The following is a 72,089-nucleotide window of genomic DNA, read 5'->3' on the forward strand; positions in this document are numbered from 1 at the left end:
AGCTCCACTGCACTCCCTGTAAAAGAATCTTAATACTAACTAAATTTAGTGGAAGGGGTTCAAGACTTTCCTATTTTTTGTTAGCTGCTAAAATAACGTCGAAAAAGCAGTTAAGTTTACCATTGGAAATTTTATTCTACTCACAAAACATTGTTTATAAATTGCACTATTGATAAAAGGAAACGTTTTAATACAGGATGATAAAAACCAACTGCGTTCAACAAAAATGTGAACGAATATTCCCTGAATGGGTTTCCAAGTTCTACAATGGATCGAAGGATGACCTATGCCATATCACATCTATAATCTAGGTTTAAATTAAGTTTCACAAAAGAGAAAACTATCACAATGGTCTACAGTGACCCTCAATTATCTTTAATTACTTATCTAACTTATCGTAAATTACAGTGGCTGATGTGGTTTCTCAATAATTATATAACAGAAAAATCATCGCATTTCAGATTTTAACTTCACGTAGCAAATGTGAATACCATGACGATCGACACTAGTATTACACAAAACGGGGGTGTAACAGATGAGACTTCTGCAGTTCTGAGTGAAGCCTTATGCACTCAAAAATGCGGCATCTCGTGCGTTCATTACCTTGTCAGTGTTAAGTCAGCGTCAGGGGGCGGCAGGCGGCGCAGCTCCACACCTCGCCGTCTCGGAAGCAACTCCCTCCTAACTTCTCCTTACTACAATTTACCGAAGTTGGTTTAAAAAAGCTATCTGGCTGTGATTTCAACTGACCAATCAGGGTCTCAATGTTAACCTTAAGCTCCGCCTACAATAATTATGTCTATCCAATGAGAAACGTTATACTTTTCGTGGTGGGGCAATGTTTTTTAAAGTTTGCAACGTAACAGAGACGCGAAAAAGTCTCGCGCTAAAATTTGCAGCTGGTGTGGCCCTTTTAGTGTTATCGTAAGATCTATACTGTTCTTCTGGAGGGCTCTAGCTTATAACATGGGCTGGGGGGTGGTCCTGGTCGTTAGCTGGCGACGTGGGTGTCCGTCCCTTATCGTAGGGCCTTCTAGCTTAACACGGTTCTGCTCTAGGCTTCTGTTCTCGTTTCTCCCCTCGGAACTGCGTCTGTCTCACGATGGGAAGGTATGACATGCATTTAGGCATTCTTGTGTTAGTCTGTGGTATTCCATTTGCTCACTCGTTACTCGTATTACTCTGGTTAATTTAATGTCAGGATTTATTCGGATCTTTGTGACATACTACTGGATTTGCTTATCATGTCAGGGTTTTCATGGAAGGTGTTGGATTTGCCTGACACCTTAAAAGTTTATGCATTGACAATTGATCTATATGTGTGAAGCAATCAGAATTGTAAAGAAGTATTCGCAGTTCAGTCTGCACTTGTAAATATTATTGTACAGTCGAGATCGACGTTCACCGCTGATGCTGAATTAAAGCTAAGTATTTATTTGTATTCCTGTCTAATAACTTTCTAATCACCTAAGATGTTCCAGATACATCCCGTCAAGGATAGTTCAGTGATCCTCACGTCAGCCTACGTGATCAACGCGTGCAATTAATGGCCACACCTTGTGAGCATACTAAGAGTCAAATTGCGTGACTCAACCGAGTCACCCTTTTTCCATGAAGACCATAGTTCCGCCTCATACATATCAGTTTCCAAGAGGTATCCTCCTCGAGAATCAACCGCACTTTTAGCGTCGTAGTCAGCTACATTCAGAATGACGGATGCAGTGCCCTTATCAACTGGCAGGACCACGACGAGTGGGTCGTTGAGGAGTGGGTGAAGTCCTTTGCGTTCAAGCCTAATCGAGTTAGATGGCGGCGGTTTAGACTTCGAAACAGTGGTCTCCTGTTTAAATTAACTTATTGTGATGCTCAGCAGCGTAAACTGCTCTGAGTGTGCAAAGAGGTCATTTATACCGCGCTGTGAATAATTCAAATTAATTGTCTTTGCTTGCCCGCCTGCTTGGAGTTTATCTGACGGTTAAAGTTTGAGATTTTGTGCACTTCTCCTTAACTTGAATTGGATCTGAATGTAGACAGCTGTCTCTGCTCTGCCATGAAGGCCTTACATTAAAACTTGTTGGTTCGCTAGTAACGTGCCGTTATCTGACCTGTAAGAATGTGGTTTGAATATTTGATTCAGCTTCTTGCTTTGGACTGTGTGTCGACAGCAGATGTTTGCGTAAATTGCCTTCTTTAAATTCTAGTTCAATAGAACTGACAGTTAAATTCTGTTTCTTTTTTTAATATATTTACTGTTTATCAACTGCAGTAATTTTCTCCTTTTTGAAATTCTTTTAATTAAAAATCTAGTGTAGGTCCGAATGTAAACAGCTCTTGTTATTTCCCGCTATTTAAAAGTAATAATAATTTTTAAAATTTTTATTAAACTGCACATGTGAGGAGTGCCATTAGGAAATAACTAAAGAACATTAGTTGAAGTATAGATCTTAAATTAAATTTTCCATGAGACATTAAAGTCTACTATCTACGATAACATTGGAAGCTGAAGAAGTGAATTAAAATTTGTACTGCAGTGAGGACTCGAACCCAGGTATTTCTACTTACTAGGCAGATATGCTGACCATTACACGACCACAGCCTTACAGTCAACAGTGCTGCACGAATTACCCAAGTCAAGTACCCTCCCAAACACAAACTCCATTTCACATCTCCCCTTATATTATCTGTACAATTGTAAGGTGTCAGGCAAATCCAACACCTTCCATGAAAACCCTGACATGATAGCAAATCCGGCAGTATGTCACATAGCTCCAAATAAATCCTGACATTAAATTAACCAAAGTAATACGATCAACGAGTGAGCAAATGAAATACCACAGACTAACACAAGAACGCCTAAATGCATGTAATACCTTCCCAACATGAAACAGGTGCAGTTCCGAGGGGAGAAACGAGAACAGAAGCCGAGAGCAAAATCGTGTAAGCTAGGAGGCCCTACGATAAGGGACGGACACCCACGTCGCCAGCTGACCGCCAAAACCACCCCCAGCCCATGTTAAAAGATAGAGCCCTCCAGAAGAACAGTATAGATCTTACGATAACACTAAAAGGGCCACACCAGCTGCAAGTTTTAGCGTGAGACTGTTTCGCGTCTCTGTTACATTGCAAATGTCAAAAACATTGCCCCACCACGAAAAGTATAACGTTTCTCATTAGATAGACATAATTTTGTAGGTGGAGCTTAAGGTTAACATTGAGACCCTGATTGGTCAGTTGAAATCACAGCCAGATAGCTTTTTTAAACCAACTTCGGTAAATTGTAGTAAGGAGAAGTTAGGAGGGAGTTGCTTCCGAGACGGCGAGGTGTGGAGCTGCGCCGCCTGCCGCCCCCTGACGCTGACTTAACACTGACAAGGTAATGAACGCACGAGATGCCGCATTTTTGAGTGCATAAGGCTTCACTCAGAACTGCAGAAGTCTCATCTGTTACACCCCCGTTTTGTGTAATACTAGTGTCGATCGTCATGGTATTCACATTTGCTACGTGAAGTTAAAATCTGAAATGCGATGATTTTTCTGTTATATAATTATTGAGAAACCACATCAGCCACTGTAATTTACGATAAGTTAGATAAGTAATTAAAGATAATTGAGGGTCACTGTAGACCATTGTGATAGTTTTCTCTTTTGTGAAACTTAATTTAAACCTAGATTATAGATGTGATATGGCATAGGTCATCCTTCGATCCATTGTAGTACTTGGAAACCCATTCAGGGAATATTCGTTCACATTTTCGTTGAATGCAGTTGGTTTTTATCATCCTGTATTAAAACATTTCCTTTTATCAATAGTGCAATTTATAAACAATGTTTTGTGAGTAGAATAAAATTTCCAATGGTAAACTTAACTGCTTTTTCGACATTATTTTACCAGCTAACTAAAAATAGGAAAGCCTTGAACCCCTTCTACTAAATTTAGTTAATATCAAGATTCTTTTACAGGGAGTGCAGTGGAGCTGACGCTGAAATCATTAAGTATTTGATTATACCATCGCTAGTCTCACTGAACTCTTTTGAACTCTACATGTCATGTGTGGTCTGGCGTCTCCTTACCAGCAACAGGTCCCAGGTTCAAACTAGTCAATTCCCTAAAAAACATGCTCAGGGCATCGTTGCGCAAAAGTGGTAGGGAGACACGACATAGAACAAACAGACATCACGCAGAATATTAGACAATCACATGTAGTACAGCACTATTCCAATGTCGGAGAGCCCTGGTAACAGTGGCAATATAAGGGGAGATGTGAACTGGAGTTTGTGTTGGGGAGGGTATTTGACTTGAGTAGTTCGTGCAGCTATGTTGACCATGGTGCTGTAGTGGTCTAATGATGCCGGCACGGTAGCTCGCCCTCTGCAATAATAAAAAAAACTGATTAAAGGAATCAACGATCATCTTGAACAGATGTCTTGTGACGTCTGCGCAGACCAAACGCAAAGAAAACTACTGAAGAAAATGGAATAAAAAGGTCAGCATATCTGCCTAATAAGCAAGAAGACTCGGGTTCGAGTCCTGGCTGTAGCACAAATTTTACTTTACGTCTTCAGCTTCCAACGTTATATTAGTTGGAATTGTAATAAAACTGGCCGCTCTATCAGAGGGTGCCAGCTGGGAATAATTCTGTAGAGCGGGTCCGCGCCCATGGATTGTTTATGATCTACTTACATAGAACAATAAGTATTTGTTAACTGTGGTTTGCCTCGTTGTATCTTTTAGTGTATCACGTGCAACTTTTATTAAAATTGTATACAAGGAGTAATGTTGAAATTATCCTTGTTGTTGTTCAGTAGATTGTTAAATAAATTGTCTAATACGTGCCCAGTGACTTACCACTCAAAAGTTATATACCGAAGTCCAACCCGCTTCAAGGTTTTCTCATCCCCTATCCTCAAATCCTGTAGCAAATGGGGAACTCCACGTTAGCAGGTTTTGGCAGTATTGGTATTCAACTTCATAATATCTTGTCACGCAATGAGTATTTAATTCTGCTTTAGAAAGTGTTGCTTCTTGCCACTGAGGTCATACATTTAACGGTGCCTTGCAGAGCACGAAAAGATGAGTAAGCTCCGTGCTTTGAAGTCTTGGGGACTAGAGCATTCTCCCTTGCAACTGCTAAAAATGCGACAGTAGTTACATAGATGTTTTCACACGTTTTTAACAGATCGCAACTTCCGCTCTGGCATTTTTAGCGCGCGCGACGCTAAGTAATACTAGTAGCGTCGCGCCAGAACGCCCAGTGAGCAACGCAAAGTACCTAGAACGCCGCACGTAGTACAAGAGCATTCGAAGATATGTATCGTAGCAACTGGCAGCAAATGATAATTTATACATATAATCAAATAAGGGAGCACCCCCCCCCCCCCCCCCCACATTGCCATGGTTCCCCCTCTGAGATATCAGTTTCTGTTGGTGAATCAGTATCTGGATGATTTGGGATGGGTCATTTACCATGACCCAATAGGTTTATTTTTTGCTGTCGTGTAATTTTTTTTTATTTTCTCAAGGAAAGGACAGGTACTTTATTTCAGATTCCATAATAATGTGTCACATAACCAAGAACTTTAATCTTAGCACAATTCAGTACACCTTTAACCCATACGGACACAGACTCTGATTCATTTACTTTACGACGATTCCTTGTCCTAAGAACCAACGGCATTGTAGACATGTAGTAAGATGAACCACGGTCTCTGTTATACACTTCACATATGCGTTGCCACATTTCGGCAATCAAAAATTCGGTGGCCCCCATTAAATGCGAGAGTAAGAAAACCGAAAAAATAACGTAGAATACAAGCAATATACTTGTACTGCATTTAAATAGAGCAGTTCACACACTGATTCGTAAGCAGTAACATATAGAAACGATCCTACAGAATACCATGTGGCGAAACCAGTTTCTGTTTCACATGAACAAAAACATATATGGAATCATTTAGCCCATCCAATATTACGGATGATAGGAAAAAAATTGAGCAGAATACGAGCAACATTGCAATTCAGAGTGTAATACGTACAAAATGGTCGTGATCAGGAAAATAATTTCCACTTGACAGCAGCTACATGGTCGAAATTGCAGTATAGTATTTTACAAACAAACACACTTTACTACCAGCTACTAGACCTATCCATAAAGTATAAACGAAAATATTATCATCTAGTACTAGTATTTCAGAAAGAAATAGTACAGATTTCAGCGCCATATTCGAAGTTCACTGCCACGCCAGCTGGAGGGCTGCTGTTGTTCTGTATCCGTGTCGTAACACGTTGCTTGCACTTCTGATACTTTCGTGGTCTGTTGAGAGACTGTTGTGTGGTCGGCGAGTGAGGCTTTTTGATGGCGGATGGGCTGAGTAGAGAACGAAATTTGAGACGCTCCCTGATGTGGCTGAGGATAGACGAAGAATTTGAGATGATTTCACAGAATGATGGCACATTCGGAAGAAAGTAACATGGAAAGTTATCATTCGTTGCAAGCGGAAGCCGCGTAATCATTGATGTGTAAAGATTCAAATTATGTTCAGCAATATCTCCGTTTAGGTATCCAAGGCAAATTATCGGTCATGTGTTCGTTATTCTGATTATTCGACAGCCTCCACTTTTTAACTAGAAATATTTTGTAAGAAAAGTGAAGAGTAAATTTCTAGCTTAAATACTGTTTGAGTGAGTGTTAATTGTTTATGATAATGTAAAAGGAAGATCAGAGTCCTATATTAATACAGTTCATTTCTAAATCGTTTGATTTATTTGCCAACGTTTCTCTAAAGTCTACCCTTACATTTAACTCTTCAGGCTTTCCCGGCGAGATCTTGACATTTTGACATGTGGAATAATCGGGTCTACTGCCGGATGTTTGTGTCGCTCTGGCACAATATTTCGGCCACTTAACTCATTGCCTTCTTCAGATGTTACCTGAGACTGCCGTATTGGATTTATTTATTTATTTATTTATTTATTGTGATGCAGGCCCGGCGTTTATACGCCTCGCCGTGTACAGGATACAGGTTGGTTTTTTAACATTCTTTATTTATAAACAACTAATTTACAACGTCTCAAAAATGACATCGACAGGAAGTGCAAAATGGCTAAGCAGGGATGGCTAGAGGACAAATGTAAGGATGTAGAGGCTTATCTCACTAGGGGTAAGATAGATACTGCCTACAGGAAAATTAAAGAGACCTTTGGAGATAAGAGAACCACTTGTATGAACATCAAGAGCTCAGATGGAAACCCAGTTCTAAGCAAAGAAGGGAAAGCAGAAAGGTGGAAGGAGTATATAGAGGGTCTATACAAGGGCGATGTACTTGAGGACAATATTATGGAAATGGAAGAGGAAGTAGATGAAGATGTAATGGGAGATACCATACTGCGTGCAGAGTTTGACAGAGCACTGAAAGATCTGAGTCGAAACAAGACCCCCGGAGTAGACAACATTCCATTGGAACTACTGACGGCCTTGGGAGAGCCAGTCCTGACAAAACTCTACCATCTGGTGAGAAAGATGTATGAAACAGGCGAAATACCCTCAGACTCCAAGAAGAATATAATAATTCCAATCCAAAAGAAAGCAGGTGTCGACAGATGTGAAAATTACCGAACTATCAGTTTAATAAGCCACAGCTGCAAAATACTAACACGAATTCTTTACAGACGAATGGAAAAACTAGTAGAAGCCGACCTTGGGGAAGATCAGTTTGGATTCCGTAGAAATACTGGAACACGTGAGGCAATACTGACCTTACGACTTATCTTAGAAGAAAGATTAAGGAAAGGAAAACCTACGTTTCTAGCATTTGTAGACTTAGAGAAAGCTTTTGACAATGTTGACTGGAATACTCTCTTTCAAATTCTAAAGGTGGCAGGGGTAAAATACAGGAAGCGAAAGGCTATTTACAATTTGTACAGAAACCAGATGGCAGTTATAAGAGTCTAGGGACATGAAAGGGAAGCAGTGGTTGGGAAGGGAGTAAGACAGGATTGTAGCCTCTCCCCGATGTTATTCAATCTGTATATTGAGCAAGCAGTAAAGGAAACAAAAGAAAAATTCGGATTAGGTATTAAAATCCATGGAGAAGAAACAAAAACTTTGAGGTTCGCCAATGACATTGTAATTCTGTCAGAGACAGCAAAGGACTTGGAAGAGCAGTTGAACGGAATGGATGGTGTCTTGAGGGGAGGATATAAGATGAACATCAACAAAAGCAAAACGAGGATAATGGAATGTAGTCGAATTAAGTCGGGTGATGTTGAGGGTATTAGATTAGGAAATGAGACACTTAAAGTAGTAAAGGAATTTTGCTATTTGGGGAGCAAAATAACTGATGATGGTCCAAGTAGAGAGGATATAAAATGTAGACTGGCAATGGCAAGGAAAGCGTTTCTGATGAAGAGAAATTTGTTAACATCGAGTATAGATTTAAGTGTCAGGAAGTCATTTCTGAAAGTATTTGTGTGGAGTGTAGCCATATAAGGAAGTGAAACATGGACGGTAAATAGTTTGGACAAGAAGAGAATAAAAGCTTTCGAAATGTGGTGCTACAGAAGAATGCTGAAGATTAGATGGGTAGATCACATAACTAATGAGGAAGTATTGAATAGAATTGGGGAGAAGAGAAGTTTGTGGCACAACTTGACCAGAAGAAGGGATCGGTTGGTAGGACATGTTCTGAGGCATCAAGGGATCACCAATTTAGTATTGGAGGGCAGCGTGGAGGGTAAAAATCGTAGGACCAAGAGATGAATACACTAAGCAGATTCAGAAGGATGTAGGTTGCAGTAGGTACTGGGAGATGAAGAAGCTTGCACAGGATAGAGTAGCATGGAGAGCTGCATCAAACCAGTCTCAGGACTGAAGACCACAACAACAACAATTTACTTTTGAAGGGACAGGCATCCCTGGGCTTCAGGAGCCCTTAGCCGACTTTCTATGTTGTCTACTTTGCTAAGTTTGAGTGGGGTTCACATGAACTTGATGTTTAGGCAGGGTTGATGGCTAAGCTGTCTACTCTATGAGGCTAGTTGGTATCTTGTGACGTTGGCCTGGTCTGGGTCTGGTCGTACCTAGTTCTCTTATTTGGGGGGGGGGGGGGGGTGTCTCTGTGTAGTTTTTTTTTCTGTGAAGTTTCCTGGCCTTTTCTCTGATTGTGGTTGCAATTGTGTCCATTCCTATTTCGGCATGTAATTCTCTAATGCTAGTCCACGGGGAGGCTCAAAGGATCCACCTGAGGATTTTGTTCTGGATGCCTCGTAGTGAGTTAAGTTGGGTTTTTGATGCTATACCCCATGCAGAGATCCCGTATAGGAGGGCAGGTAGCACTGTTGCTTTGTAGAGGCGGATTTTTGTGTCTTGGTTGAGCATTCTGCTGAAGAAGAATGGGGCGAGGGCTTTGGCCATTTGTATGCATTTCTGTCTCTTTCCTTAGATGTGTTTGTGGAAGAAGAGGCTTGTGTCTAGTTTGACGCCTAGGTATTTGACAGAGGGCGACCACGGAATCCTGTGGTTCAACACCTGGATAGTGTCAAGCCTTGGCTTCTTCTTAGAAAACTCTCTGCGTAGAGTGTAACGTTGTTGTCTCGGCACTGTGTCCATTTGCCGCTGTAGACAGTTGACGTTGGCGAAGTGTTGTCTTCCGCTTATGAACAGCGCCGTGTCATCCGCAAATTGAGCGAGCTGGACGTTGTTTGTTCTTGGCAGGTCATTTATGAACACGTTGAATAATATTGGTGATAGCACGGACCCTTGTGGAATTCCTGCTGCCAGTGGTTTGGTGCTAGATCTTTTCTTCTCGATTGAGACAGCTATCTGACGGTTCGACAGGTATTCCGCTATGAGATGTATGTAGCAGTCCGGTATCGTCGTATGCGTTGCCAGCTTTTTGATCAGTTTGACATGCCACACCCGGTCGTATGCTTTGTCCCAGTCTAGGAATGCAGTGGGGGTGGAGGCTGAGACATTGTAGTTCTTGGAGATGTGCTCAACTACTCACATGACCTGCATTTCTGCCGAGAGTTTGCGCTGGAATCCGAACTGCTCCACCCTTATTGTGCCGTCCTCTGTCAGCGGTGGTTCTAGGAGGACCACTCACTCTAGCATTTCAGAATTGGAGGATCTTTTCCAGTATTTAGCCCAGAGTGCGCTGGGTGCTCTCTTTGCCGTCCGCGCCCGCCTGGCGCTGCTGGTAATGTGTTGTCTCTTCCCCGGTGTTCCCTGGGACGTCCGCGCCCGACTTGGGCGCCATCTGTGGCAGCTCTCTGAGGCCCGTCCTGTGTCGGGCGTTCTCATCGCGGTCGGCGCCCGCCTGGTGCTGCTCCTGAGGTTTTTACCCCTCCCTGGTGCTCCCACGGACGTCCGCGCCCGGCTCGTCCACCATCTGTGGTCGTGGCAGCTGTCTGGGGCCGGACCCGCGTTTGGCGTTCCGTGCGTGGTCCGCGCCCGCTTGGCGCGCCTCCTGAGGTGTTGGCGCTTCTCTGGTGCTCTGACGGTCGTCCGCGCCCGCCTCGTCTATCGTCTGCGGTCGTGGCGGCTATCAGAGGCCCGTCCCGCGCCGGGAGTTGCGTTCGCGGTCCGCGCCCGCCTGGCGCTGCTCCTGCGGTGTTACTACTTCTTGAGGAGTTTCTTGGTTCCTTTGTTGGGCCCTGATAAGCTCCAGAGCCGGACTCCACGTCGAGCTGAGCTGGTAACCACTGTCTCGGCTCATTAGGTTGTCTGTGACCTTGATCTCGATGGCCTCCTTTATGACACTGTCCCAAAATCTTGGCGTCTGTGTCACAATTTTGTTGTTGTTGTTGTAGTCCATTGAGTGACCAAGCTCCAGACAGAGCCTCTGACAGCCGCCATGACCGCAGACGATAGACGAGCCAGGCGCGGACGACCGTCAGAGCACCAGGGAAGCGCCAACACCTCAGGAGGTGCGCCAAGCGGGCGCGGACCACACACGGAACGCCAAACGCGGGTCCGGCCCCAGACAGCTGCCACGACCACAGATGGTGGACGAGCCGGGCGCGGACGTCCGTGGGAGCACCAGGGAGGGGCCAAAGCCTCAGGAGCAGCACCAGGCGGGCGCCGACCGCGATGGGAACGCCCAACACAGGACGCGCCTCAGAGAGCTGCCACAGATGGCGACAAAGTCGGGCGCGGACATCCGAGGGAGCAGCGCCAGGCGGGCGCAGATGGCAAAGAGAGCACCCAGCGTACTCTGGGCATAAATACTGGACAAGATCCTCCAATTTGGCAGTCTCAGGTAGCACCTGAAAAAGGCAACGAGTTACGTGGCCGAAATATTGTGCCAGAGTGACACAAACATCCGCCAGTAGACCCGATTATTCCACTTGTCTACTCTTACAGTTTGTAAGGTTACAGTACCTTTACATAACCATGCCGTTACATGTATCGATCTTACGCTCTATGCAGCGATCATAAACTAAAGCAAAGACTGCAGTGCAGTCATAAGTGTGCGAGTGCATGAGAGGGAGTCGAGTGTACAGTTCGTGAGTGGAAGTCGGGTATGCGAGAGGCTATAGACGGTTGCTCAGTAGCAAGGCCAGAGATTCGTGGCAGGATATAAGTGTAATGGCACACTCGACTTCTGTCGAGTGTTCATAAATGTTGGTTTACAAAATGGTGTTTCAATTACTAAAATCCAGTATTTGAGAAAGGGCATGTTATCATTTAGTAGTTTTCCTTAGATTTCACAGTAACAGAAGAGTATGGCAATGAGTTTGATGCAAAATTAATTAACTATAATTTCGTCTTCAGTGTATGCGAATAATAAAGTTCGGCGCGAAACAGGGGGTAGGTTATAACTTTGACCGTAAGTCGTAACATTACTGCACAGTCTCTCCTTGAGCTTTTGCGTGGACAGTGAGCTACAATTTTTTGAAAAGATAACTGAATTCTCAGTTACAACTGATAAGGCCGTTAACTGTGCAGCGATGTACGAGGGTCGTTCCGAAAGTAGTGCCTCTTATTTTTATAATGAAAACTACAGGAAATACGTAAATCACAACAGCACAGCTAAACAGAGCAATATTTCAGCTACAGGCTGTTATTCTTCCACATAGTCACCACCATTCATTATACACTTTTGCCAACGATGAACCAGAGCCTGCATGCCGCTCTTGTAAAAATCGGAACCAACTGAGGCTAACCACTTCCTTACAACTTTGACAGCACTATCCGAGTCTTGAAAATATTCGTCACGTAGTCCATCTTTCAGAGGTCCAAAGAAATGGAAGTCTCAAGGCGTTAAAAGCGGGATTGTACGGTGGAAGTGGTAAGGCAGTCCAGCCGAATTTTGGAATGAGTTGCGTGGTCGAAAAACTGGTGTGGGGCCTGGCGTTACCATGTTGCAGGTGAAAGTTGATCTCCTTCTCTGGCCTTACCCCGGAAAATCGGGCTTTCAGTTTAGTAGGTTGGTTGATTTAAAAGGGAGTGAAAGGCACCAAACTACTTGGTCATCGGTCCTTTGTTCCTGTTAAAAGGAACATGATGATGATGAGTCCCATACTTCTTTACAGAGCGTAGAGGAGCGACGCGGGAGACCCGCGCCACCTTACTAGGCAAGGTCCTAGTGGAGGTGGTTTGCCATTGCCTTCCTCCGACCGTAATGGCGATGAATGATGATGATGAAGAGGACACAACAACACCCAGTCATCTCGAGGCAGGAAAAATCCCTGACACACGGTTTCGCGGCTGAAAACTGGAAGACCTGGGCTAGAGCCCATGACTGCGCCTTGTGGATGGCTCCCTGGAGGCGCCGCTCAGCAACAACAGTACTGGAGCAGCAGTACGCAATGTAGAAGTCGTCTGCACACGGGGAAGGTGAGACAGATGGCCGTAGAGCTGCTGCTAGACCCTTAATGGCCAATAAAAATAGAAATACACTCAATACAGAGCCCTGTGGGACCCTATTCTCCTGGATATCGGGGAACTATGGGAGGCACCAACTTGGACACAGAAAGTACAGAGCGAGAGGAAATTTTGGATAAAAATCAGGAGTTGGCCCCAGAGACCCCACACATATGAAGTGGCCAAGATATGATGTCGCCAGGTCGTGTCATAAGCTTTTCGTAAATCAAAAACGACGGCAACCAGGGGTTGGTGTCCGGAAAAGGCTGTTCGGATGACAGACTCGAGTGACACAAAATTATCAGTGGTAGAGCGACCCTTGCATGGGTCAGTAGGCCACCAAACTGCTTGGTCATCGGTCCTTTGTTCCTGTTAAAAGGAACATGATGATGATGAGTCCCATGCTTCTTTACAGAGCGTAGGGGAGCGACGCGGGAGACCCACGCCTCCTTACTAGGCAAGGTCCTGACCCCGCCGGGAATCGAACCCGGGACCCCGTGCTCGAGAAGCGAGAACGCTACCGCGAGAGCACGAGTTGCGCACATACCATAGAAGGGAAAGAATAAAACAAACGAGACGTAGAGCACAGTACCGAAAGGAAGGAAAAACAAGAACTACAGAAAGGCAACAAACACTACAAGGAACAAAAGAGGACAAGAAAACCACAGAGAGACGCAAGAAACAGGTAGAAGAGATTAAAACAAGAAAGCAGATTACCATGGCTGGCTGACCACGAGAATAAAAAAGAGAAGCCAGCCACTTCGCAACACATTAAAACCTCCAGCCTAAAAGGACTAGGATGGAGGACACAGAGGGACTAGGGACATGTGCTAAAACTTAGATTAAATGATAAAACCCACTCTCACGTATAAAACGTAAAACTAAATCAGCCGATTAGGTGGCAACGAGTCCGGTAACCGAAGATTTCGTTGCAGGGCAGTCAAAGTAGGACAGTGCACCAGAATATGGGCCACTGTCAACCGGGCGCCGCGCCATCACTGAGATGGGTCTTCACGGGCGCAGGAGGTAGCCACGGGTTGCCCAAGTGTGACCAATGCGGAGCTGACAGGGAACCACAGAGACCCTGCAAGGGGCCCACATGGAAGACTTCCACACATTCATAGGCTCCTTAATGACACGCAGTTTGTTCTGTGTACTGTTATGCCATTCCGTCTCCCAAAGCCGAGAAACCTTGCAGCGTAATACTGAACACACGTCAGTTACGGGGACGCCGATCTCCATAAGCGGTTTCCGCGTAGCCTGTTCGTCCAGCCTGTCGGCAAGTTCATTGCCTGGGATTCCGACGTGCTCTGGGGCCCAGACAAACACCACTGAACGACTGGACCGCTCCAGAGCATAGATGGACTCCTGGATGGTCGCTACCAAAGGATGGCGAGGGTAGCACTGGTCTATAGCTTGTAAGCTGCTCAGGGAGCCAGTGCAGAAAAGAAACGACTCGCCAGAGCATGAGTGACTGTACTCAAGTCCATGAAGTATGGCCACCAGCTCTGCAGTGAATACATTGCAGCCATCGGGCAAAGGATGCTGTTCAGTATGGCCTCTGTGGACGTAGGCGAAGCCAACACGACCATCAGCCATCGAGCTGTCGGTGTAAACCAGAGCTGCAGAACACGTCAAGAATCGAGAGGAAGTGACAGTGGAGAGCCGCAGGGTTAACGGAGTTCTTAGGGCCGGTTCATAAGGTCCAGGTGAAGCTTCGGCCTAGGTTCACACCATGGACGTGTAAGTGAATGGAGTTGGTAAAGGGAAGGACTCCAATTCATAAGAAGGGATCAGACATGAGCTGTAATCGTAAGCCCTGCCCTGGGCTGCCGACGTGGGAGATGAACAGCAGGGGTTGGGAAAACGAGACACCTACGCTCTCTTTAATGGCCTTAGCAATTTTCGGCGACCACCAAGTACTGTCTTTCGCCAGGGGCACCATAACGAACAAGGGATCGCGTCTTCCGCAGCAGAAACGACCAGTCTAATGACCCGCTCAACCACCATATCGTTGGTACCGTGTGGGGGAGATTCAACGGTGACAGCAGACAGTCTGCCTTGCTTCAAGCCCATTAGGGTAGGCGTCTGTGGGCTTGACGCCGGGGGAGTGACAGGAAGATGGGGAAGTGGTCACTACCACACATGTCATCATGGGCTCTCCAGTGAACGGATGGGAGAAGTCCTGGGCTACAAAGTGATAAATCAATGGCAGAGTAAGTACCATGAGCCACACTGAAATGCGTGGGTGGCTCCAGTATTTAGGAGGCAAAGGTCGAGCATCTCTATCTCGGCCAGTAAGCACGGTGCCACCCCACATGGGGTTATGGGCGTTAAAATCTCCCAAAAGTAGGAAAGGTTTAGGGAGTTGATCAATCAGAGCAGCCAATACGTTCAGGGGTACAGCAGCATCTGGAGGAAGATATATGTTGCAGACAGTTATTTCCTGCATTATCCTTATCCTGACAGCCATAGCTTCTAGAGGAGTGTGAAGGGACACAGGTTCACTACGTACCAAGTTCAGGACATAGACGCAAACTCCACCTGACACTCTATTATATTTGCTACGGTTCTTGTAATATCCCTTGTAGTCGCGAAGGGCAGGTGTCCACATTGCCGGGAACCAGGTATCCTGGAGGGCAATGCAGGTGTCAAGCTGAACAATTGCCGTAGGTCAGCCAGGTGGTGGAAAAAACCGCCGCAATTTCACTGAAGGATGAAGTAATCGTGAGACTGGGAAGGCAATAAAACGCTCAATGAGGCATTCTACGCCTCAGGGTCACCTGCTTGATTCGGGGGAGGGGACCTAATCAGCGAAGTCATCGGTCCCATCGGATTAGGGGAGGATGAGGAAGGAAGTCGGCCATGCCCTTTCGAGGGAACCATCCCGGCACTTGTCTGAAGTGATTTAGCGAAATCACGGAAAACCTAAACCAGGATTTCTGGACGCGGGTTTGAACTGTCGTCCTCCTGAAAGCGAGTCCAGTGTACTAACCATTCAGTTTAGTTGTAACATGTTGCTGCCCATTGGCCTTCATGTATGCAAAACCCAGTTTCCAGTAGCTGGAGATGTAAGGGGTACCACTGTCGATAGTGGTATGACGTAGTCAATCGCACCATTTACGCATGGCTGGTTGTCTGGAACATTCGGAACTGAGTGCGCCTTTTCACGCAGGAAATATTGTCTCGCTGTTTCGCTGAACAGTGCCTAGGCGCTACTGGTCACGCACATTTATATAAGGTCAGGGCAGTCACGGTCGTATAGAGTTGAATTGCATCAAAAAAATATGAACAGTTTGCAGATGTTGATTAAATGTGAGTTTAGAATTTCCGTCGAAGGGTAGTGTAGCAGTGAGTGATCAGTCAGTCTATTCGAGGAGGGAGCTCCTAATTACAAAATACACCAATCGATAAATCAGTATGATCGTTCTTAGCCAGAATCATCCACTAGTGGTCTATATTATTATTCAATTGTGAAGGCTACTGTTAACTGTTATAGCGCGATAGTTTAATTTGGAAGAGCAGTACCGCAATGGCAGAGTTCAGTGTGAAACTGCCGCCTGCTTCACGTCTGCTGTGCAGCGAGCTACCTTAATTTAAGTATTAACTGTATTTTTCTTACTTGTCACTACTTCTTCCGTGTGAATTTGTTTTTAGGAAGCTTTAATTTTCGAGTGCTAGTAATAGTGTTCCATAGAGTTCGTGTTTGTTTTGAATACAGTCAGAGAGAGTCCCTGTAGTCAACCATAGTGCCAGTAGTGCTAGTGTTTGTTTTCAATACAGTCTAGAGACAGGTAGTGCTATTTTCATTGTTTTCTACAATAAGTGGCTAGCAACCACAGTTTAGTGAATAAGCAGCCGCCTTTAGTGAATTAGCAGTCTAGTTAAAGGTTGATTAACTCTCTTCAGTAAATTGATTCCTTAGGATGGATAGGATGTGTGACTGCTGTGAACGGACGCAGGAGGAGCTGGCCACTGTTCGCTAACTGCTGAGCGTGTTGATGGCCGCGGTCAGCCGTCTTCAGGCTGCTGCCTCGGAGAGTAGCGGCAGTGGGGAGTCAGGTGCGTCGCAAGGTACACCCCAGGTGTTACATGCTTCACCCACTCTCCCTGCTGTCGAGACATCTTCGCGGGTGCCGGGCGCGGTTGGGCCACCCTCTCCCCAAGGGGAGTGGCGGGTTCAGCGGCGTTCGCGGCGCACGAGGCGGAGGGTCAATGTGGAGGCTGGCCGTGTGGCATCGCCCGCTCTGCCTGTGAGTGGACATGTGGCTGCTCCTTCAGCAAGGTCCGAGCAGGCACACGGGGGGAGGGGTTTATTAGTTATTGGGAGCTCCAACGTTAGGCGGGTGATGGAGCCCCTTAGGGAAATAGCGGGAAGGTCGGGGAAGAAGGCCAGTGTTCACTCTGTCTGCTTGCCGGGGGGTCTCATCCGAGATGTGGAGGAGGCCCTACCGGCGGCGATAGAGAGCACTGGGTGCACCCGACTGCAAATTGTTGCTCATGTCGGCACCAATGACTCATGCCGTCTGGGTTCAGAGGTCATCCTCAGTTCGTACAGGCGGTTGGCGGAATTGGTGAAGACGGAAAGCCTCGCTCGCGGGGTGGAATCAGAGCTAACTATTTGTAGTATCGTTCCCAGAACCGATCGCGGTCCTCTGGTTTGGAGCCGAGTGGAAGGCTTAAACCAGAGGCTCAGACGATTCTGCGGAGATCTGGGGTGCAAATTTCTCGACCTCCGCTATCGGGTGGAGAAATGTAGCGTCCCCCTGAAAAGGTCAGGCGTGCACTACACGCCGGAAGCGGCTACAAGGGTAGCGGAGTACGTGTGGAGTGCACATGGGGGTTTTTTAGGTTAGAGAATCCCCTCCTTAGGCCCGACAAGACGCCTCCTGAGACGCGGCAAGGTAGGAGTAGGCAAAATGCAACAGGGAATAACAATATTAATGTGCTAATAGTAAACTGCAGGAGCGTTTATAGAAAGGTCCCAGAATTGTTCTCATTAATAAACGATCACAACGCCCATATAGTACTAGGGACAGAAAGTTGGCTGAAACCAGACGTAAACAGTAATGAAATCCTAAACTCAGATTGGAATGTATACCGCAGAGACAGGCTGAACAGTGAAGGAGGAGGCGTGTTTATAGCGATAAGAAGTGCAATAGTATCGAAGGAAATTGACGGAGATCCGAAATGTGAAATGATTTGGGTGAAGGTCGCGGTTAAAGCAGGCTCAGACATGGTAATTGGATGTCTCTATAGGCCCCCTGGCTCAGCAGCTGTTGTGGCTGAGCACCTGAAGGATAATTTGGAAAATATTTCGAGCAGATTTCCCCACCATGTTATAGTTCTGGGTGGAGATTTTAATTTGCCGGATATAGACTGGCAGACTCAAACGTTCATAACGGGTGGCAGGGACAAAGAATCCAGTGAAATTTTTTTAAGTGCTTTATCTGAAAACTACCTTGAGCAGTTAAACAGAGAACCGACTCGTGGCGATAACATATTAGACCTTCTGGTGACAAACAGACCCGAACTATTTGAAAAAGTTAACGCAGAACAGGGAATCAGCGATCATAAAGCGGTTACGGCATCGATGATTTCAGCCGTAAATAGGAATATTAAAAAGGGTAGGAAGATTTTTCTGTTTAGAAAAAGTGACAAAAAGCAGATTTCAGAGTACCTGTTGGCTCAACACAAAAGTTTTGTCTCAAGTACAGATAGTGTTGAGGATCAGTGAACAAAGTTCAAAACCGTCGTACATTATGCGTTAGATGAGTATGTGCCAAGCAAGATCGTAAGAGATGGAAAAGAGCCACCGTGGTACAACAACCGAGTTAGAAAACTGCTGCGGAAGCAAAGGGAACTTCACAGCAAACATAAACATAGCGAAAGCCTTGCAGACAAACAAAAATTACGCGAAGCGAAATGTAGTGTGAGGAGGGCTATGCGAGAGGCGTTCAATGAATTCGAAAGTCAAGTTCTATGTACTGACTTGGCAGAAAATCCTAAGAAATTTTGGTCTTATGTCAAAGCGGTAGGTGGAGCAAAACAAAATGTCCAGACACTCTGTGACCAAAATGGTACTGAAACAGAGGATGACAGACTAAAGGCAGAAATACTAAATGTCTTTTTCCAAAGTTGTTTCACAGAGGAAGATTGCACTGTAGTTCCTCCTCTAGATTGTCGCACAAATGAGAAAATGGTATATATCAAAATAGACGACAGAGGGATAGAGAAACAATTAAAATCGCTCAAAAGAGGAAAGGCCTCTGGACCTGATAGGATACCAGTTCAATTTTACACAGAGTACGCGAAGGAACTTGCCCCACTTCTTGCAGCGGTGTACCGTAGGTCTCTAGAAGAGCGTAGCGTTCCAAAGGATTGGAAAAGGGCACAGGTCATCCCCGTTTTCAAGAAGGGACGTCGAACAGATGTGCAGAACTATAGACCTATATCTCTAACGTCGATCAGTTGTAGAATTTTGGAACACGTATTGTGTTCGAGTATAATGACTTTTCTGGAGACGAGAAATCTACTCTGTAGGAATCAGCATGGGTTTCGAAAAAGACGGTCATGTGAAACCCAGCTCGCGCTATTCGTCCACGAGACTCACAGGGCCATAGACACGGGTTCCCAGGTAGATGCCGTGTTTCTTGACTTCCGCAAGGCGTTCGATACAGTTCCCCACAGTCGTTTAATGAACAAAGTAAGAGCATATGGACTATCAGACCAATTGTGTGATTGGATTGAAGAGTTCCTAGATAACAGGACGCAGCATGTTATTCTCAATGGAGAGAAGTCTTCCGAAGTAAGAGTGATTTCAGGTGTGCCGCAGGGGAGTGTCATAGGACCGTTGCTATTCACAATATACATAAATGACCTGGTGGATGACATCGGAAGTTCACTGAGGCTTTTTGCAGATGATGCTGTGGTGTATCGAGAGGTTGTAACAATGGAAAATTGTACTGAAATGCAGGAGGATCTGCAGCGAATTGACGCATGGTGCAGGGAATGGCAATTGAATCTCAATGTAGACAAGTGTAATGTGCTGCGTATACACAGAAAGATAGATCCTTTATCATTTAGCTACAAAATAGCAGATCAGCAACTGGAAGCAGTTAATACCATAAATTATCTGGGAGTACGCATTAGGAGTGATTTAAAATGGAATGATCATATAAAGTTGATTGTCGGTAAAGCAGATGCCAGACTGAGATTCATTGGAAGAATCATAAGGAAATGCAATCCGAAAACAAAGGAAGTAGGTTACAGTACGCTTGTTCGCCCACTGCTTGAATACTGCTCAGCAGTGTGGGATCCGTACCAGATAGGGTTGATACAAGACATAGAGAAGATCCAACGGAGAGCAGCGCGCTTCGTTACAGGATCATTTAGTAATCGCGAAAGCGTTACGGAGACGATAGATAAACTCCAGTAGAAGACTCGGCAGGAGAGACGCTCAGTAGCTCGGTACGGGCTTTTGTCAAAGTTTCGAGAACATACCTTCACCGAAGAGTCAAGCAGTATATTGCTCCCTCCTACGTATATCTCGCGAAGAGACCATGAATATAAAATCAGAGAGATTAGAGCCCACACAGAGGCATACCGACAATCCTTCTTTCCACGAACAATACGAGACTGGAATAGAAGGGAGAACCGATAGAGATACTGAAGGTACCCTCCGCCACACACCGTCAGGTGGCTTGCGGAGTATGGATGTAGATGTAGATGTAGATGTAGAAAGTAAACTATGACCATTGTTGGGTCTACCCATTCTTAGAATATGCGTTACTTACGGACTCAATAAAAGGAAACAAATGGTATGAGGGGCTATCCTTTCAATGTCTACAACTTTGCTTCCGCCGTTTCTTCTCAAATTTCGGGGCTTTGTTGTGAAACGGGGCTTTGTTGTGAAAAACTTACAAAAAAATTATGATTCATAGTATTGCCCATCACTGGCCTCTACATTCTCCCATCTTTCGGAAAGCATACTAATCCTGTGGCAGAAGAACTGGGCGTCTTTTGTGGGGATCCATGAATTGATTCAATTTTGCTCTTGTTCATATGGACGAAAGTGCTGGTCAGCCAGACTGTCCGCCACTGATCGAAAAAGGTGGTAGTCAGAGAGAACAAGGTATGGAGAATACGGCGGGAGGGATAGGACCTCTCATTTCAACGTTTCCATGTATATTTTGACAGGTTCTAGCACTGACCTGCTACAAAATTACCTTTACGTGTCTATCGCTGTATTGTGGCCATTTGCGTTTCAGTGCTGGGCTCGAACGCATCAGTTGCTTTCGATAGTAATGGCCTGTGACTGTCTTCGACTGTTTCAGTAGCTAAGAAAAAGTTCTTTCTGTCTTCCCCCGCCATGCCGGTCTTCGACATCAAAATCATCGTTCTTAAGGCGTTGGAAACATCTTCTGTACGTTCTACCACTAATAGTTCCCTCATCATCGGTCTTACCCAGCATTTTAAGAGCCACAGCCGCAGATTTCTTCATGTTAAAGCAGAAAATTAAAACTTCCCGCAAATGGCGAGAAATGGGTACGTAAGTTGAGGTACTTAATCGAGAATAACCTTATGGTGTAATCACAAATATTTTTATGGCATTATGTTTACAGATGCCTACTCTTATTGTATTACACCTATGACCAACCACCTGAACCCCACTTGTCGCTACTGCCGTCTATTGCAAAACGGCGGAAGCAAAGTTGTAGACCTAATAATATTCGTAAAGAAAGCAGAAACGTTTTATTTTGGGTTTCCTGTCAGATTTCGTGTGAAGTGTGTTCTCTCGTTAACCATCCCTTGCCCATGTCCGATTGCCGCAAAGAGAACTGTTTCAATTAAGAATCAGCAGAACATGGTGGGTGGGAGTATGCAGGGGAAGGGGGCTTCGTTCAAACTGGAGATGATGGACTGCGAGCGGAAAATGGGCAATGAAAATGCATGCTTGCTGCTCCTGAGTCTGGAAAGGCCAGTTCAAGGTCAAGGTGACACAAGCGGTCGCTTGGGGCGCCAAGCTGAGAGAGACACTACAGACGCCCAAGTGTAAACCAAGCGGAAAAATACTGCTTTCGGTGCACGAAAAAGACTAATCTGCTTCTGTTTTAAAACAATGGCTGAAAAGAGGGGTACCAGATGTCTCATTCTATTTTCATCAGCACCTTCTAAAATTTTCCCAAAAATTTTGGCATGCGATCATATTCACGCTCTGTTTAACATGCAGATCACCTCTTCATCTACATCTACATCTACATTTATACTCCGCGAGCCACCCAACGGTGTGTGGCGGAGGGCACTTTACGTGCCACTGTCATTACCTCCCTTTCCTGTTCCAGTCGCGTTCGCGGGAAGAACGACTGTCTGAAAGCCTCTGTGCGCGCTCTAATCTCTCTAATTTTACATTCGTGATCTCCTCGGGAGGTATAAGTAGGGGGAAGCAATATATTCGATACCTCATCCAGAAACGCACCCTCTCGAAACCTGGCGAGCAAGCTACACCGCGATGCAGAGCGCCTCTCTTGCACAGTCTGCCACTTGAGTTTGTTAAACATCTCCGTAACGCTATCACGGTTTCCAAATAACCCTGTGACGAAACGCGCCGCTCTTCTTTGGATCTTCTCTATCTCCTCCGTCAACCCGATCTGGTGCGGATCCCACACTGATGAGCAATACTCAAGTATAGGTCGAACGAGTGTTTTGTAAGCCACCTCCTTTGTTGATGGACTACATTTTCTAAGGACTCTCCCAATGAATCCCAACCTGGTACCCGCCTTACCAACAATTAATTTTATATGATCATTCCACTTCAAATCGTTCCGCACGCATACTCCCAGATATTTTACAGAAGTAACTGCTACCAGTGTTTGTTCCGCTATCATATAATCATACAATAAAGGATCCTTCTTTCTATGTATTCGCAATACATTACATTTGTCTATGTTAAGGGTCAGTTGCCACTCCCTGCACCAAGTGCCTATCCGCTGCAGATCTTCCTGCATTTCGCTACAATTTTCTAATGCTGCAACTTCTCTGTATACTACAGCATCATCCGCGAAAAGCCGCATGGAACTTCCGACACTATCTACTAGGTCATTTATATATATTGTGAAAAGCAATGGTCCCATAACACTCCCCTGTGGCACGCCAGAGGTTACTTTAACGTCTGTAGACGTCTCTCCGTTGATAACAACATGCTGTGTTCTGTTTGCTAAAAACTCTTCAATCCAGCCACACAGCTGGTCTGATATTCCGTAGGCTCTTACTTTGTTTATCAGGCGACAGTGCGGAACTGTATCGAACGCCTTCCGGAAGTCAAGAAAAATAGCATCTACCTGGGAGCCTGTATCTAACATTTTCTGGGTCTCATGAACAAATAGAGCGAGTTGGGTCTCACACGATCGCTGTTTCCGGAATCCATGTTGATTCCTACATAGTAGATTCTGAGTTTCCAAAAACGACATGATACGCGAGCAAAAAACATGTTCTAAAATTCTACAACATATCGACGTCTGAGATATAGGTCTATAGTTTTGCGCATCTGCTCGACGACCCTTCTTGAAGACTGGGACTACCTGTGCTCTTTTCCAATCATTTGGAACCTTCCGTTCCTCTAGAGACTTGCGGTACACGGCTGTTAGAAGGGGGGCAAGTTCTTTCGCGTACTCTGTGTAGAATCGAATTGGTATCCCGTCAGGTCCAGTGGACTTTCCTCTGTTGAGTGATTCCAGTTGCTTTTCTATTCCTTGGACACTTATTTCGATGTCAGCCATTTTTTCGTTTGTGCGAGGATTTATAGAAGGAACTGCAGTGCGGTCTTCCTCTGTGAAACACCTTTGGAAAAAGGTGTTTAGTATTTCAGCTTTACGCTTGTCATCCTCTGTTTCAATGCCATCATCATCCCGGAGTGTCTGGACATGCTGTTTCGAGCCACTTACTGATTTAACGTAAGACCAGAACTTCCTAGGATTTTCTGTCAAGTCGGTACCTAGTATTTTACTTTCGAATTCACTGAACGCTTCACGCATAGCCCTCCTTACGCTAACTTTGACATCGTTTAGCTTCTGTTTGTCTGAGAGGTTTTGGCTGCGTTTAAAGTTGGAGTGAAGCTCTCTTTGCTTTCGCAGTAATTTCCTAACTTTGTTGTTGTACCACGGTGGGTTTTTCCCATCCCTCACAGTTTTACTCGGCACGTAACTGTCTAAAACGCATTTTACGATTGCCTTGAACTTTTTCCATAAACACTCAACATTGTCTGTGTCGGAACAGAAATTTTCGTTTTGATCTGTTAGTTAGCCTGAAATCTGCCTTCTATTACTCTTGCTAAACAGATAAACGTTCCTCCCTTTTTTTATATTCCTATTAACTTCCATATTCCGGGATGCTGCAACGGCCTTATGATCACTGATTCCCTGTTCTGCGCTTACAGAGTCGAAAAGTTCGGGTCTGTTTGTTATCAGTAGGTCCAAGATGTTATCTCCACGAGTCGGTTCTCTGTTTAATTGCTCGAGGTAATTTTCGGATAGTGCACTCAGTATAATGTCACTCGATGCTCTGTCCCTACCACCCGTCCTAAACATCTGAGTGTCCCAGTCTATATCTGGTAAATTGAAATCTCCACCTAAGACTATAACATGCTGAGAAAATTTATGTGAAATGTATTCCAAATTTTCTCTCAGCTGTTCTGCCACTAATGCTGCTGAGTCGGGAGGTCGGTAAAAGGAGCTAATTATTAACCTATCTCGGTTGTTGAGTGTAACCTCCACCCATAATAATTGTCAGGAACTATCCACTTCTACTTCACTACAGGATAAACTACTACTAACAGCAACGAACACTCCACCACCGGTTGCATGCAATCTATCCTTTCTAAACACCGTCTGTACGTTTGTAAAAATTTCGGCAGAATTTATCTCTGGCTTCAGCCAGCTTTCTGTACCTATAACGATTTCAGCTTCGGTGCTTTCTATCAGCGCTTAAAGTTCCGGTACTTTACCAACGCAGCTTCGACAGTTTACAATTACAATACCGATTGCTGCTTGGTCCCCGCATGTCCTGACTTTGCCCCGCACCCGTTGAGGCTGTTGCCCTTTCTGTACTTGCCCGAGGCCATCTAACCTAAAAAACCGCCCAGCCCACGCCACACAACCCCTGCTACCCGTGTAGCCGCTTGTTGCGTGTAGTGGTCTCCTGACCTATCCAGCGGAACCCGAAACCCCACCACCCTATGGCGCAGTTAGGGTGCTTCCTCCCAAAAGCACCCTAACTGTAACTCGCACACACCCAGTAGTCCATTGCTGGAAGTCGCTCATACCCATCCACACCCAGTCGCCCTTTCTCACTCACTCATTGAGCCCGACTCATTGTTATTATCTCTTTGTGTCTCTCTTAACTGTCACTGTCTCTTGTCCCAAGGCCACAGCCCCCTCGTTCTGTCCTACTACTACTGTCCTCTCACTATCTCTGTCTTTCTCTCTACTATCTCATTAATCATTCATTCCCACTGTTGCTGACTCTCCCCACTGTCACTCTCTCTTTTCCTCTTTTTCACTGTCACTGTCATTTTTTCACTGTCAGTGTCACAGACAACCACTCATTCTCACTGGCTCTCACCCACTTCCAATTTCTCCTTCTCTTTATTTCTCTCCCACTGGCACTTTCTTCTCAACTCTTTTCCTATTACCATTCTGTTACTGTCAATTATTGTCCACTGCCACTGTGTCCCTCTCTTTCTCTTACAGTGCCATTGTCTCCTTTTCTCTTTCTATATCACAACCGCGTTAGCGTTCTCGCTTCCCGAGCACGGGGTCCCGGGTTCGATTCCCGGCGGGGTCAGGGATTTTCACCTGCCTCGAGATGACTGGCTGTTTGTGTTGTCCTCATCATTTCATCATCATCCAGGAAAGTGGCGAAATTGGACTGAGCAAAGATTGGGTAATTGTACGGGCGCTGATAACCACGCAGTTGAGCGCCCCACAAACCAAACATCATCATCATCATATATCACAACCACTGTCTACCAAGCCTGCCCGGCTAGCCGCGCGGTCTAACGCACTGCTTCCCGAGCGGGAAGGCGCACAGGTCCCAGCACGAAAGCGCCCGGCGGATTAGTGTCGAGTTCCGGTGTGCCGGCCAGCCTGTGGATGGATTTTAAAGCGGTTTTCCAGCTACCTCGGTGAATGCGGGCTGGATCCCCTTATTCCGCCTCAGTTACAATGTGTCGGCGATTGCTGCGCACACAGTGTTTCCACATACGCATACACCATAATTATTCTACCATGAAACTTTTGGGTTTACACTCGTCTGGTATGAGACGTTCCCAGGGCGTCCACTGGGTGCTCAACCACACAATAACCCTGTGTTCGGTGTGGGGCGGCGGTGGAGTGGGTGGATGGTTGTGGCCTGTTGCAGTGTTGTAAACCACTGAGAGCTAAGGCGGGTCGAAGTCTCTCCATAATTTCTAGGTCCCCAGTTTAATACAATATTATGTTGCAGTATTTTTTACTTTTCTGTCTCTTTCCAACTGCGACTGTCTCCTCTGTCAGCAAGAAAAAAAAAAAAATGGCTCTGAGCACTATGGGACTCAACTGCTGTGGTCATAAGTCCCCTAGAACTTAGAACTACTTAAACCTAACTAACCTAAGGACATCACACACATCCATGCCCGAGGCAGGATTCGAACCTGCGACCGTAGCGGTCGTGCGGTTCCAGACCGTAGCGCCTTTAACCGCTCGGCCACTCCAGCCGGCTGCAAGAAAAAAGAGAGAATATGTTCACACGCTAAAATTTGCGGGAAAATCTTTTAAAGGTCCTGAAGAAGGTAGAAAAAAGCAGCGGGTACCAAACTTTCCAATCAGGCTCTTTTAAAACAGGAGCATATCAGCCTTTTTTTGCTCTGGTTCCCTTCTTTTCCCTACAACAGCAAGGTGTATAATTCATATAAAAAGATCTTTATGGGCCAGTAAAATTTTGATAGTTTAATTGCGTGAAATTGAAATAAAGCAAAGCTAATTTTACACCTCATATCGTATTTTACGTGCACAAAAATTTTTCATGCGCTTCAGTACCACTGCATGGAGTTCCCAGAGCCCTTCAGATGATAGCAGAGACATTTTACACCGTATATCTCCACGATACGCCACTTCATACACTACGTTTACGCCTCACATCCGATATTAGTGCGTATTTTACATGTAGAAGTAGGGGAACTTTGAACCTCTATATCTCGGAAACGGATAAACGTATCAAGAAAATTTTCAAGGTTGTTCGATACCGGTATCTTACGAAGATATCGTAAAAATTCCGCCTTTTGCTGTGCATAGCTGACTTGGGGTCCGCGGCTCGGTACTGATATCCAAAAACTATGCTTTTCGGCTTTCCTTAGGAACCGACCATGAACTAAATTGTGCCTCCATAAGTACCTTAAGGCACAGTACAGACCACATATAATGCAAAAAGAACGAACCGATTTTCTTCATTTGCCTAACTTGAGAAAGTATATAAAATATTCAAGCTCTGTACTGCACGATGTTTACGGTAAGGCGATCCTTCTATTGGGTATACAAATGGTTTCTAGCCCAAGGGCTACCCAAAACATTTGACCCAACCATTCTAGGTATATGCCCCGGAAAAATCCCGTTTTGCGCACGACGTTTTGGAACATATTAGATAGGGCATGCTGTCCCATGTGTCCGGATTTTAAAGAGGGTGAAGAATAATTAGCAGCAAAAACAGACACGGATGAAAGTATACGATACTACTCGTAGAATGAAAAATGTTCCAGCAAACATGGGACAAACAAGAGCCGTTTGTTGGAATGTGCAAATGTGTGATCGCGAGCCACTACTGGCTACAGTACGAAATATTGTCCTACTTACTACAGGGTGAGGCATCAAGGACTGACGTAAAAGAAAATATCATTCCTTGTAGTTCAAAAAAAAATTTTGTTTACCGAGTAATAGTCAAATTACGTTGCCATTTTACAAAAAAATGCTTGAAAACAACATCTCCCAGGTGACGGCCGTTTTCAGCGATGCACTTCTCAAGCCGCTCTCGCAAGTTGGTTTCCACTCTCTCGGACATTGCTTTGTCAGTTTGAACGAATGCAACATTTATTGTTTCCTTGAGTTCTTCAAGTGTACGTGGCTTATGCTCGTATACACGTGACCTGAGGTAACCGCACAACAAGCAGTCTCACACGGACCGCTTTCGGAAACGAGGAGGCCAACTAATGTCACCAAACCGGGAAATGATGTGACCACGAAAAACAGCCCGAATAGCTTCCATTACGATTCTTGCTGTGACCACATCCTGCTGAAACCAAACTCGTCTCATAGGAATACATTTTCTTCTTAGATCAGGTAGGAAGAACTCAGCGATCATCTGTCTATAACGTTCCTAGGTTACGGTTAAAGTATCGTCTTGGAAAAAGTATGGACCAATAACGTTTGTACCGGTTACAGCACACCAGACAGTCACCTTGGGACCATGGAATGGTCTCTCGCGCATTAGTTTTGGATTCTGATTGGCAGTTCTGCTGATTTACTATACCGTTCAAATGAAGATGTCATTTTGCTCAAGTATGACCTCCATGTCTCGAGCAAAATTTATCCACTGTACATAATCTCTAGGGCTCAATTGTTGCACCATGCCAATTTTGTAGGGATGAAATCCTAGATCGCCGTGCAAAATACGCCTTAGTGATCGATTACTGAGGCGCAGTTCAGCAGAGTGTCTCCCAGCAGGTCGACCAGGATTACAGAGTATGGCTTGCTGAACTTTTTCAACATTTTCTGCACTGTGTACTGAGCGAGGAGTCACTGGCGATTTTCTGTTCATGACTGTTCCTCGTAAACGAAATGATTCAACCCAAGGTAAAATGGTGTCACGAGTGGGAACACTATCATGTCTCTCAAGATTGAAATGGCGACGAAACTCACGCTGAACGAAACTGTAACGATAGCCTCATTATTACGAATAAAGCTATCGTAAGCAAACATACGGCTTCATGACCTCAACTAAACAAAATGGCAGAAGCTAGCAAACATATGACCACATAGTCCCCCACACTTACTACTTGAGCCTGAATACTGTCTGTTCTAAAAACTGTCCGCCCTTTCTACCTCACCCTGAACAAATGTGTTTGAAATGTGTACGCTTGGATTAAGCTGGTGTCTAATTTGGCGCAAATTTCAACCAACCCCTACCTTAATAATAAGTACATTACTACTGCAGCACGTTACATTTTACGAGGGTTGCGCAGAAAGTAATGCACCGCATTTTTTTCTTCAAGAATTCTTCTTTATTGTACATAATGAGAGTTACACAAATGAAAGAATGCTGTTTTATCTACACGACCTATTTTTCCACGTACTCTCCGTCCCATTCTACGGCCTTACTCCACGGCGAAACAAGAACGTGTATGCCCTGTTGGTGCCACACCTTCTCCTGGTGGTGGAGCCAGTGCTTCACTGAGTGAGTCACCTCCTCATCATCCGCAAAATGTCTGCCACGAACGGTATCCTTTAATGGCCCAAACAAGTGGAAGTCCGAGGGGGCCGGGTCAGGGCTGTCAGGTGTGACGCCGTGGATGGTCTCCCCGACCGCTGGAAATTATGGCGCTACGCCGAACCGCCTTCTGATGAACTCAATCTCCGTGACCAGCGACTAACTGTACTTTTGTTGACAGCAGATCCTCCATAGACATTACACAAGCGTTTGTGAATATTCCCCACAGTTTATTCCTCTGCAGTGATAAATTCAATGACGGCACGTTGCTTGTAACTAACATCACCTACAGACGCCATTTGGAAATGTCTTGCAGCTACGCTATTTGTTGAAAGTGACGGAAACTTGGCGCGCTCACTCACGAGACTTCAAATAATACATACGAACAGTTCTGCATTCGTAGCATTGTTTTCGTTTGAGTAAAAAAAAAAAAAAAAACGGTGCATTTCTTTCTGGGCAACCCTCGTAGAAATTGCTGTACGCTTGTACCTACTAAAGAATGTGTGTCACCTGTCGTCGTCAGATCTGAGCCGCGCGGTCTAGGGCGCCTTGTCACGGTCCGTGCGGCTCCCCATGTCGGAGTTAGAGTCCTCCCTCGGGCATGGGTGTGTGTGTTGTCCATAGCGTGAGTGAGTTTAAGTTAGATTAAGGAGTGTGACCTCAGCGGTTTGGTCCTGTAGGACCTAACCACAAATTTCCAAATTTTCAGATCTGAAAGCAATAGTGGACTCGTCCCTGCAATTAGTTACAAATTCCTCCGATCACTACTGGATGATGTCGTACTTCTTCACTTGGCTATACCATTCTCTGTTTCAGCTCTTCAACAATCCCAACAGTAGTGTTGCACACTTTATTTCTGAGATGAGCCCAGACAAAAGACTCTACAAGATTGAAGTCAGTTTGGAAGGTTACTGCCCCTACCAAAAATTTTTATTTAAATCGTGGCAGGAACTGTAAAAGGGCAAGGTTGCTGTTCTGTTTGAATTACGACAGGGCCAATGGAATGCGGGCTTACTATTTCTTCCTTTTAACTCTGACCTCGACCAACATCAGGTGATTAATATGGAACTGCACGTTTTAGCAGTCTTTAACTTCCCTGCCTCCGTCTTGTTCAGCAGATAAGGTGCGACTTCAGTACATGCAGCTCCAGCGTTCTCAGGAAGTGTTTGCGTGGCAACTGAAGCAAACGAAGTGGCCATTTATGTACTTAGAAAGTAGAAAATGCAAATTCGCATGTATCGCGAGGTTTTGTCAGCATTCGTAGCAGAGGACTTTAAGTTATTATGCAGGAGTAATAACGGAGATCATCATATAATCATGGATCTTGATATTTGCCCCGGAGTAGCGAAGGGAGGGAGCATTTCATTTCACCCTTGGCCACCATGTGTGGAATGTCGACCGGCGGGACGATTTACAAAATTTATCAAGGCCTTAATTGCGAAAAGGTTTGGTCCTTCTGATCTGGTCTGACTGCACAGTGACGAAGTGCACATCACATAATCACCAGACATGAGCAACCATCTGATCAAATCTAATTCTGAGTTGGAATAGACTTGATCTCTATATCTTTCGATGAAGAAAGTAGAGGATGTGGGAATGCATGGCGACGAGAGGCTTTTGAAAAGCATCTCTGTCCAAGACTGGTGATTTATTACAATCATCAATAAATCCAAATGAAACACTTGATGTTAAACTAATAGTAAAATTTATACACTTTTTTTATTACTTACGAAAATTATAAGATAACAACATGAATAATTTCAGAGGTAAATACATCACAGCTGGGTATCCATGCAAAGAGGAGAATAATCCTGCATTAGCATTAGCATAGAATCATACAACAAAGTGACCATAAAGGAAAAGTTCGTTCTCCAACAATACTAAAACACACGGGAACAAGAGACTGTGCTACAGAGTGACTTAAGTCGATGTCAAAACCTTCTCTAGAAGATTAATAAAGTCCATAATTATTTTCTTCCTTTGTGTGGTCATGTTGTCCGTAGTTGCTTCACAGTTCTTGAGGCTATTTTTGTTCTGTCGTTGCAACTACAAAAATGCGTGTTTTTTTTCGATCTTAAAGCAAATCAGAATGTAAATAACTTAGTTACAGACCAATTACCTCAATAAAGCGAAACGCTTCTGGTTCATAGTCATCATTATATTAGCAAATCGTCATGCAAACTGGAGCTCATTCTGCACAGAATCATTTTTCCTATTCATCAGGAAATGTTGGGCATTCTCCATCTTTACTTTGTCTGGCGGCCAGGCTGTGTAAATGTCCACATGCTAGTAACAGAGGAGCAGTTTCAAATCCTGCGATTTCAAATTCCGCGATCAAATTCAGGTAACACACATACAGGCTACGAGTCAATCGTTGAAGACGATAACTTTTACGAAGCAGTTGCAACCTTTACCGTGCTTCTATAGATATATGACCGAGCGAGATGGAGCAGTAGTAAGCACACTGGATTTGCATTTGGGAGGACGAAGGTTCAAAGTCGCTTCCGATCATCCTGATTTAGTCCATTATAATTATCCGGGCTGTTATGCCGTGGTCGGTTGATGAATTCTGTGTCGATTCCCAACGTTTCGTCTCCGACTGCGGGAGACATCTTCAAGGGGGTCCGTAGCTCAATGGAAGGTCCAACACACCCACTGGCTCGCTACTGACTGCCGCTAAATTCCGTGTCCGCGCGCTCCCACGCCGCGGCGTGACGTCACGTGTTTTGAAAACGTCAGTGCAATTGGCCGTTGTCCGTCGCCGTCGATCGCCGTTGCCATCACCCAGTAGTGGGCGGGTGGTACACATCTTCTTTAACACCGGCATATGCCGTTTAATTTCACACCCTCCTCCTTACGGTTGATATTATTTGGGTGCTTAGCGATTTCGATTGTCTCCCTGTAGAGCCTTTCGTAATATCCGCTTGTGGCCGCTAGTACTTGCGTCTCCTCGAAACGAATATTGTGGTTCCCTGGCTGGAAAGCATGATCCGCAACAGCTGATCGTTCCGTTTCTCCTCTTCTGCAATTTCCCTTATGCTCTTCCAAACGTTTAGAAACAGTTCTTTTAGTGATACCCACATAAAGATCACCACAGCTGCATGGGATCCTATACACTCCAGCTTTTTCCAGTGGTTTTCCTTAGATTTTGCAGTAGCCTGTACGTCAGTATGATTTCTGCGTGGCTGCCTCAACGCACGTTTTATTTTGGCGGATGAATATCCGTTCTTCATTAGTGCATTGTGGAGATGTTCCATCTCAGCGTCGAGCAACTCAGGTTCACAAATATTTCTAGTTCTGTCCGCTAACGTCTTGATAACACCCCGATTCTGTTGTGGGTGGTGGTTCGAATCCCGGTGCAAATAACGGTCCGTGTGCGTGGGTTTGCGGTATACTGAGTGGCCCAAACTACCATTTTCGTTTCTAAAAACAAGCACATTGAGGAAATGTAACTTTCCGTCTACCTCCTCCTCCATTGTAAACTGAATTCTCGAGTTTATACTGTTCAGATGTTCGTGGAACCGGCTTAGTTCCTCCCTACCATGTCTCCACAGCACAAACGTGTCATCCACGTATCGGAACCATACATTTCGTTTTTTGCTGGCAGTACCTAAGGCCTGTTCTTCGAATTTCTTCATAAAGAAGTTTGCAATTACGGGACTTAGGGGGCTTCCCATAGCCACGCCATCCGTTTGCTCATAAAACTGTTCATTCCATTTGAAGTATGTGGTCGTCAAACAACACTTAAACAGTTCTGAAATATCGGCAGGAAAAATTCGATCCAGCTGTTCCAATACATCATTAAGTGTAACCATGGTAAACAGCGATACCACATCGAAGCTGACCAATATGTCCTCCGGCTGGACCACTATGCCATTCAATCTGCTGATGAAATGTGTCGAATTCTTTATATAAGAGTCCGAACGGCCCACATGTGGTTTTAACAGCGTAGTCAAAAACTTGGCTAACGAGTAGGTGGGCGAACCAATGGCACTTAGTATCGGTCTTAACGGCACATTTTCTTTATGAATTTTGGGCAATCCATAAAGCCTCGCTGGCAGCGCAACCGAATTGCAGAGACCTTTCTGTACACTCTCTTCAATGGAGGACTTTTTTATTAACCGCGACACAGTTCTGAGAACGCTGTTAGTGGGGTCCTTATTCAGCTTCCTATATACCTGCGGATCCAGTAGATCAGTAATTTTACTCCGATAGTCGGCCACATCCATAACCACCGTTGCGCTTCCTTTGTCAGCTGGGAGAACCAAAATACTATGCAAACTTTGCAAACCCATGTTTGCAGGAAATGTTTGCTTCTTTTGTCGTTTACTTTCACAGCGTCGGTTACCGCTGTAAACTCTGGTACACCCTGTATGCAGAACAACATTTTTTTTTTTTTAAATAAAAGCTTTGCAAGCTCTCGGCAATTATTTGAAAACGGAAATGAATTATTTCTTTTCTTAAGTTTTAGCTCTAAAATAATATTTAGAAAGTAATTACTGCTACAGACGAATGTCTCTGTAGTAATTACCTATATTAATATAACCGACTGTCCCGGAATCAGGAACTCGGTACCAGTTGCAGGTCGCCTATCTAACAGCTTTCGGACAATAAAAATTTGATTTTCACTATTTCGCTTAATTATTGAGCGAATTTAAAAAATAGAAATATTGTCTTAATCTACTCATAAGAGGTTTTGCCTTATGTTAAACTTTTAACACAGTAAGACTAGTATTGCAGTTAGAAACTGTGCGTTCTTCTTGAGGTAGCGTAACCTGGATTTTATGCATCCAGTATTTGGTAATCAGATCACTTAGCTAGTTCCAACAAACTTTACACTTAACTCCAGACCTCTACGGATCTTGTTACCTCTGACATTCCCAGAAAAATAATGAAAGAAAAAAAGTTTAACGCTTATCACATTTTCGCTGTTCATATGGTAAAACTTCAGCATCTGACATGATGTTTTAATTTAGTAGTTCTTTACTACTAACTCTACATTCAACACAGTTTGCAGACATTATCTGCACACATCACTGAATGTGTCAGCAAATTTATTTCACTGTACAACTCATAGTTCAGCAGATATACTTATGAGCCAAAACATCATGACCATTTGAAAGCGTGTTCGTCCAATTCTGGAACACAGTTCAGCTGTGACTCCGATTGCCATGGGTTTGACAAGCACTTGATAGGTTTCCAGAGGTTTGTGGCACCAGATGCCTACGCACAGTGTAACTTCCCCTTTGTATGCAAAAAATGACAGTGCTGGAAAAACTCTTACGTTATCTGATTTTCAAACAGCTAAGCAAAACTGAACGTACTCAGTTTTCTCTTTACTTATTCTGATCAGCACTGCCGGCCGCGGTTGTCTCGCGGTTCTAGGCGCGCAGTCCGGAACCGCACGACTGCTACGGTCGCAGGTTCGAATCCTGCCTCGGGCGTGGATGTGTGTGATGTCCTTAGGTTAGTTAGGTTTCAGTAGTTCTAAGTTCTAGGGGACTGATGACCACAGCTGTTAAGTCCCATAGTGCTCAGAACCATTTGAACCATTTTTTTTTTTTGATCAGCACTAAACTTCCACACAATATTTTTAGCGCAACGCAATCTGATTTTCAATAATCACTACAAAACAATGGCCCTGACTAACAATAACCTTTCATGAATCACTTACCTCACAAAAATCTTCGTTACTCGAACTACTGCAATACAGCCAATACTGCCAGCTAAATAAAAGATTCTAATTACTGAAGGCACTAACTACTCATAGGCATACTTAGCAAATGAAAGATTTTGATAGAGAACAAACAGTTTAATTACCTTAATAGTGTTCAAAGGTCATTCATTATATATATATATATATATATATATACAGAGTACATAAAAAAGTATACACACTTTGAAGCGTCATAGAAAATTTATTTCCCGTTCTACAATGTTAAATTTCTGGAAATGGAAAGCTTAAAGTTCAATTGGAAAAATAAATGTACTTTGTAAATGTGATTAATGTTCAAACTGGTGACCTTCAGCATCAATACATTTCTGAGTACGAGTCACCACTGATTCCGTACATCGTACCAAAGTGTCCAATGAGATTTCTGCGCACGCCGACTGAATCCCATTCCAAAGTGTGTCCAGGTTACGTGGTTTACGTTTGTACACTTCATCTTTTACTGTGCCCCATAAGAAGAAATCCAGCGGCGTGAGGTGTGGAGAGCGTGCAGGAAACTCGATTGGTCCTCTGCGTCCTATCCACTGGCCTGGCACATTGTGATCCAGGTATGCTCGTACATCCCTACGATAGTGCGCCGGGGCGCCATCTTGTTGGAAATAAAACACATAATTACCGTATAATGCACGAATGGCAGAGAATATGGAGTCAGCAAGCATTGTTAGGTACATTTCTCCAGTAACAGTACCTTCAAAGCGGAAAGGCCCAATGAGTCCCCTTGCTGACAAACCACACCACACATTAACACCAGGCAAATTCACAGGCTTTTCAACTGTGATGTGAGAATTATCTTCAGCCCAGTACACACATTTGTGACTATTGACAGTTTCAATGAGTTTGAATTCGGCTTCATCCGACCAAATTATATTACCCATAAATCCCGGTTCATGTCTCACCTTCTCCTGAACCTATTCACAACATTCTAACCTTCGATCTGGATCGTCGTCACTTAGCTGTTGCACCAGTCTTGGAATGTACACTCGAAACTTGTCTGTCTTCAGAATTCGTAGCACACTACTAGCACTTACATTACTCTCACGTGCCGCTTGCCTTGAAGATTTTTGAAGCAAACGCTGATACAGTTCCAAGACTGCATTTGTGGAATCATCACTTGTAGCTGTACGAGGTCACCCTGATCTACCTTTATGCACATCACACACTGTTCCATGAATTTCGAATTTGTCTCGTAGACGTGTAATTGTTAACCTTGAAGGTGGTTCTGTACCATACTCACTTCTCCAATGCCTTTGAACCGTAGCTACATTCTCAAACTTCCAGTACCACTTAATTATCTGCTTCCGCGCTTCAAAGCTCAAACACATGTCCGGCATGTTGCAGTTACTTCCTTGCCAGTGCTGCCATCTGTTGAAGAAACATAACATTACTTTCTCACAGATATTTAACCTTGTAGAATGGGAAAATAAATTGTCTATGCTAGTTCAAAATGTGTGTACATTTTTTTGACGCGCCCTGTATATCAGTTCATGACATCTAGTCTTACAAATTTCCTTTTTCTGATGGACACGCGTCCAGATCGTCCGCTCATAGTAACCTCTCAAAATTCTGCCATCTCTCTCCCCACATTCACCACTGCTGGCGGCTCACCTCTAACTGCCCAACGCTACGGGCTGTTCACATCCAACTGCCCAACATTACACTATAGTTGAGTTCTTTTATCTTGGCGGCTCGCGCATGCCCGCCCAGACGCGGGAGACTGCTGCGTTGCCAGTTGCACACAACGCACGCGCCAATAGAAGCAGCGCCATAGTATAGCATAGTTCACGAGCTTACGTTTAGGGGGGAGCACCACGGCCGCATTAACTCTTTCGCTGCTTCAAAGACGTGCTCCCTGCATTCTGCGTTGTGCGCGATTTTGTCACTGCACTGCTCGCCTGTGCAGACACATCGTGTTCCGACTGCCTTTACACTCTTATCATTCGATTCCACTAAAACTATTTGGCCCAAAAATTAGATTTTTACACATCTTCTTGACTGATACCTTCCCACCATAACTGACTTAATTTTGCTTCTATGTTCAACGCAGACATTATGCCCCATTAAATATAGTAAACCATTGCACGAAATTTTGAAGAGTTTGCAGAGGTAAAAGTCCATAGAGTATACTTTCCGTATGGTCGATTTTAGTTGCCACAATGTTGAGAATGAAATGTGGACAAGATACCTAAAATTCATATAAAATTTACTGTATTACAATATCTCATTAAGTACCACATAGATGTCATATGTAATATTGAGAAATATTCTGTCTTTCGTGACTGTAACAAAAGTTTAATTTACACTGAGCACGTTTGGCTTTATTTTAAAGGACTTCAATCAATAAAAAGGAAGTAGACAAAATACATTAAACAAAACTGTGGACTTACAAAAACATTAGGACTTGAATATACCGTCTACCAGTGAAGTGCTCTGAGCTATGTCAAATATAATTTTTGTGTGTGGCACACACAAACATCATTTATTTGCTAAAACACTGATCAGCCAACACAAATGTTGAATATTGTGTTACCGCAGCACAAAACTACGGAAGGTGACTTGGCAATGGAGGAGACAAAATACTGTCCACTGAAGATGCTTCAAAAGAGAGAAACGCATCTGGTCTAAATAAGTCGCTTATTACAGTTGCAGAAGTATTTCAGTATCATTGGTAAAACTGCGACTGTGGAACATAAACAAGAAAGAGAACATGAGTGCCATTGTGTGTGTGCCATACCTTTCATTGACTGAAGTGCTTTAAAATAAAGCCGCGTCCAGTGTAAATAAAACTTTTATTACTGTCGCGAAAGACGGAATATTTCTCAATATTACATACGACACCTATGTGGTACTTAAATTAAATGAGATATTGTTATACAGTAAATTTTATATGAAATTTAGGTATCTTGTTCACATTTCATTCTCAGCATTGTGGCAACTAAAATCGACCATACGGAAAGCATAAGCTACGGACTTCTACCTCTGCAAACTCTTCAAAATTTCGTGCAATGGTTTACTACATTTAATGCTGCATAATAACTGCGTTGAACATCGAAACAAAATTAAGTCATTTATGGGTGGAAGGTACCAGTCAAGAAGACGTGTAAAAATCAAATTTTTGGGCCAAATAGTTGTTGTGAAATCGAATGATAAGTGTGTCAAAGCAGTGGGAACACCATGTGTCTGCACAGGCGAGCAGTGCAGGATGACAAAATCGCGCACAGCGCGGAATGCGGGGAGCACTTGTCTGCAGCAGCGAAAGGGTTAATGAAGAGACAAAGCACTAGAAATTTCAAAATTTGCATTCAAACGAATATAATTCGTGAAGTGAGGCATTTCGATATTGTTTTTAAATAATGAAAATATTAAGCTTCGCACAAGGTTTGAAATGACAAGCTTTTGTGTAGAAGCCCAACACTTTAACCGTTGCGCTATCGCGGCTCGTCCAACTACACTACGCCATGAGGACTCTAACATTTCACGCAAAATACTGACAAACACTGTTGGTATGACTATGAATTACTCACGCTTCGTCGAAGTACTATAGGAAATAAACAATTGCCGCTGTTCTTTATTGCGAAAAGCGGTTAGTGAGATTGATACAAACACCTTTCCTTGCTATCGCCTGAATTAGGAGTCTTATTGCTTGTTTGGTTTAATTAATTAATAGAATATGAAGCAATTGGTATAAAGAATGCTTTTTCCAAACTTTCTATAAAAGGAAGTCTGCTATAAAGACATTGCTTTTGTTCTATTACTTTATTTATGACTGAACGTTTCTAAAACTGAAGACACTCGTCCATGCTCCGCACTGCTGTCGAGATCTGGCAACGTCGTTCTCTGTTCATTGGATGACTGTGTTTTGTGACGTCAGATGCGCAGAACGAACCTAAACTCGGCCGCCAACATAAATGACGCGCACTTTAGCGAATAATCCAACAATGAGTCCAACCAGCCACAGACTGCACACAGTTCAGTCAGAGATTTTCATACAGAGCGCTACGTGGCGTCACCAACATAAAAACCTACACAGCCTACTTACAACAGGTCACACACTTCCGATAATTTACGGGCGGTTGGTTGTGGGCCTGAAGGTGGAGCCTGATACCGTGCCAGCTGGATTTCATCGGATTCAGATAAGCTGAATTTGATGCACAAGCCATCAACGTGAGTTCACTATCGTGCTCCTCAAACCATTGCAGCACGATACTCGCCTTGTGACAAGGACAGTTATTCTGCTGGAAGATGGCATAGCCGTTGAGATAGACATTAAGCATGAGGTGTTACAGGTGGTCCCTAATAATGTCCATTAGCCCACAGCTGTCATGGTGCCTTCGATTACTACCGCAGGTCCCACGGCAGCCCTGGTAAATGTCCCTGATAGCGTAATACTGCTCCCATCGGCCTGCTTCCGTGGCGCGCTGCATGTTTCGACCAGCCGTTCACCTGGATGACGGCGTATCTGGACGCGGCCATCGACCTGGTTGGACAATAAACGGGATTCATGCGACCAGGCGACACGATTCCGTTGATGCGCGGTCCAGTCTCGATGTTCCCGTGCCCACTGTAATCATAACTGACGATGATGTTGGGTCCAGGCGGGATCACGTAGGTGTCCTCTGCTGCGGAACAACGCGTTCAACACTGTGCGGTGAACGGTGTGCTCCAAAACACTTGGGACTAGGCCAGCACTGTACAGATCCCTACAGGGTGTGGTAGATAAGTAATGAGACTGGCCGCCGCGCGGCGCCCCAGTCGCTCGCAGGGCGGTCTCACGTGGTGGGGGATCTGAGCTAACAATAGAACCGGTTCGCAGTCGCGTCGGAGCTCTGGTGCAGTGAGGGTCGAGCTTCGCGTATTACGTTGTTTGTGTGCCCGTGACACTTGTGAAAACGCTGAAGATGGATCGCTCGATAGAACAGCGGTATGCAATAAAATTTTGCTTTCGCTTGGGCAAAACTGCTTCAGAAACTTTTGCTATGATTACGGAGGCCTACAAAGAAGACTCCCTATCAAGAGCTCAAGTGTTCCGGTGGTTTAATGAATTTAAAAACGGGAGGGAATCCGTTGAAGACATGGAACGATCTGGACGCCCTTCAACGAGTCGTGTGGATGAAACGGTGGCCAAAGTGAAAGAACTCCTGGACTCCGACCGTCGTTTAAGTCTCAAAATGATCGCCGATGAGGTCACTGTGAATAAATTTACGGTTCACCAAATTGTTACGCAAGATTTGATGATGAGGAAAATTGGTTCCCCGAGTGCTCACCGCCGAACAAAAGCAACAACGAGTGGACGTTTCCCGTGAGATGTTGAATGATTTGGAAAATAATCCACACTTTTTAGACAACGTAGTAACAGGCGACGAATCGTGGACATTCCACTACGACCCGGAGACGAAAGCCCAGAGCTCGGAGTGGCACACACCGGCATCCCCGCGGCCGAAGAAAGCAAGAATGTCAAAGTCCCGCATCAAGACAATGCTGATTGTGTTTTTCGACAAGCGGGGGTTAATTCACAAAGAGTTTGTCCCTCAGAGGAAGACTGTCAATGCCGAATTCTACAAAGAAGTCCTTCAGTGATTGCACAGAGCCGTCAAACGGAAGCGACAGGACCTTGCTCAATGCTGGCGTCTCCACCACAACAATGCTCTGGCGCACACAGCGTTCCTCGTGACCTCCAACTTGACCCGAATTGGAGTTGAAGTTTTGCCACAGCCACCATACAGCCCTGACTTGAGTCCTCCTGATTTCTTCCTATTTCCGAAGGTCAAAAGATACCTGAAGGGTCATCGTTTCGACGATATTCCGAACATCCAACGTGCTGTCATGAAGGCACTAACTGGGATAACTCAAATGGACTACAGTGGGGCCTATGAAGCTTGGAAAACGCGCTGGCAACGTTGTGTCGACGCCCAAGGCGAGTACTTTGAAGAATATTAACGTTTTGTACAAATTGGATCAATAAATTTGTTTTTCTAGACTGAGTCTCATTACTTATCTACCACACCCTGTATGTTCTGTGATGAGGTACGTCCAACTTCTTGTCGCCTACTCGTGGTTTCAGCATTCATCAACCACTTTCCACAGACGCTCGCGGCAGAAGCACGCGCACTGCCGACCAGCTTCGCGTTTCTGAAATTCTCGCTCCCAGGCAGTGGGTCACAACCCTCTGGCTTTTGTCAAAGTCGCTGAAGTCGGCGGATTTTCACATTTGAGTCACTTGTCGTTGCCAGAATGATTCCCCATTCGCCCCTGCTCCGCTCATATTCTTCTCTTATCGCGTCACGTGCTCTCAGCACCATCAGGCGGCATACAATCTCGCTGTGGGCAGTGGTTGTAATGTTTTGGCTCATCAGCGTAAGACGTCATAAGCAATGAGATGCGTTAAAAATAATCTTTTGTTTAAATTGGAGAGCAAGTGACCCACACTATATTCGTCCACTATTTGTAAATTACAGCACTTACCGACTTCCAACTAACTTTAAGCATAATTTCCAGTCTTTCCAAACTTTTTCTCGCGTACGTAAGTAACGTAAAAGTTTCTAGACTGTAATATTTTCGTAAGGTAGTCAGACGCTTGAATCTGTTTTGTGCATGAGTGTTCGATTCTTTAAAGAATCAATGAATCGGTTGTTTACTGATTTTAGAAGAACGAACCATCAGTTTCCATGATCACTAGATTTAGATTCTCCTTTGAAGTAGGACTGTAAATATTTTCAAAAATATTGGGAAACCAATATATCGCTATTTAAAATGTGTAACTATCTGCCCTCGATATATCGAAAAAGGGAAAAAAATCAACGTACCGATATACAAAAATACCAGATGCACATTTTAAATATACCGCCGGTTTTAGAGCTGTATATTTAAGTATTGATTTATTATTCGATGTTAGATAGCAGCCAGCTTATCCCCCTTATGGCAAGAATTGAAAGGAAAACGATTTACGTTCACTCTTGGTGATAACCATTTTCCTAACTATGGTAACTGCATGTAAGTGGCACAATAACAGGTGTTCAATGGGTCCATCGTTCGGTTTCGTCACATGTCGGATTTGTCCGCAACGCTTCATGTCGACTTCCCTGCTTTTACATTTCTGCAAACGCCAACGACGTAGCAATTGCAGTGTCAAAATTGCCTGGTGAAGTTAACATTCCAGTTTCTGTTACTAGCGCCAACTGCCGATTACGTCAGCATTTCCCCTCACACGTCTCCAGCCACCGCAAACACCAGTCTTGCCATTTAGACTTTAGTTCATCATCAGCTGTTTTTGAAGAATGCCGATGTGAAGAAATAGCACACTAGTTGCTTTAAACATTGTTTTTTAACGCAGCTGATATGCTATTTCTTCACATCCGAAATCATGTTATTCCACCAGGGAAATCGGACTACTGCTTTGTGCCACATATAATTGCTTCACACAGTCAAAGAGAAAGACTAGACGTGATGAAAGCTCAAAAAGCTGTAAAACTCTTTTACACAGTGAAAACTAAATTATGTTCTACTTCAGTTCCAATGAACAATTTAAGCCGGGCGTGTGCGGTTCTCAGTACTCAGTAAAATTGTTCTGTCAGTGTGCAAAGCGTTGGAAAAGTTCACAAGTGCTTTCCTGTGCGCGTGCGCGGAATTCTGCTTAAGCTGCCGGTTTTCTAGGCGTGTGTTGCAACTTGGTGAATCTGCGCGGGCTCAAGGAAGAAGGATATCAGAGCGTGGAGTCCTTAGGTAGCTAGATATAGTGTTTAACTGAAAGGGTACTGTATCAGCCCCATTTCGTGTAACATTTTTCAGGAGTACGTTCGCTTATCTAGCTGGTTAATCTGATCTTGTTTGCTTTACACAAAAAGAAAGCTGGGAGATAGATTGCCTAAGGGATCACTGTACATTGTTTCATTTCAGTATATTATACAACCAGATCCTGTTCCATATTTCCCTTCAAGAAAAGCTGGAGATTCAGGATAGCTTTTCTCATTTGTTTTTTGTATTCCTCACATCTGACTCGTGGCCTGAGCTAACTGTACGCAACGAACTTCCCGCTCTTCTTAAAAAAGTACGATCTGTGACTGGCCCTGTTGGAATACACGCGGGAAGCAGTGGAAAGTTCCACTGAGTTTTCTGTTAGGCTTCGGTAGGGTTTCCTGGCGCTCACCGGATTGGGTGAGCGTCTGACGCCACTAGCGCGTTTTGATGATTGGCCGAATAACGCCCTCACACTATAAACACTGTCAAGCGTAGACTAAGGTGGTTTTGCAAAAAGTTTGAAGAACACAGTGAATCTTTGACCACAAGTTGAGTAAGACGAGCTCTTACGCGTGTTCCTAGTGTAAGCTGAATTTAGCTAAGGTCGATTTAGCTATTTAATAATCTGATATAGGTGTTCACTGAGTCACTTTAATTCAACCTGCAAGAGTATTAATACTCTCTGTCAGTGTAGCCAGCATAAAATCTTTCTGAGGTTGACTGCCTTTTTGCTTGCAAGGCATGATTGTATTCGCAAGGATCAAACTTTTACTGCCGGCCGATGTGGCCGAGTGGTTCTAGGCGCTTCAGTCCGGAATCGCGCTGCAGCTGCTACGCTCGCAGGTTCGAATCCTGCCTCGGGCATAGATATGTGTGATGTCCTTAGGTTAGTTAGGTTTAAGTAGTTCTAAGTCTAGGGGACTGATGACCTCAGATGTTAAGTCCCATAGTGTTTAGAGCCATTTGAACCATTTTTTGCACTTTTACTCTAATCGTTGGTCAGATCTTTTGAATTTGAGGAGAATAATCACCAGGATCCATATCTAAATTTGCACAAGATGACTCTGTTCTTAGGGGTGGAGCGACTTCGAGGTGGCGCCTTGGTAATAATGATACATTGTTGCAATACCGCAGTTTTCTGTGACAGGCTTTGAACGTTACGAATGCAGACAAGCCAAAGAAGACATTAGTAGTTTGAGAATCAGTGGTGATCACTAGAACCGCAGCCACTATGGTGAACGTAGTTTCTGGACCTTGTTTACTTCATCTTTGATGCCATTATTCATTGGCTGTGCTACTTTCTCTTGTAGTTTTGCTTGTATAATTGATGTAAATGTGAGGATGTTGCGAATATTTGGAACTCATTATGTTCCCAAGTACATCCATATTACAGTCCCTTACCAGTGCTGATATTTCTTGAAAGTTCAGTCCCTTTCCCCGCCACGTAAAGAACTATAACGATAATTTAATCCTTTTTTATACTTGCTGATTGAACTGGGAAAAGACAGCTTGATAAATAATAAATTTTAGATCTCATTCCACCATTATCCCACTCCCGCTGTAAGGTCACTCAAGGTGACAATGCTTTTTTGACGAGGTGTTTGCTGCAATCCACTCAATACGCCGTCTTGTGAAATCATAATTTCGAAATTCCCTTGCGCTTTCTAACATAAATTTATGAGCTGTTTTCATTAACGATGTTACACGGTGGTGGAAAATATAAAAAAAGAGAAAGAGAAATCCAGGAGCAAACGAGAACTAGCAACCTTTTATACTGAACCGGGCGGACTAGACGAGCTATAATAGAAAGCAATACATTATGTTTTTGTCGGTGGAAACTCAAAGTGCGGTGTTTTTGTACGTATGCTGTTCTTTTTTCCGTTGAACTGTTTTTCTGTTTTGTTTATGGAGAAGATTGTCGACAGGAGCTGTTAGAAACCAGTCTGGAATGGTGTAGTGACTGCGGCGTGCTTTTTTCCAGTCTGGTGGCCAGATCTGAGAGGTTTTTTTTTTTTAAAGTACTTGGATGGCTACCGAACTGTTTTTAACTCTGTCTCATGGCTAAAAGCCGCTGGTTTAACGGTGTAGCAGTGTAAAGGATTAATCCAGGTCTGCCAATAAATGTTTCCGAGTAAATGTGCGGAGTAATACGTCACAATTGTTGCTACGAGTGCGTGGGTTGTGACGCCAGCCGAGAGTGAGACTTGGTGCGACGCCACAGAAGAGCCGATGACAACACGTAAGGAACGTTTCACGGGGACGTCATATTTATGACTCATCTAAAATTCTATTCATTTCCAAGCGTCGTAGACAGCAGCCAGATTTTAATGGTACGGTCAAGATGAATACTATATTACTGGTTTATTTTAACCACTAGAAACCTCTTCCCCCAACACCCGATTCCTTAGATGGATGGCTCTGAGCACTATGGGACTTAACATCTGTGGTCATCAGTCCCCTAGAACTTAGAACTACTTAAACCTAACTAACCTAAGGACATCACACACATCCATGCCCGAGGCAGGATTCGAACCCGCGACCGTAGCAGTCGCGCGGTTCCGGACTGAGCGCCTTAACCGCGAGACCACCGCGGCCGGCCCCGATTCCTTAAACAATCGAACTGCTGTCCATTACACAGCCTCAAACATCTGTTTACTGCACAGATTAGTTAAAGCGCTAAGCACTTAAATACGTTATGGCTCTAGACGCCGAACCCTAATGATGTTGATTTACGATTAGTTTCGGATTATGTGGATACTGTCAGCAAAACGTGTAGCGAATGGAGTTAGTGGCAAAGAAACGGTACATAAACGTAATGCTTCATACTGACGTTTTACGTCACAAACAACTAACATTCAGTAAGTGATACACTTTTTTTTATTTTGTAGTGTTTTCCGAAGAACGAGGTATCATTGGAAGGTCGGTACCTCGTGACGGAACCACAGGTTAAGTACAGTCGCTGTCAGAAGGAACGACAGTGGAAGACTTCGGCTTAGGCAAGGAAATGTTGTGGGGAAGGCTAACCAGAGACTGCGTTTTATTGGCAGGACACTCAGAAAATGTAACAGACCTGCTAAGGAGACTGCCTACACTACGCTTGTCCGTCCTCTTTTGAGTACTGCTGCGTGGTGTGGGATCCTTACCAGATAGGACTGACGGAGTACATTGAAAAAGTTCAAAGAAAGGCAGCACGTTTTGTATTATTGCGAAATATGGGAGAGAGTGCCACAGAAATGATACATGATTTGGGCTGGGCATCATTAAAAGAAAGGCGTTTTTCATTGCGACGGAATCTTCTCACGAAATTCCAATCACCAACTTTCTCCTCCGAATGCGAAAATATTTTGTTGACACCGACCTACGTAGGCAGGAACGGTCACCACGATAAAATAAGGGAAATCAGAGCTCGTACGGAAATATATAGGTGTTCATTCATTCTGCGCGCTATACGAGACTGGAATAATAGAGAATTGTGAAGGTGATGAACCCTTTGCCAGGCACTTAAACGTGTTCTGCAGAACACAGAAGATTACACTTTCAATACGACACTCATCCACTTCGGTTGTAAGTAGGCTCTATGTAAGTAGGCTATTTATATTTTCATATTGGCAACGTTACGTAGCGCTCTATATGAAAATCACTGGCTGTGCTGTGTGCAGTCTGTGGCTAGTTTGCATTGTTGTCTGCCATTGTAGTGTTGGGCAGCTGGACGTGAACAGCGCGTAGCGTTGCGCAGTTAGAGGTGAGCCGCCAGCAGTGGAGGATGTGTGGAAGGAAATGGCGGAGTTTTGAAATTACATATATTATGACTTTTGATGATATTAAGGTAAATACAGTGTTTGTTCTCTATTAAAATCTTTCATTTGCTAACTATCCCTATCAGTAGTTAGTGCCTTCAGTAGTTTGAATCTTTTATTTAGCTGGCAGTAGTGGCGCTCGCTGTATTGCAGTAGTTCCAGTAACGAAGATTTTTGTGAGGTAAGTGATTTGTGAAAGGTATAGGTTAATGTTAGTCAGGGCCATTCTTTTGTAGGGATTTTTGAAAGTCAGATTGCGTTGCGCTAAAAAAATATTGTGTGTCAGTTTAAGCACAGTCTTGTATAATTGTTCTAAGGGGACGTTTCACGGTGACAAAAGTCATGGGATACCTCTTAAGCGGGGTAGCCGTGCGGTCTGGGCGCCTTTGCGCGGCTCTCCCCGCCGGAGGTTCGAGTTCTCCCTTGGGCATGGGTGTGCGTGTTTTGTCCTTAGTGTAAGTTGGTTTAAGTTAGATTAAGTAGTTCGTAAGCCTAGGGCCCGATGACCTGAGCAATTTGGTCCCATAAGAACTTACCTCGAATTTCCAACACCTCGTAATATCGTGTCGGACCTCCTTTTGCCCGCAGTAGTGCAGAAACTCGATGTGACATGGACTCAACAAGCCGTTGGAAGTCCCGTGCAGAAATATTGAGCCAAGCTGCTTCTTTTGCCGTCCACAATTGCGAAAGTGTTGAAAGTGCAGGATTTTGTGCACAAACATTTATCGCGATTATGACGAACATTTCTCGCGATTATGTCCCACAAATGTTTGGTGGGATTCATGTAGGATGATCTGTGTGGCCAAATCAAAATGGCTCTGAGCACTATGGGACTTAATATCTGAGGCCATCAGTCCCCTAGAACTTAGAACTACTTAAACGCAACTTAACCTAAGGACATCACGCACATCCATGTCCGAGGCAGCATTCGAACCTGTGACCGTAGCAGTCGCGCAGTTCCGGACTGAAGCGCTTAGAACCACTCGGCCACCGTGGCCGGCGTGGCCAAATTATTCGCTCGAATTGTCAAGAATGTTCTTGGAACCAGTCGCCAACAACTGTGGCCCGATGAAATGGCGCATTGCCATCCATAAAAATTCCATCGTCGTTTGGGAACATAAAGTCCATGAAAGGCTGCAAATGGTCTCCAATTAGTGGAAGATAACTATTTCCAGTCAATGAAGCAGTCCATTCCACGTAAACAAAGCCCACACCATTCTGGAGCCATCACCAGCTTGCGCAATACCTTCTTGACAACCTGTGTTCATGGCTTCGTGGGATCTGTGCCACACTCGAACCCTACTGTCAGCTCTTACCAACTGAAATCGGGACTCATCTGAACAGACCACGGTTTTACAGTCGCCTAGAGTCCAACCGATATGGTCACGAACCTAGGAGGGGCGCTGCAGGCGATTTTGTGCTGTTAGCAACGGCACTCGCGTTGGACGTCTGCTGCCGTAGCCCAAGAAAGCCAAAATTCGTCGCGCTGTCCTAACGTATACGTTCGTCGTACGTCCCACGTTGATTTCTGCGATTATTTCACGCAGTGTTGCTTGTCTGTTAGCACTGACAACTATATGAAAATGCCGCTGCTGTCTGTCGTTAAGTGAAAGTCGTCGGAAGGTGTCGGCCACTCCGTTGTCCTTGGTGAGTGGTAATGCCCGAAATGTGGTATTCTCGGAACACTCTGGACACTGTGGATCTCGGAATGTTGAATTCCCTAAAGATTCAAAAATGGTTCAAATGGCTCTGAGCACTATGGGACTTAACATCTATGGTCATCAGTCCCTAAAGATTTCCGAAATGGAATGTCCCGTAATCCTAGCTCCAACTACCATTTCGCATTTAAAGTCTGTTAAGCCCCGTCGTGCGGTCGTAATCACGTAGGAAACCTTTTCACACGAACCACCTGAGTACAAATGGGGGCTCCGCCAATGCACTTCCCTTTTATACCTTGTGCACGCGATACTACCTCCATCTGCATATGTGATAATCGCTACCGCATGAACTTTGTCACCTCAGTCTGCATCAGGGAGGATGCTCACTCTGCAGTCATCGCTGAAGACGGCATAAACCTTCTCTCTACAGCTACCAGTGCTAGAGTTGTATTACGCTGAACTACAGCAGTGTTGTTAGTCAGTTGTTCCGCGAAGAACAGATTATTATCTCGGATTGTATCAAGTGATATGTTAGTGTTCAGTGACAGTAACAAATATACGTGCCATTCCTGTGTCAATAGATTGTTTCAAAGTTACGTATTTTATCTTGTTCAAGTTGTAATAAAGTGATCTGATGTTTTGTGTGTGTTATAATATAAAACGCCTCCAGATCTAAATCTGAGAACTCACCACTGTGCCGATGAGTGTTATTTCGCCCGGCAAAGTATATTTTCATTATTTTGTGAGGCCGCAAACGAGAAAAATTGTAAAAAAGGATTTGAAATTATTTTCAAAGTTCGTTGGAAGTCACTAAGGTCTCTCTGTATCAAAAATTGGATCAGTATAGTCTTGGTAATTAGCTAGTTTTTCACGCATTTCAATGTTTATGACTTCAGACCTCGCGACCTCTGTGTCGTACAATGAAATAATTTTACATCTACACGTACATATAGACACTAAAAACCCTCAATACTTTGTCGTTGTGCGAGTCGCCTTTTAGATATGTAAAAGAGGAAGATCATGAGTGATTTGAATGATCGTGAAATGATAACACTTAACATTAATGTCGTGGCGTAATATGGTTCAAATGGCTCTGAGCACTATGAGACTTAATGTCTGAGGTCATCAGTCCCCTAGAACTTAGAACGACTTAAAGCTAACTAACCTAAAGACATCACACACATCCATGCCCGAGGCAGGATTCGAACCTGCGACCGTAGCAGTCGCGCGGTTCCGGACTGAAGCGCCTAGAACCCCTCGGCCACATCAGCCGGCTCGGGGCGTAATAAGACCGCTTCGTTCCCAGTAATTCATCAGTTAGGGTCAGCAGTACTCTCAGATTATCCGCTGCCGATGCTCCTGCGTACGGAAAATTCACTGATCAGCCAAAACATAGTGGCCACTACCCATCTAAGACCTTGGATGCCGCCTGGTGGCGTTGCGGGCACATGACACGCTATGAAAAGTATGTAAGCGCAGCAGAGATGGATGGGAGATCAACCTAGAGAAGTTATGGACTGCAAATGGGGAAATCCACTGAGATAAGGGACTTTGTGAAAGGGCAGATTATTATTACGCAGAGCCTGTACACGAGTATCTCGAAAACGGCGAATCTGCTCCAATGTTCACGTGCTACTGTCGTGAGCATCAACGGAAAGCGGTAGGACAGTGAAACTACCACATGGTTGGAAGTCCACTACTCTTCACAGAACGAGGGCTTCGGAGGCTTGTCTGCTCTGTAAAGGATAGATCTGTGGCATCTTCGCCGAAAGAGCGCAATGCTGATGCACGCACTAGTGTTTCGGAGCCACTGTTCATTGTACGTTGTTGATCATGGAGCTCCGCAGCAGACCACCTCTACGTGTTAACAGGTTGACCCAAAGACATCGCCAATTACGATTGCACTGGGAACGGGACCATCGGGATGCGAAGATCGATCAATGGAAACGTATCGGCTTATAAAATAAATAAAATAAAATAAAATAAAATATTAATTATTTTAATGTTAATTATTCTGTATGATGGTGATTGTAATTGTAATTGATATTTGCTTATCTGGATAATTATTCGGTATCAGACGCTTGACAATGGCTTTTTCGTAAAGGCAATGTTACTCGTAGTTGACCGTGAAATAAAATTGAAATAATCGGACTTCGTAGTTAAATCGTTTCCAAAGACTGCTGCGGTAGGTGCGGACTCATAATCTAAATCTCAATATTACAATAATTTGCCAGCCATGCCAAAACGTCGTACAGAGGTGATTGTCTACTAAACATAAAAAAGTTACACTGTTAGTTAAATCAGATATATTCAATGAATAAGCCTACAGTTCATAATCCTACTTACTTTTATAAATATAAATTCTTTACAGAATCGAGTGCCTAGTGTGGTTGCAACTCGCAGTAATTTCCTATAACATGAAATATGGCGGTGTGCCAGACAATAAAATAAAAATACGTGCTTCTCGCACCACTTCAACCAGAGCTCTCTTTTCTTAATCAAACATACGAGTAACGTAATTGTGCTTTTGTTTTATCAGCGACACAGCGCTGCAGTTGTGTGCCATAGGCTTTATTTATTTGTCACTGATTATTTATTTAATTAATATTTCGCGTTTCCGAGGAAACTCACGCTCGGCATGCAAATGTGCCTTTATAGGCTCTACACTACGTCGATGGTCGTCTCCACAAACGCCGTATTCGAAGTGAACGGTGGTTTGAAACGTGCAGCGTGCCCCGGACGCAGACTGCTGGGAGCAGTATAGTCCTATGCGAGATACTCTCCTGCGCTTGCAGCGGTCCTGTGGTAGTAATCGGAAACACGCTGACAGCTGCGAACCACTTGCGTCTCTTCGTGCTCAAGGTCTTCCCCAACGGCGATTTCAGCAGTATAATTGTCTGTGTCTCGGAGCCAGAACCATGCTACAGTGGTTTGAGGAGCATTATAGTCACATCACGTTGATGTCTTGGCGACCAAATTCGCCTGGTGTAAGTCCTGTGGAAGCTACCTGGGTAGCCAAGGGACGCCATCACCACGTACGCAGCTCAGCGGTCCGTTATTTACGCGAATTACATGACCTGTGTGTGACATCTAATGCCACATACCTCCACAAAACTATCAACAAACTGTCGGACCTCTGATACATGGAATTAATGATGTAATTAGTTCCAAAGACGGACAAACAAATTATTAAGAAGGTGGTCATAACGTGTTGGCTCATCTCGAAAGATCACTGCGTTCAGAATAAAATGTAGAAAATCGCAAGAAAAATTTCGGTCAGCTAAGGACCGTAGCACCTAAGTCGTTTCGTCAGTTTGGTCAGAGCAAATTCTTTTTTACAGGAGAGGTACAGACAATTTTTTTCCGCTCCAGATACGGAATAGCAGAGGAAATGTCTAATATTTGATGTATATTATATTTTTCTTGCGAAAAATCAGCGGCGCGAATTGGCTTATATGTGTGCACCAGCGTCGAAAGTCAACATGGAGGTTTAGTAGCAATTTTCCAGAAGCCGTTGGGAAGTCTTATTCGTAACTGACTCACTTAGCCGGCCGGTGTGGCCGTGCGGTTCTAGGGGCTACAGTCTGGAACCGCGTGATCGCTACGGTCGCAGGTTCGTATCATGCCTCGGGCATGGATGTGTGTGATGTCCTTAGGTTAGTTAGATTTAAGTAGTTCTAAAAAAATGGTTCAAATGGCTCTGAGCACTATGCGACTTAACTTCTAAGGTCATCAGTCACCTAGAACTAATTAAACCTAACTAACCTAAGGACATCACACACATCCATGCCCGAGGCAGGATTCTAACCTGCGATCGTAGCGGTCACGCGGTTCGAGACTGAAGCGCCTTTAACCGCACGGCCACACCGGCCGGCCTAAGTAGTTCTAACTTCTAGGAGACTGATGACCTTAGAAGTTAAGTCCCATAGTGCTCAGAGCCATTTGAACCATTTGACTCACTTACTGCAGAAAGGCAACTAGTCCGAAATTTATAAATTTACGTCTGTCAACGGTTGTAATTCTGGGTGAATGAATTCATTGTTCACCGCTAAAAGGAAACATGTTTTCACGATAACACAGGTCTCGAAACGCCGTTAATTTTCCGTTTCCTGCAGGTAGGACAAGGTGGTGGAAGGAGGAAGATACTACGTAAACCATGAACTCGCAGAACAATCCTCAAACAGCTATAACAAGATTTCTATTATTCAAATGAAGATGGATTCTTTTACCTACTACACTTTCTGGTGGCCTACATTCCATAAAAGAACCTACATGAACGATGACTCGCGTGGTAAAGTCATTCCTAGACATCTGAAAAGGGTTCTCACTACTTCAAAGTACACTGAGTTATCCTTTTCAGCTAGAAGTCCCCACAGTGTTTGTGGCATCGGCCAGAGATCGCGGCGATACACAAAAGTCACAAACACGGATCGACACCACAGACATTAGAGGGGGCTCGGTGCAAGGCTCAGCAAAGAGACACTCCACCATGCTTCCCCTTCATCTCAACATAGCAGCGCCCTCGCGCTGAGGTCAATAGAGTGCTGAGCACGCAACAGCTCGTGACCTGATCTGAACGAGTCATCACCATAGTGCAGTGCCAACGAGCTGTTAAAGTTTCTGATGAACTTGTCCCATTGTAAATACAGAACATTGTACTTTAAGAGAACACTTTGCTACTTAGGGCTTCATGTGATGCTTTCATAGTCCATCACTCTGTAAATTATCCAGTACTCCTGTAACAGAGAACTCTATAAAGGTTAAGTAAATCTTTTATTCATTTATACACTGAATCGGCAAAGAAACGGGTATAGATATACATATTCAAATACACAGATACGTAAACAGGCAGAATATGACGTTGCGGTCGGCAACGCTTACATAAGACAGCAAGTGTCTGGCGCAGTTGTCAGTTTGGTTACTGGTGCTACAATGGCAGGTTATCCAGATTTAAGTGAGTTTGAACGTGATGTTATAGTCGGTGCACGAACGAAGGGAAACAGTGCCTCCGAGCGATGAAATGGGGATTTTCCCGTACGACCATTTCAAGAGTGTACCGTGAATATCAGGAATCCGGTAAAACACCAAATATCCGACATTACTGCAGACGGAAAATGGTCCTGCAAGAACGGGACCAACGACGACCGGGGACAATGCGACAGAAGTGCAACCCTTCCCCAGATTTCAATGATAGGCCATCGACAAGTGTCGATCATCATCGATATGGGCTTTCGGAACCAAAGGCCCACTCGTGTACCCTTGATGATTGTAGGACACAAAGCTTTATACCTCGCATGGGCCCATTAACACCAACATTGGACTGTTGATGACTGGAAACATATTGCCTGGTCGGACGAGTCTCGTTTCAAATTGTATCGAGCGGATGGATGTGTATGGGTATGGAGACAACCTCATGAATCCATGAACCCTGCATGTCAGCAGAGACTGTTCAAGCTGGTGGGGGCTCAGTAATGGTGTGGGGAGTGTGCAGTTGGACTGATATGAGACCCCTGATACGTCAAGATACGACTCTGACAGGTGACACGTACGTAAGCATTTTGTCTGATCACCTGCATCCATTCATGTCCATTGTGATTTCCGACGGACTTGGCCAATTCCAGCAGGACAGTGCCACACCTTACACGTCCAGAATTGCTACAGGAACACTCTTCTGAGTTTAAACACTTCCGCTAGCCACCATATTCCCCAGACATGAGCGCTTTTGATCTGGGATGTTCAGAAGAGATGTTCAGAAGAGATCTCCACCCCCTCGTACACTTTCGGACGTATGGACAGCCCTGCAGGATTCATGGTGTCAGTTCCCTCCAGCACTACTTCAAACATTAGTCGAGTCCATGTCACGTCGTGTTGCGGCACTTCTGCGTACTCGCTGGGGCCCTACACGATATTAGGCAGGTGCAGTAGTTTCTTTGTCTTTTCAGTGTACAATAAAGTGAACTAATATTTCATGTGTTCTAGTTTCATGTGCCACGTCACCGAGGAATCAAGGCCCACAGTTAAGGCCCAATGAATGTAGTTTGTTCTGCTCACAGCAGTATTATGTGCAACATGAATATTGCTGCCTTGACTATGGACACTTTTAGGCTGAAGAAAGCTACACAATCTTTGGAATTCCTATTGAAGATAACCTACATATCTGTACTGCCTACAAACAAAAAAATGGATGACATGAAGAAATCTTTGATCTTCCCTCAAGACAAGATGCAGTTTTGGAATCAGTGACACCACGTCCGATAAAAACGGCATCTCGTGATGAGGATAACTGTGTTTTGCAACCATGCAAATATTATTCAGAAATATGTAACAATATTTATTACAATGGAAGACTTTTGTGTGTACAATTCTACTTTAAAACAAGAAATTTAACCCAAAAACTAATTTGAAAATCCAGTGTACAGCAGGAAGATAACATGTCCAACACCAACGAAGTCGTCCCCCTATTTTCGCTTACGCCATACTTAGCTGTTACATGTATATAATAAGTAAGTATATCTGCATCAAGAAACCAGAAATACATGCCAGGAAATAAATTGCATTAAATCGATTTTATTCATTTTTTTCTCTGCACTGTAACAATAGGAAATACGGTCACGTTGCCTCTCTGCAGTAATCGGTTCAATTAACCTGCCGAGGGTAACCAAGCAGTGGAATCAGACTCTGGAATTGCAATTTTTGTCGCCTTCGTTTGCTTGCGGAGTAAACAGAGCGTTTCAAAAAGATTCATTCAGTTACACAAGACTGTATATTTTGACTTTCACATAGTACTTAAGAGCCAAAACACTATGACCAGTGCTCACCAGCATATGGGACGCCACCTGGTGGCGTTGCAGGAACATGACGCGATTAGAAAGCATACAGGTTGTAACGGGTATAAGTGCACATCTTTTTATACATGGTACATAAATATGTACACACATCAGTTCGTTTGTTGTTTCTTCTCTCCATCGAGCGTCTTCCCCCAAACACGCCACAAACCTTACGACCTGATGTTTTCTGCACAGTCTTAAATGCACCACTAAGTTGACTGCACCTGTCAATATAGACTTTTGTGTCAATACGTGCACACTTCAACACGTGACCTGCTGCCAGGGGAAAATGAGCATTTATGGCTTGCTCCTTCCACATGTAGCCGGCCGCGGTGGCCGTGCGGTTCTAGGCGCTGCAGTCCGGAACCGCGGGACTGCTACGGTCGCAGGTTCGAATCCTGCCTCGGGCATGGATGTGTGTGATGTCCTTAGGTTAGTTAGGTTTAAATAGTTCTAAGTTCTAGGGGACTGATGACCTAAGATGTTAAGTCCCATAGTGCTCGGAGCCATTTGAACCATTTGAACTTCCACATGTACTTGGAGCTACTAAACAACCTAAAAACATATGACTTGTAACAGCTATAATATTTAGTCTTCAAATGACATAAATAGTGATGTAACGTTGTTCAGTACATCTCCTCAGTGCCAATAGAAATATCTTCACTTACACACGTTACGCCCGGTATAAGTGGAGCAGAGACAATTCGAAAATCATTCTAGTGACAATAGGAGCTGCAACCGCTATATGGGACTTTGACAGAGAGCAGATAGTGTGCTCCCAGCATCTCTGAACGAGCATCACAGAAACAGCGAGGCTAGTTGCCTGTTCGAGTGCTAATGTCGTGAATATCTATGGAAAGTGGTTGGGGGTCGGTGACGCGACAATCAGGCGACAAGGTGATGGACGTCCAGAATGTGGATGTCGGAGACGGCGATCCGTGGCATATCTGACGACAGTGCACAATGGTGTTGCACGCGCAGCTCACTGTTCAGTATACATGGTTCGCCACGGCAGCAGACTACACCTGTGCATTCCCACGTTGATCCAACGTCATCGACAGTTACGATTGTACTAGGCAAAGGTGAAAGGTATTTGTCTTATCTGCCATAACGATTTTCAAGAAGTTTTGGCCATAAATGTAAAGGACATTGTGAATTTGATAAATGTACTCAACCTCCGAAATATCGATATAACCATACTTTATGGAAGTCTGTTCCTGAGACCACAGATCTTGGTCAGAGAGGTTAGTTTTACTTTGTCAGAGCAACAGTCAGTGTGTGTTGGACAGTCCGGCTGTGTGCTTGGTTGGTTGATTTTGGGGAGGGCAGCAAACAGCGAGCCCATCGGTCCCATCGGATTAGGGAAGGATGAGGAAGGAAGTCGGCCGTGCCCTTTCGAAGGAACCATGCCGACATTTGCCTGAAGCTATTTAGGGAGATCACGGAAAACTGGTGTGAGAAGCTGGTTTGAGAAGGAAGCTGGCTGCCGTGTAGTGGAAGTAGCGTTATTTAAAAAGGATTTTGTAATAAAGTGTTTTTAAGGAATATTGAAGGATTCATTAATGAAAGAATAACATGAGCTTCTAAGGTAATCCAGTTTTCATTTATATTTGTAAATGTGTAGTTTCTTCTTGTTAGAACACTGCGTATGATTGAAGTTTGGTGTAGAAATCTTGAAATGAAATATATGGTTTTGTCTTATATTTTAAGCGAGTGTCAAGGGAAATAATTGTACACAGGAAAGTTATTAAGAAATATCTTGCTAACTTGTCTGTATGTATGAACTGTACGTAAATGTGTTTTGTTGCTCTGGCTTAATGAAGCATAGTTATTCTTGGAGTCTTTGTTCTCATTTATCAGTCATTAAGTTTAGTTCCACATTTTTCACTCCTTACTTTTATGAATGTGTTTGTATACTCTCATTGCACATCGCGAGTTGTATGCTGCAGAAGCGTTTTGTGAAAACTCTGGCATTGCACATCGCAAGTATGGTAAATGAAATTTGATTTTTGAGAGTGTCATCTTCCAGAGCAGACGAGCGATCCGTGCGTACAGGTAGGCCAATGATTTTAATTATCATCAAAATTCATGTCCATTGTAAGCCGCAGTGATTGTCAAAGTGTTACTTGTGAAAATAATATATTAGTTCAGAGGCTTATTAACAGTAGAAGATATCAGAAAAGTGTAAGTTTTAAAGCAGTTTATCAGAAAGTCAGATTCGTTAATTTACATGTTCATTTGCTGTGTGATCACAATGACAGTTCTGCTACGGTGATCGATTACGAAACTGAGATAAAAATTTACAATTTTCAGGGGCAACATTTTAATCAGCATCATTTTGTTTCGCAGTCAGATGACATGTAAATTTAATGGAAAACGGATTGCTTTCTCGCAGATGTATTATTTGATGTACCGGCTATTCTGCATTTCACATTGTGTAGTATGTGCTTCCCATATTTCCGTTCAAAATTTAATTGTGATACAGTTCTGTTGCCCTGCATTGTGATTTACGTCCTTCTATGTCAAAAAAAGTTTCATACCAATTTCTCAGATAACAAATATGAGTCTAAATAATTACAAACACGAGTTTAGAAATTATTATCGTTTCACAGGGTCATCGAAACTGATCCGTGGATCAAGGGAAAAGCGTCACCTGCTCGGATGAATCATGTTTGTTGTTACACCACGTGTAGGGTCGTGTCCCACCAGGAAAATGGCTCTTCGAAACACGCATTGCGCCACAAGCGCAAACTGGTGGCAGCAGTGTTGGGCAATGGGGGACATCGAGTTTGGCTTCCGTGGGAACGGTGGAACTAACATAAGGCACCATGACAGTTGTGCAACCTGAGCATTATTCCGGATCACTTGCGTCGCTCTACGCGTGATGTCTTTCCTCCCAGCGGTGGCATCTTCAGACAGGATAACTGTCCTTTCAAATGGTTCAAATGGCTCTGAGCACTATGGGACTTAACTTCTGAGGTCACCAGTCCCCTATAACTTAGAACTATTTAAACCTAACTAACCTAAGGACATCACACACATCCATACCCGAGGCGGTCGCGCAGTTGCAGACTGTAGCGCCTAGAACCGCTCGGCTACTCCGGCCGGCTAACTGTCCGTGTCAGAATCGTACTACAGTGGTATCAGGAGCATGATAGTGCCTCCTGTCTCGCCCACCAAACACGTCTGATTTCAATTCGATGGAACACACCTGGGACGGTATCGGACGCCGGGTCTGCACCCACAGACAACAGGCCTGTAATGTTCGGCAGCTGCGTAATCTGTGCGTAGGCACCTGCTGCCACATACTTTTAAAGCGTGTGTCCACTAGCAAGTAACTTCCGCAAGTCACTTCTGCAAGTACTTGCTGAGGTGTCGACATTAGAACAAAAACTTGCACAAGTTCACTTCTGCAAGTCGTTTCGGCAAGTTATTTGCATTAGCTTCCTGCAAGAATTTGCAGACGTGATTCCACTAGAGTTGCATCTGAGATAATTAAATGGAAGTTTACAGCGTCGTGGTTAAAAACCAGAGCACCGTTGTTGCGTAATTATTGCTGAAGAAAAATCGTTAAGAAAAATAAAAAGTTGATAAAAAAAACAAATGTGTGCGAAGAAATGGATATAGAGGCGTACACATTTAAACTATCAAGAAACACTGTTGAATGAACAGAAATACAGGATTTTGTTCAGATTAAAAACTTTCTGAGTATTTCGTATGCAAGTTTGTATAATCTCTTGGCTACTGTACAGTAAAACATTCGAAAAAAGGACACAAAAATGCTGCAAGCGGTGTCACCAAGAGATAGCCCTCTCATTACTCTTCGATTGTCCGCCCCCGGTAGCTGAATTCCCGGCGGGGTCAGCGATTTTCCCTGCCTCGAGATGACTGGGTGTTGTTGTGTTGTCTTCATCATATCATTCATCCTCATTACGGTCGGAGGAAGGCAATGGTAAACCACCTCCGCTAGGACCTTGCCTATACGGCAGTGCGGGTCTCCCGCATCTCTCCCTACGCTCCTCTGAGTATGGGACTTCGTCATCATCATTGCTATATATAAAGCAATGTCATTAGTAATCAGCCGGCACGGTATCTCTGCGTGTTCGGTCAGAGAGCTGGTTGGCCACTGTAATAATAATAATAAAAAAAAACTGAGTGGAAGGATTGTAAGTAGGCTGTTTAGATTTTTATATTGGTAATGCTACGTAGCGCTCTGTATGAAAATCACTGGCTGTGCTGTGTGCAGCCTGTGGCTAGTTTGCATTGTTGTCTGCCATTGTAGTGTTGGGCAGCGGCAGCTGGAAGTGAACAGCGCGTAGCGTTGCGCAGTTGGAGGTGAGCCGCCAGCAGTGGTAGATGTGGGGAGAGAGATGGCGGAGTTTTGTAATTTGTAAGACTGGATGTCAATTATGAATATTAAGGTAAATACATTGTTTGTTCTCTATTAAAATCTTTCATTTGCTAACTATCCCTATCAGTAGTTAGTGCCTTCCGTAGTTTGAATCTTTTATTTAGCTGGCAGTAGTGGCGCTCACTGTATTGCAGTAGTTCGAGTAAGGAAGATTTTTGGTGAGGTAAGTGATTTGTGAAAGGTATAGGTTAATGTTAGTCAGGGCCATTCTTTTGTAGGGATTTTTGAAAGTCAGATTGCGTTGCGCTAAAAATATTGTCAGTTTAAGCACAGTCGTGTATAAATTGTTCAAAGGGGACGTTTCATATGTCGACCCTTAGCCTAGGATACCTCACTGGAATCTTCTGATTTTTTCTTGTAGTTTGTGTATTTAGTGTAGCTTTTGTTTATTGCTAGCGCGTAATTATAGAGAGAATTTCCTTGGTAGTTGTAGTTTTTCATTGTTGCACAGTAAAACAGTTGTGGCATGCATGTAGATTTGCACCAAGTATTTCGCAGCTGCGCTTGCAATTAACTAGATTTATTTTCAGTTCTATGTTAATGTGTTCTCTTATTTTTGCTCTTCAAATTGTGTTTATTTTGTGTTGTCGTGTGAAATATTGTGACAATAATGGCGTGTGAAAAACGTAATACTAGGCTCCAAAGTAAACTGAGAAATGACAGTGAAGACGAAAGCAGTGTGTTAGCGCCACCGAGTAATGAATTAACTAATGTTGAAAGTAGTAATTTGGTAATTGTACATAGGGAAATCGAGCGGGCTGCAAACAATGGTGTAGACAGTGAAACAATTAGTCAACAGGGAAGCATTATCGATCCATCGGTCGGCAACAGCTCCCCTCAGGAGTCCGAAATGACAGAACACAATATTGCAAATACTGTAGACTTAGGTTTTGGGTCCTCACCATTTTCTCAAATGAGCCAAGACACATTTTCTGCTTGTCAAAATGTGAATGTTGCTGGTGCAAATGCACTGCCGAAAAGCGTAGAGGAACAGATTCCAGACACTAATGCGTTGTTATTACAATTAATGCAACAAATGGAACAAAATCTTCAAAAGTTAGACACAATGGAACAAAATCAGAGACAAACACAGCAAAAGCTTCAAAAGTTAGACACAATGGAACAATACCAGAGACAAACACAGCAACAGTTAGACACAGTGGAACAAAATCTTAAAAAGTTAGACACAATGGAACAAAATCTTAAAAAGTTAGACACAGTGGAACAAAATCTTAAAAAGTTAGACACAATGGAACAAAATCTTCAAAAGTTAGACACCACACTTGAACAAACACGTGAAGATTTAACTACTGAGTTACATAACATCGAATCGAAATGTCAAAAAATCTGTAATGACGTAAAAACACAAATTTGTGAGCATTTCCAACCTATTTTTTCGCGTCATGTAAATGCATTACAGAATCACGAAGCAGCCATAAAAGAACTGCAAACTATTGTTCATGAAAATCATGAGACCTTGCAAGCTAAAATTGACTCAGTTGCATCTACCGATTTGGTTACGCAACTTGCAACAACTCAGGAAAATTTAAAGGACACAGTAGATACCCTGAAAATTGGTTCAGAAAGACACATGTAGGAAATAAGTATACTATCGGAGAAAGTAGCCGAACTTTCGGATCAGGTCACTAACTTATCTACAAAGGTAGATGATGATCTGAATGACACAAGACCCGTAGCCTTCACTGACACAGAAGAGTATGAACAAATAAGAAAATTCAAACAAAATCAAAATCAAATCAATACACAGTACAAAAGAGAAATCCGGGAAGTACAAGATCAGTTGACACAGGTAATACAAGAATTACGTATTTCAGAGGACACTCGCGCCCCAATACGGGAAGAGGGACATAGAAATACGGAAAAGCCACAAAATAATAACACAGGGCATTTCGGTAATTATGAAAGGAATTGGGAAGGTACACCGAATTTTGCGATGGAACCGCCGACACAACGTAACAATGACCGATATGCTACTCGCCGACACGATGATTTTGGCTATAAGCTGTTCATTACTAAACGTAAATTCAAAACGTTTAAGAATTCTGCCAACGACATTCACAAAAAGCATGGCTCCATCAATTCTCTCATTGTTTTCCTCCCAACTGGTCGTTAGAGACCAGATTAGAATTCATGTGTGGCTATTTAGAGAATGTACCAGCTGTAAGAATGCGATCGGTCATTCACAATTGTCACAGTGAAGGAGATTTTTATCATGCCTTCCTCTCAGCATATTGGTCTCAAGCTACACAAGACCGAGTAAAACATAGCATAATAATGAGGAAACATTTCGAACAATCTGAATTTTCCAGTCTTGTGAAACATTTTGAAGACATGTTGCACAAGAATCAGTACCTGTCAAACCCATACAGCCCCTCAGAACTCATCCGCATTTGCTTAATCAAACTGCCTGAACATTTACGACATATTATTTTAGCAGGACGTTGCAAAGATGACATTGAAGCTTTTCAGGGACTGTTACAAGAACTGGAAATTGACACTGACAATCGCGGAACGCGAAAACAGGAGTACAACAATTAAAGGTCACATCCGTCGCAATTATGCGATGAAAGAAATAATAACTGGACATGACAAGGCTATTCTCACAACACAAATCGTGACCAAAACAGACACCACACGTATGACAACCACTGGCAGAGTAATAGTTACAGAGAAAGATCGTATTTCCGTAGTAATGAATATGATAGAGACAATCATAGAAACAGACAATATGGTAACCAGAACTATTATTATCAACGGAGACAGAATAATTTCAGACGCAACAGTTCAGCAGGCAGTTACGATTCAGGAAGAAATTCTCCACGACGTGACCGACAAGAAAGAAACTGTGGGAGCTGCCGACATGACGACAGATGATATAATCATAACGACAGACCTGAATTTTATCAGAACTGGCGGGATTCAAATAGAGCAGGGCACTTTTGACAACGTGAATTTGTAGAAGCTAGGTCTCCTAATCCCAGTAACGACGCACGCCAACAAAGAAACAGACAATGACTCGCACCGCAGGCAGCCACCTGCGCCCGCTGGCTCAGGGAAAAATAACATAGACGCTAACCTTGAGAAAAATTCCAGTATTCTTTACCAACATATACCACATGATAATTGCGTTAAAGTTGAAACTCTGCATACTAAGAAGAGCAAAGGTTTACACCACATTTCACATGTAAAACCGTTTATTAAAAGATAATCTGCTTTTTAACTTTGTCTTTGCCATATATCTTTTCACTTTACATCGCTAGTATGCATTGTCAGACTTAGAAACTGTTACCATGCAATAATGTTTGAAGTTAAATATCCAGTCAAGAACCAAGAGAACTTACTTAAACAGAAATTACGAATGCATTGTTATAGTGAACAGGCGTCACAGTGTTATTGTGTGTGTACATTCTTGCTTGTTAGTTGCACGATTACGTAACGACTATCAGGCTTACATACTTAGAACATATACTGCCAATGAGATTTTAATGCAACATTTTGGTGTACTTGAAAATATATTCTGAATTAAAGTACTTTCTGAGAGATACCAGATGACACAGTGGTTAGTTTATGTGACAGCTACACGATTATATCACGACATTACTAATGAGTGACAATTTACAATGTTGCTTTTGCGGTGTATCTGTTTTATATCTGCACAGTTTTTCTGAATTATTCTGGAAAGTAAAACATGTTTTAGTAGTAACTTTTGTGGTATAGCTACAATGAGACAGCCTTTTCCGTAGCACAACAATACGTTACAGCACAGTACTTTCTTCATCACAACAATAAGCGTAATAACTAAGATATCTATATGCAAAGCATTTCACTTTTGTTTATCATGAGGTAAGTACATTGACTTCTGCTGAACTTAGCTTTCGGAGGACAATAACTACGACACTTCCACAGAGATGATCTTACAGCAAGACGCATATTTAGTGCTACAGGACACGTATTTGAGTGATTAATTTTGTACTTAAATCATTTATTTTTAAAGATATTTGAGGTACAATGATACAAAGGTTTTCCGTAATACATTTCATTCCATTCTTGTAATCTGTAACACCTGAGGGTATAATTACATTAATCCTCAGGGGGGTACATGCCTGCTTTGTGTACCATGTGTTTGGGAAGCACAAGGAGCCCTAGCTAATATGGTATTTGCTTATACAATTTTACACATCGGTACCATATTCCTCTAACACATAAATTACATAGCTATCTGATCGTTTAACTGAGACAAACTTTTTTACACGGCAGTGACAGATGTTTACGTAATTACACCGTTGGAGAACTTCACACTTACGAAATTGTATTTTGTCTGTACTTTGTGAACTGTTCATATTTTTTCAGACCCATTGTGATACTATGAGAGCTTTGAATGATGTATTTGGTAAGGGAGAATGATTTTAAAGTACGTTTGAGGTAGATGACGCTATTTAAATGAGCAGAGAATTTTTTTAGGTTTTGAAATTATTGCAGGAAGCTACGACGTTTTTGAGATTTGACTGAGGTGTTATGATGTTATTTTTACGACGACGATGTGTATTATTGTATCACAATGCCGGCGAAAATTTTTTGGACACCGTTATATTTACAGGATTTTGTTTCTACACATTTGTAACGCTAATTCTTGACTTGTGAAATTTTTTATATGAGACTGTCACTGTAGCGGAAACTGCTGTCGTAAATATTTCCGTAAGAAAGTTAAGTGACCACCTGCACGTAATGCGTCGTGAGCACCCAGCTGTGCGACAGACGCTCGGAAAAAAAGCCTCGTCAGAAGCACAGGTAGAAAAAAAGAAAGGGGAGGCCATTGTCCTCGCTATTGACATTTCCTTGTTGAAAGCATACTGTGGAGCTCGTAATTTAGGATATTTACTGAAATGCCTAATGAAATGACGAGAAATATTTTTATGTCTATTATTTTCTTTAATATCTGGTTTCTAGCTGCACTGCAGCATTGTTTAAAATAAAATTTGATGAATGTACTAATATAGATATTTTATGCCTACAGATCCGGTAAACAATAACTTAAAAAAAAACGAAGGAGCACAAAAAGACATTTCCCTTCACAGGACTTGCATACATAATTTTCTTTTCAAGTACTTGGTAATTTCTTTTGTAGAATTAGTTTTTGTGGTGCACCAGTTTAATTACATAGACATTAAGATGTGAATATACATTTTCCTTATCTGCATTGTTGTTTTTACTGTAATATTTTTTCTGCTTGAGCTATGTCATGTTTAGATATAAGTTGCTGCTGCTGTTTGCCAGGCATAGTGCTGCTGAATTTTAATTTTTCTTACTCTTCTAAGCTAGTTTTACTACGGATTTATTTTCCTTGTTTGCTGCACAGTGCCTTATATTAGTTGTAATATTGCAATTGCTTTGCCAATTTGAATTTTTTTGTCCTTGTGGTTTGTGTTAATTTGTTATGTGCTGCTGCATTGCCTTGTCCCTTAGTTTAGCATCTGAGCTCAGTAGATTTAAGTTAGCTTAAGATTGGGTAGACTATATAAGAAACTGACTATGGAGAATAGGTAAAGAATGCATTGCGAAATTATATGAAAAAGATTTGGGCCCAAATGAGTATTGTACAATCAGAAATAATTATTTTGAAAGAAATATGAATAGAATACAGGAAGGAGGTATAGATAGGACTTTTTGGGAATAATGATGAATGAAGGGAGATCTCCAAGAAGCAAAGAAAGTTTTGTTTGCAAAATACTGCAATAAACCAAATGTTACACTGAAAACGAACCCTGTCCTTTCCTTTTGTGTATCCCACTATGTGTTTGTGTACCCTTGTGTATTTGTTTTCTTCCTGTCTCTGTGTAGTTTCATAGAATTTTTTCTTCTTTTAATATTAAGCTACATTCACTATGATGAGGAATACTGTTATCCTCAAATATAATTGGCATTAATAATATGTTATTTACCTTGTAAATATGCTTAGACATTATTTATTCTGTTTTGTTTTAATGCTCATGTGTGAAGTTGATGTTTCAAAATTTATTCTGATCTTTTATGTATGTACCTATGTCATAATTCCTGTAACACTGATGTATATGTCTATTTCTATTCTTTTGTAAAGCCTGTATTACTACAAATGTTATCTGTATTGTTATGTTCTTTAATGATGTATTTTGTACCTTTGTAATTGTATTCTCATGTTATAATATTGTAATTGACACCAGTTCATCAAATTAAGTAACTTGTAAGCATTCATTTCACTGCACACATTTCTGTTGGTCATAGTAATGCACAATATGTGAGAAGTTGGGACTTTTAGTGTTTGCACGTGTGTTACTAATTCAGCAAGGGACTGGATAACAGCATTGCTGGTTCTAAGGACAATTCCAAAAACTTTGTGAGTGCACAAGTGGTGGTTATGGGCTTGCTGTTTTATCCGAAAGACTCTTCAATGGTGATTGTGCACCTGCACAGTCACAGCAGATGGCTGCTGGCCATCTCTACAAGGACTACAGTGGGTCTGCATCTTTGATTACCCAACAATACCATTATTTCTACAAGGACTACAGTGGGTCTACACCTTTGCTGACCCACCAGTACCATTATTTCTACAAGGACTGCAGTGGGTCTGCGCCTCTGGTGGCCCACCAATACCATAATCTCTACCAGGACTACAGTGGGTCTGCTCTGTGATGACCTACCTACCAATATTCTTCAGAACTTCGAATGACTCTGCTGTGGGTTTGCTCCATTGTGGCCCATTACCTGTCAGCATGTCAAGAGTCAGCACTGTCTTTCCGTTGGAAGGACACCACTAGTTCTTCAAGACTGCATGGAAATCCACTACTTCTGTGTGCAATTTTTTTTACTAATGAGACTTTGTGAAAAAAAAAACTGTAATTACTATTATGATGAATGATCAGGACTGTCTTTATGGACTGTGAGAAAATTTTAGCTTTTGACCAACATTATATCAATAAGTGTGTGCATTGGATATCTTTGTATGTGTAATTATGAAAAATTTTGTCAAATCATTATTGGCCACTGGCCAAAACAATTTGTAAAATTTTTTGTGGGGAGCATGGGGGCTATGTAAGTAGGCTGTTTAGATTTTTATATTGGTAATGCTACGTAGCGCTCTGTATGAAAATCACTGGCTGTGCTGTGTGCAGCCTGTGGCTAGTTTGCATTGTTGTCTGCCATTGTAGTGTTGGGCAGCGGCAGCTCGATGTGAACAGCGCGTAGCGTTGCGCAGTTGGAGGTGAGCCGCCAGCAGTGGTGGATGTGGGGAGAGAGATGGCGGAGTTTTGTAATTTGTAAGACTAGATGTCAATTATGAATATTAAGGTAAATACATTGTTTGTTCTCTATTAAAATCTTTCATTTGCTAACTATCCCTATCAGTAGTTAGTGCCTTCCGTAGTTTGAATCTTTTATTTAGCTGGCAGTAGTGGCGCTCACTGTATTGCAGTAGTTCGAGTAAGGAAGATTTTTGGTGAGGTAAGTGATTTGTGAAAGGTATAGGTTAATGTTAGTCAGGGCCATTCTTTTGTAGGGATTTTTGAAAGTCAGATTGCGTTGCGCTAAAAATATTGTGTCAGTTTAAGCACAGTCGTGTATAAATTGTTCAAAGGGGACGTTTCAGGATCAACAAACGAACTTGAACGGATGTCTTGTAACGTCCGCAACGACCGAACACAACGATAAAAAAAAAGAATGGTCAGCTTGACAGAATGTTAATCCTAAGGGCCCGGGTTCGATTCCCGACTGGGTCGGAGATTTTCTCCGTTCAGGGACTGGGTGTTGTGTTGTCCTACTCATCATCATTTCATCCCTATCGACGCGCAAGTCACCGAAGTGGTGTCAAATCGACAGACTTGCACCCAGCGAATGGTCTACCCGACGGGAGGCCCTAGTCACACAACCTGACTCTTCGATTTTTGCAGAGAATTTGTATTATTTGTATTAGAGATGTAACGCACTGGAAAACAAGATAAAAAATGCTACAAGCTAAATCAGCAAGAGATCACCTTTTAATTACTCTTCGAGTTTTGCTAACAATATTTATTGCAGTCGTTTATGTTTATGCCTAAATTTGGAGACGTCTCTACTGTCATTCTACTTCCCATTCTGGTAAAACAAACTAATCGGTGAATTCATTTCGCAGCTTCTCGTCTGACGGCTGGCCAATTATTATACATTTTGGGGTTCCAATGGTACATTTGTTTCGGTCCATCTGTCTTTGCGCCATTCTCTTTTTCCACACTGACATTTTCATATCAGCATTCTAGCAACCGGCAATTTCGGCAGGTACTTGCAGCAAGGTACAAGTAACTGTTTCCACTACCTTGCCAAAGATACTCCTGTAGGTTGATGGAAATTATGACACTCAACTTGCTGGGAGCGTTTCCACGTGAATCAACTTGCAGAAGTGGCTTCTGCAAGCGACTTTCGGAAGTTTACTTGCTAGTGGAGGCACGCATTTAGAAATACATGCCCTGAAACGCTGTGTTATATGATCTGTCATACGAAGTACAGATATTAAAACCTTCTCAGGGTATTGTATTCTTTGAGTGGTAAAAAGGCAACTTGAGTTCCGTCGTCCGTTTATACGAGATATTCTGCGTGTGACACGCACACACGAGAGAAATTTTTTCTCGGAGATCAAGCATCTACATCTACATTTATATCCGCAAGCCACCCAACGGTGTGTGGCGGAGGGCACTTCACGTGCCACTGTCATTACCTCCCTTTCCTGTTCCAGTCGCGTATGGTTCGCGGGAAGAACGCCTGCCGGAAAGCCTCCGTGCGCGCTCGAATCTCTCTAATTTTACATTCGTGATCTCCTCGGGAGGTATAAGTAGGGGGAAGCAATATATTCGATACCTCATCCAGAAACGCACCCTCTCGAAACCTGGACAGCAAGCTACACCGCAATACAGAGCGCCACTCTTGCAGAGTCTGCCACTTGAGTTTGCTAAACATCTCCGTAACGCTATCACGTTTACCAATAACCCTATGACGAAACGCGCCGCTCTTCTTTGGATCTTCTCTATCTCCTCTGTCAGCCCGACCTGGTACGGATCTCACACTGATGAGCAATACTCAAGTATAGGTCGAAAGAGTGTTTTGTAAGCCACCTCCTTTGTTGATGGACTGCATTTTCTAAGGACTCTCCCAATGAAACTCAACCTGGCACCCGCCTTATCAACAATTAATTTTATATGATCATTCCACTTCAAATCGTTCCGCACGCATACTCCCAGATATTTTACAGAAGGAGCTGCTACCAGTGTTTGTTCCGCTATCATATAATCATACAATAAAGGATCCTTCTTTCTATGTATTCGCAATACATTACATTTATCTGTGTTAAGGGTCAGTTGCCACTCCCTGCACCAAGTGACCATCTGCTACTGATCTTCCTGCATTTCGCTGCAATTTTCTAATGCTGCAACTTCTCTGTATACTACAGCATCATCCGCGAAAAGCCGCATGGAACTTCCGACACTATCTACTAGGTCCTTTATATGTATTATGAAAAGCAACGGTCCCATAACACTCCCCAGTGGTACGCCAGAGGTTACTTAAACGTCTGTAGGCGTCTCTCCATTGAGAACAACATGCTTTGTTCTGTTTGCTAAAAACTCTTCAATCCAGCCACACAGCTGGTCTGATATTCCGTAAGCTCTTACTTTATGAGGCGACAGTGCGGAACTGTATCGAACGCCTTCCGGAAGTCAAGGAAAATGGCATCTACCTGGGAGCCTGTATCTAATATTTTCTGGGTCTCACGAACAAATAAAGCGAATTGGGTCTCACACGATCGCTGTTTCCGGAATCCATGTTGATTCCTACAGAGTAGATTCTGGGTTTCCGGAAATGACATGATACTCGAGCAAAAAACATGTTCTAAAATTCTACAAGAGATCGATGTCAGAGATACAGGTCTATAGTTTTGCGCATGTGCTCGACGGCCCTTCACGACCTGTGCTCTTTTCCAATCATTTGGAACCTTCCGTTCCTCTAGAGACTTGCGGTACACGGCAGTTCTTTCGCGTACTCTGTGTGGACTCGAATTGGTATCCTGTCAGGACCAGTGGACTTTCCTCTGTTGAGTGATTTCAGTTGTTTTTCTATTCCTTCGACACTTATTTCGATATCAGCCATTTTTTCGTTTGTGCGAGGATTTAGAGAAGGAATTGCAGTGCGGTCTTCCTCTGTGAAACAGCTTTGGGAAAAGGTGTTTAGAATTTCAGCTTTACGCGTGTCATCCTCTGTTTCGATGCCATCATCATCCCAGAGTGTCTGGATATGCTGTTTCGAGTCACTTACTGATTTAACGTAATACCAGAACTTCCTAGGATTTTCTGTCAAGTCGGTACATAGAATTTTACTTTCGAATTCACTGAACGCTTCACGCATAGCCCTCCTTACGCTTTGACATCGTTTAGCTTCTGTTTGTCTGAGAGGTTTTGGCTGCGTTTAAACTTGCAGTGAAGCTCTTTTTACTTTCGCAGTAGTTTCCTAACTTTGTTGTTGAACCACGGTGGGTTTTTCCCATCGCTCACAGTTTTACTCGGCACGTACCTGTCTAAAACGCCTTTTACGATTGCCTTGAACTTTTTCCGTAAAAACTCAACATTGTCAGTGTCGGAACAGAAATTTTCGTTTTGATCTGTTAGGTAGTCTGAAATCTGCCTTCTATTACTCTTGCTAAACAGATAAACCTCCCTCCCTTTTTTTATATTCCTATTAACTTCCATATTCAGAGAAGCTGCAACGGCCTTATGATCACTGATTCCCTGTTCTGCAGGTCCTTTAATCAAGCGAGTGTAGAAATAAGGGCTCCCTGAACATCCGACAGGCTGTGGTAAGGGTCATTCGCTCGCCGTACGTAGACTTAGGACAGGTGAAATGTGCAATGTGGTGTCGCGCATAGAGCCAAGTGCCAAAGCAAGCCACATCGACGAATGACTGACACCGGCTGAATCACGCCTCTACAGTTCTACTCACGGACGAACACCGGACCGCCTCAGCCTCAGTGCGAGATCATCGAGTAAGACGACAGCATCGTCTTCTAGCAGACCAGCTGCGTCATCAGTGTGTTAGGCAGAACACCGAGTGAAAGTTATTGTCAAATGTACTCTGAGTTAGAGACTTGTATTTTGTCTGTGTCAAGTAATACGTTAATTTTCAGAGACAGCTGTAAATACTCATGATATTCCTGTGAAAATGGATTGTACAAACAATTCTGCTGGAAGAACATCAGCAACTGAGCATTATAGTAGAGGATGAAGACGCCGCTTCAGTTGTTAAGGCTCCTTTTATTTTACAGTACTTAAAGCACGACTGGTTTCGAGGTCTTACATGCCCATCATCAAGTGTAATACTGAAAATAAACAAGAGACCGAAGCTAATAACAATTTTTACATGCGGTAGTACTTACGAAAAAGCAAAAAAGAACTTCCGTAATATGTTAGAAAACAGCCGTCGGGCTAGGTGCGGTAAAATCTACGAGATCCGTTAAAAAAATTCCGAAATATTCGTAATTTCTCGTCAATGGTGTGTTGGAACCAAATGCGGTTAGCATCCCTGCATACTCCTGTGTTTAATGTGTAACTACCGGAAGTTTCATTGACGTGTGGCGGTTAATTATTGTTCAGTGCTGTATTGAGCAGAACGTTGTGTCGTAGAGTTAGCGAATTTCGAGATGGCTGAGTTGAGGAACAACGCTTCTGCATAAAATTTTGTGTTATCTCAAGAAAACCTTTACAGACACACGCCAAATGATGCAGGAAGTCTACTGTCATGACTGCTTAAGCCGAACTAGATGTTACGGATGGTTCACACGGTTTAAAAATGGTCGGACGGAAGTTAAAGATGTCCCTCGTTTAGGATGCTCTTCGACGTCTACCGACGACGCACTTTTCGAACATAGGACAGATACCATCTTCATATATACAGGGTTATTACAAATGATTGAAGCGATTTCACAGCTCTACAATAACTTTATTATTTGAGATATTTTCACAATGCTTTGCACACACATACAAAAACTCAAAAAGTTTTTTTAGGCATTCACAAATGTTCGATATGTGCCCCTTTAGTGATTCGGCAGACACCAAGCCGATAATCAAGTTCCTCCCACACTCGGCGCAGCATGTCCCCATCAATGAGTTCGAAAGCATCGTTGATGCGAGCTCGTAGTTCTGGCACGTTTCTTGGTAGAGGAGGTTTAAACACTGAATCTTTCACATAACCCCACAGAAAGAAATCGCATGGGGTGAAGTCGGGAGAGCGTGGAGGCCATGACATGAATTGCTGATCATGATCTCCACCACGACCGATCCATCGGTTTTCCAATCTCCTGTTTAATAAATGCCGAACATCACGATGGAAGTGCGGTGGAGCACCATCCTGTTGAGAGATGAAGTCGGCGCTGTCGGTCTCCAGTTCTGGCATGAGCCAATTTTCCGCGGGCTACGCGTGAAACTTGCCCGCACGCGTTCAACCGTTTCTTCGCTCACTGCAGGCCGACCCGTTGATTTCCCCTTACAGAGGC

The sequence above is a fragment of the Schistocerca cancellata genome, chromosome 2 (genome assembly GCF_023864275.1).
Source record: "Schistocerca cancellata isolate TAMUIC-IGC-003103 chromosome 2, iqSchCanc2.1, whole genome shotgun sequence".
NCBI classification, from domain to species: Eukaryota; Metazoa; Arthropoda; class Insecta; order Orthoptera; family Acrididae; genus Schistocerca; species Schistocerca cancellata.